General features: G+C 30.5%; 1 protein-coding gene across 1 annotated transcript; it reads right to left on the bottom strand.

The window, feature by feature from the left end:
• Positions 1-5,760: 5,760 nt before the first annotated feature.
• Positions 5,761-10,974, bottom strand: LOC119610181. The gene has a single exon (XM_037965309.1). The coding sequence runs from the start codon at positions 10,972-10,974 to the stop codon at positions 5,761-5,763; it is 5,214 nt and encodes a 1,737-aa protein (XP_037821237.1).
• Positions 10,975-64,426: the final 53,452 nt, after the last annotated feature.

Raw genomic sequence — 64,426 nt, 5'->3', positions numbered from 1 at the left:
GTGTATATTGTAGAAACATTTGCGAATTGTTTTGTTAGTTTTAATATATTGCTCGTTAATCGATTCAGATTAACGGTATAGTATTATAATTTACAGAATTATGAGCTATAAAGTGATATTTGCGAGTCCGTTTGAAAGGGGGAGAGGTGTAAAAATAGACCGATTTCCAAAATTTTTAACTGTCTTCGTTTTTGTATGCGCATAGGTCATTTCAGTAAGGCTGCCTATAATGAGACACAAAATCCATAAGTAAGGCTAAAGAGTCCTTTTAAAAGCCCTCCGAAGCAAATGCCTCAAGAATTTTTCCACTGGGTTTGGATGTCTGTTGGTTTCATTGCGATGTGTATTTTGTTTCGTATGTTTGGATGTCTGTTGGTTTCATTGAGTTGTGTATTTTGTTTTTGTTTTTTTTTTTTGTGTGTTTTATTTCATTTAGCGGTGTTGTTGTTTCTTTTGCTTTGCTATGTTTAAGAGAGTCGGGGAAATGAAATAAATTGATATATTATAAAATTAATAATATTTTTATACCCTCCACGACCATCAGTGGTGATAGAGGGTATATATGTATAAGTTTGTCATTTTGTGTGTAAAAATAATCATCTGAGACCCAACAAAGTATATATATTCTGGGTCCTTATGAAATTCTGAGTCGATTTAGCTATGTCCGTCTGTCCTGTCTGGTTAAAACACGCTCACGTTAAAACTAAGCAAATGAAATCAACCAAATTCACTGAGAATATTCATTGTTTTCCTAAGCAGTTTGGTGTTGAAAATCAGCAAAATCGCTTCACAACGTAAAAAGTTATGAGTAAAAATTTCAGACTACCAAAAAAAAAATTAAGTTTTTTTCCCTAATTCTTGAGTAGTTTTCTCAGAAACTACCAAAGATAATTCGACAAATTTTGTCACAGATTATTTTTTCCGTCTATAGATTAATTATGTTTAAAATTGTAACAATCGATCCAAATTTCCCATAGCCTCATACAAAGGTACATATTCCCGGAAATTAATTTATCGTTAATAACTTCCTCAAATATATCGGTATCAACACAAAATTTTGTACATATTGACATTACATGAACAGGAATCAAAACTACGGACTTAGATCTGTATCGGTCCACAACTGGTCATAGTTCCCATATAAGATCCACTTTCGAAAATCACTTAAATGAACATATTTTATTGATAAATAAAGCTATCGGGATAAAATTCAACATGAATATGTTTTGTATATACATAAATCATTCTACGGAATTTTTTTCCGGATCGGTCCATAATTGGTCATAGCTCCCATATAAGGTTCACATCAGAAAATCACTGAAACGAGCATAATTCATAGATAAATTAAGCTATCTGGATAAAATTCGACATGAATGTGATTTGTGTGTATATGAATTACTCTACGAAATTTGTTCCGGATCGGTCCATAATCGGTCATAGCTCCCATATAAGGTCCACGTCCGAAAATCACTCAAATGCGGATAATTCATTGATTAATAAAGTTATCGGGATAAAATTCGGCATGATGTGTATAATATCAATTTTGTGTATAAATTTTAATTACTTTACGATTATTTTTTCTGATCGGTCCATAATTGATCATAGCTCCCATACAAGGTCTCTTCCCGAAAATCACTTAAACGCGCATAACTCATTACGAAATTAAGATATCCATTAGGGTGATCGATTATTCGACATTTTCCATAAACCGGTTTTCGAATAGTTCGAATAGTTGACATTAAAAAAACCGGTTGATATTTTTCAAATTCAAAAAAAACCGGTTAACCGGTTTTTCATTATAAATAAAAAATAAATTTGATTAATAAAACATGGCCCGAAATGATTTTTAACAGTTTAAAAGATTATAACTTTAGATCTAGTCGTCTGATTTACATTATTTCTTTAATATAAAAAAAAAATTGGAAAAAAGTGGGACACTTCTGTTAAACATAAGGTACTATGTAATCCTAGCTTATTATAAAAGCCCTGTTTAGAAAATTTGCATAGGCATTCCAACACTTCCATAAAATTTCAGCCGTAAATGAATTATTGTACTTGGAATATAATCTTAAGATTGATAAAATTTTATCAAACAGTTATCAATTTTACAAATATTTTTTTTTTAATTAATTAGGAAAATCAAAAAAGTTTAACCAACAGAGCTTTAGAAAAGTATACGCTAGTTCCTCGACTCGAATATTTTTAAAATTTAGACGGGCTGTATTATGATTTACTTAAAAATTTAATTTAAATAATCTTTGAATACAAAGCAAATAAAAGTATTCGAAACCGGTTTTTAAAAAGTGAAAAAACCGGGTTATTCGATATTCGAAAAATCAGCATTAAGAAAAAACCGACACTGGTAAAGCAGAAAAAAACCGATGAAAAATCGAGTCGATCACCCTAATATCCATATAAATTTGTTACAAGTATTGCTCATATGCACAGAAAAATTACTGTGAAATTTTTTTCCGATCGGTCCATAATTGTTCATAGCTCCCATACAAGGTCCACTTCCGATAATCACTTAAACGCACATAACTCATTAAAAAATATTGATGTCCATACATTTAGCACAAATATTGCTCTAATATACATAATTACACCATACAATTGTTTTCGATCGGTCCATATTTGGTCATAGCTCTCATACTAGGTTCCCTCCAGAAAATCACTTAAATGCACAATATTCATTGCCAAATAATGATATAGGTACAGAATTTTGAAATTTTGTCTTTATATACATAATTGGTCATAGCGCCTTTACGAGAAAATCTCTTAAACGCACATTACTCATTACCAAATAAAGCTATTGATACAAAATTTGGCACAAATATTAGTTTGGTATACAAAAATTCTATTTCAAGATTTTTTCACGATCGGTCCATAACATGGGTGCGGTCGGTCCCATGCAAATGTCCCTTCAGAAAATCACTTGAACACACATTACTTATTACTAAATTACGATATAGATACAAAATTTGAATGAAATATAGCTTTTATGTACAGAAATTTTGGTTAAAGAATTTTTTACGATCGGTTTATAATTGGTCATATCTCCCATACTAAGTCATGCCCCTAAAAGCAATTTAACCGTATTTAAGTAATTGCATTATCAATTTGTGTAGAACAAAATTATATATATGTATTTTGAAAATCCTTAAATCTTTCACACACATGCATACATGCACATTATTAAATATCGTTAAAGCATATCTTAGGACGCTATAAAAATATAAAAGATTTAAAGCTGTTTAAATCTTGGGGTTTTTCTATTTAAGACATGAGAAAACTCATTTCTACAAATATTTGATCAAATAAAAAAGTATTACTATAAAAATAGCTGGTGGAGGGTATTTAAGATTCGGCTCAGCCGAATATAGCACTCTAACTTGTTAATATTTTGAAGGGTATGGTATGATGATGGTGAAGGGTATATAAGAGTCGGCAAAGGCGAATATAGGCTTCTTACTTGTTATACCCCATCTTTTTTGATGATGATTGATTTTGTCATTCCGTTTGTAACACATCGAAATATCATTAATGGCTTTAAAATATGAATACAGTGATAAAGTTCGATACACATAAGTTCTATGCCAACCAAAATCTATGTATAATCTATGAGAATTGGTCCATAATTGACCCTACCGCCCATAGAAGGTCCACTTCAGAAAATTACTTTAACCCTCATTACTGGCTTACAAATACGAGTAAAGCGATAAAATTCGACACACATAAGTTTTATGCGAGCCAAAACCTCTCTTTTTGGAGAATCGGTACATAAATGACCCTACCCCCCATATATGGACCCCTTCAGAAAATTATTTCAAAGCTCTTTTCTGGCTAAATAATAAAGTATAGCAATGAAATTCGACACAAATAAGTTCCTCGCGAGCCAAAATCTCTCTACTAAATTTTATGTGGTCCATAATCGACCCTAACCCTCATATAAGGTTCCCTTCAGAAAATGACTTAACGCTCATTACTGGCTTAAAAATACGAGTATAGCGATGAAATTCGATAAAAGTCATTTTCAGGGACCGAAAATAATAATTATTTTTAAATTTTTAAATAAAACAAGTAAGAAAGTATAGTCGGGCGTGACCGACCATATGATACCCTACACCAGTTATGAATAGTGTTTGGGGCCAAATCGGGAATCCCGGTTATTACCTCTTAGATGCTGAGCTGGTTCCTAGGTGCTGGTTGTTGGCAAACTGTCTCCGGCAGCCGTCCACTTGGTTTTCTCTTGATGCGGCAGGTCAGGGCCAAATGTGTTTTTATATACACACAAACACTTGTTGTTGTGTTGCCAAAAAACAACCCTTATTTTTATTTTATTAAAAAGCTTTGTTTACTTCTTTTGGTTTGTATTTCTGTTTATTTTATTTAAGTTCACTTTTCCTTTTGTTTTTATTTAATTAAACTTTAATTTTATTTTAATTCTTAAACTTTTATTTTATTTCAATTTCTTTTATTAATTTTGCATTTGTTGTCTGTCCGGTGGTTGAAAAGCAATGAGAATAAAAAAAAATGTGTCAAGCCCTTTGACATAAAGAGCAACGCAAACTCACCACACTAAAGTGGGGAGTTGCCATACAATGCATATTGTTCTAGCGATTTTACACATAGAGAAAATATAAACTATGTGTTACACTAGACAGACACAAACATACCGCCCACCTTGCAACGGTAGTGCAAAATATAAAATCAAATACAAAATTAGATATAAGTAGTATAACAAATTCAATTATCTTATCTAGAGCAACAAATTAACATTTAAGTTCATTATTGTTAATTATAAAAAAGGAATAACAAAAGTTAACAAATATAATTAACATATGAGAACAATTCAAGTATATAAAAAATAATAGTACATTCAAATGTTTTTAAGTTTAATAAACGTTAAAGAGTACATATCAAACAAAATGTAAATAATACTTTAAAGCCTTTTGAGGGCAACAGATTATAGCATAAATAATATACTTCAGGTTCTTTTGACACCTTCTCCAAAATATGCTATGCCGAATATGGTATTCTGGGCATATAGTTGTCCTGGGCGACTCATAGCTGGTCCAATCAGAATTCTGCTCATAGTATCCTAGCTCCTAGGATAAGCTGGTAAGGGCAACTAATATGCCAGTGCACGTCCGCATTGGCACGGTCTACAGTTGTTGGACGTGGATATTTGTCTGCTCGCTCCACATTAACAATAGGGCTACGGCCGTAAATCTTGTCTTCTAAAATACATTCAACCGTTATGCGACGTTTCTCCTCGCGACGATGGTATACAACGATGTCAGTACGTCCTTTAGAAATCCGTAAGCCCAATTCTTCGACTTCACGTTTCATGATTGCTGACCTGGCCGCTGTTGGATCTATTAATGCTCTAATGAAGACGTCAGTATCATGATTGGTGACTACCCGTATCAACGCTGTCATGGGAAACCAAATACGGCCCTGCGGCAAAGGGTGCAACCAAGTATTATGGTCCTGCATACAGCGACGGCACCGATCTATACTTCTACAATTCGCTCGGCTGTGCGACTGAGCCAGGCAGTTATAACATAACACGTTTTGGGCAACAACTCGGAGCTTTAGCTCCACGGGCATCACAATAAAACGTGAACACTGTCGTATGGCGTGAAGGCGATTACAAAGCGGGCAACCATAATCGGTGTTGAAGTCCATTTTTTTTTTTTTTTTTAATCTAGAAGTTTAAATGAGCAACTTTATTTTAGAAAAGGTGATATTGAATTATTAATCAGTGCAATTAGGGAGTAAAACTAATTTGTGTATCGGTCGAGTGATTACGCCATTTTGAGTTTTAAGGTCAGCCACTCGAACTTTACCGTCAGAACCATGATAAACTTTTACAACACGACCTAAGCGCCATTCAGTTGGACAACAAGGTTCACTTTTAAGAACAACGAGGTCATTTTCTTTTAAGTCTATTTGGGGACTTTTCCATTTATTACGCTTGTGCAACTCTTTTAAATATTCGTCTTTCCAGCGGTGACAAATTTCTTGCTGCAATGCTTTGATTTTTCGCCAACGGTTTACTATACTAATTGGCGAGCTAAGCTCTTCAGGTTCAGCAGGAGTAAGAATAGCAGAGCCTATTAAAAAATGACCAGGAGTAAGAGCGGACAAATCATCGATGCTGTCGGACGTAGGGCCAAGAGGACGCGAATTGAGACACGATTCTATCTTTGCCAAAATTGTCGAAAACTCTTCAAACGTATATTTCATTTGTCCAGCTGACTTTTTAAAGTGCATTTTCAAACTTTTTACTCCTGCCTCCCACAGTCCTCCCATATGAGGAGCTGCTGCAGGAATAAAGTGCCACTCAAGATGTTGATGACCATATTTTTCTACTGCCGAATCACGTAATTCTTCTATATGTTTTTCGAAGTTATTTTCAAGTTCTCTTGCAGCGCCAACAAAATTTCTTCCATTATCAGAGAAAATGCGACTAGGGCAACCACGACGAGCAACAAATCGAGCCAAAGCTGCTAGAAATGCAGGAGTGGACAAATCGCTAACGGCCTCAATGTGAATCGCCTTAGTAGAGAAACAAACAAATAGACACACGTAGCCTTTAGTGATACGGCAATATCGACCAGTGAAACTTTTGATTTCAAATGGGCCGGCAAAATCAACACCTGTGTTAGTAAAAGGGCGACTTAAAGTAGTTCTTTCTTCAGGTAGCACTGCCATGATCTGATTTTGAAGCTTTTTTCTATGTATAACGCAGATTTTACAGTTGTGGATGACCGTTTTTATTAGATTTTTAGCCTTTATAATCCAACACTCCTGACGAACGACATTTAGGACTAAACGAGGGCCACCATGTAAGACCAAATAGTGGACAAACTCAACGTATAGACGTGCTAATCTACTGCCATAAGCAAGTATTATGGGATGACGTTCATTATACGACAAACATTTTGTAGACCCAAGACGACCATTAGCACGAATAATACCATTTTTGTCTAAGAAAGGCGTAAGCGTTAATAAAGAACTACGAGAGTCAATTTTCCGTTTCGATGATAAACAACTAAACTCACTAGAAAAGTGCGACTGTTGAGAGAGAAAAAATAGCCGATTTCGTACAAATACAAGTTCTTGAGCCGAAATTCTAACAGTTTCGTAATTACAGCTTTTACGTCTGCTTTTGCTCGCAAGATTAAAAAATCTAAATATATAAGCAATAACATGATATGCTCTGGGCAAACTTGAGAAACGGTCCAGTATATCTTCTCGTTCAGCGGATCTAGCAATATTAACTTGGACTTGTTTCGATTCTTCTACTGTTTCGAATTCTAATGGACCTTCGGGCCACGACGATTTGTTTAATCTGAGCCAATCAGGACCATGCCACCAAAGTTTGTTTTCTCTTAAATCCGAAGGTATCAGCCCCCGGGTTGCTAGATCGGCAGGATTGTGATTAGAAGCTACGTGAAACCAATTTTTGTTTCCTACTTTTTCTAATATTGTTGCTACCCTATTTGCCACAAAGGTTTTCCAATTACATGGCGGTTTTCGTAACCAAGCAAGAACTATTGTCGAATCGGACCACAAATATAAGTTATACGTATGCAATTTGAAATTGGGGATTACGCTGTTTACTAAATTGGCTAAAAGAACTGCGCCACACAACTCTAAACGCGGCAAAGATGGCCTTTTAACTGGAGCCACTTTTGTTTTGCCAATTAGTAGATTTACATAAACTTTATCACCATTCACAATACGTATATATAGTGTAGCTGCGTAAGCTAACTCAGAAGAGTCACAAAAGCCATGAAATTCAATATAAGAACTAGGCGTATATTGAACCCAACGATCAAGTTTAATTGTATCAATCTCATTATAATTAGAAATGAATGTCTTCCATTTTTGTAGAGCCACAGGTTTTATATGTTCGTCCCAGTCTATTTTGTCGAGCCACATTTGCTGCATCAAAATCTTTGCTGTTATAATCACTGGGGCCAACCAACCTGCTGGATCAAATAGCCTTGCTATAATTGAGAGTACTTCCCTCTTTGTATAAGCTGTTTTGAACTTAATCTTCTCAGTTGTAAAATAAAAGTAATCTTCTGCCGCATTCCAACGGACACCGAGTGTTTTAGCATTACTTTTATCATCGAGCGACAAAAAAGAAGAGTTAAGAAGATGCTCTTGGGGCAAATTTTTTAAAATTTGTTTAGAGTTTGAGGCCCATTTTCTCAACTCAAACCCAGCTGTACCCAATATACCAATTAATTGGTCTCGTGCCTCCAAAGCATCAGGGATCGAATGAGCTCCAACAAGAGCATCATCAACATACATTGACTCGCGAAGAATTCTAGAGCCTAGCGGAAAACATCGTTCTTCATCGTCAGCTAACTGTAAAAGCGTTCTTAGGGCCAAAAATGGGGCACAATTAACGCCAAAAGTGACGGTGTTCAATTGATAATCTTCGATTTTATTTTCCCCAGAACTACGAAAAACTATCTTCTGATACTGTCTATGTTCAGATTTAAGTAAAATTTGTCGATACATTTTAGATATATCTGCATTGAAGACAAACTGAAAGAAACGCCATTTTAGAATTAGGGCTACTAAATCAGCTTGTAATATAGGGCCTACAAACAGCAAATCGTTAAGACTGTTACCATTAGAAGAAGCACTTGAAGCGTTAAAAACAATTCTTAACTTTGTAGTGGTACTGTCAGGCTTAAAAACTCCATGATGAGGTAAGTAATAACTTGAGCTACTTTCAGAATTTGTAATTTTTTCCATATGTCCCAAAGCTATGTATTCTTTTAGGACCTCATCATATTGAGCCTTAAATTCAGGATTTCGCATTAAAACCTTTTCATTTCTTAAATATTGACTAAGAGCAATATGACGATTTGGGCCAAGTGACGAAAAAGTATCTTTAAAGGGCAAACATACTATATATCTTCCTTCAGAATTTCTTGTGGTAGTAGAACGATAGATCTCTTCACATTTTTTATCCTCTTCTGATAAAATCTTTCTACGAGAAACTTCTTCTAACTCCCAAAACTTTGTTAACTGATCGTCAATGGAAACTTTTGTCATATAATTGGTTATTGAAAAACGTGAGGAATCATTACTTGGAGTTGGGCCTGTGACAATCCAGCCAAAAATTGTCTCTTGGGCCACTAAAGATTCGAAAATTCCATGTTGAACTCCATCACGAAGAATTAGGGGATACAAATCTCCTCCTAACAATAAGTCTATTTCGCTACTTTCATAAAACTTAGGGTCAGCATAATTCAGATTGGGCAAATCTGTATTCTTTTGTGGCTTAAATGAATGTGTAGGTACATTCCCTGTTACACGAGGAACTACTAACGCCTGAATATTTAGAGATACATTATGATCAAACAGAGAAACAATTATAAAGTTCGCAATCTTTGAAGATTTGCTTACTAATTCTCCTCCTAAACCAGTAATTTCTGCGGAAACTGGCTTAGTGGGCAACTTCAATACAGTTTGTATTCTCTGAGAAACAAAACTTTCATCCGAACAAGGATCTATGAGTGCTCGAACTTTGTAATAGGAACCACAACTAATTATATTGACCCAAGCTGTAGCCAACATCACTTTCTTAGCTACTGATGTGTGATGTGACTGAACAACACCAGACGGACCTGCGATATTAGTGGACTGTAATTGATTTGTATTTGTGGACTGTATTTGTTGGACAGAACTATTTTGACTTTCGCCCTGAAATCTAGTATTTCCTTGATTTTGGCTATTATTGTTTTTATTTACAAAATTCCTATGCATTAAAGTATGGTGCTTCCTTTTGCACTTGGAGCAACCGTTTGTGCTACTACAATCACCATACATATGTCCAATGTTGAGGCAATTAAAACAATAACGAAATTTTTTCAAAGTTGAAACACGATTTCTATAATCCATATTCAAAAATCTGGTACAGGAGCTGATTTTATGGTTTTCTTTGCATAATTTGCAAAAAATGGTTTCAACTTTAGTATTATGGGCCTTAAATTGTTTTACTTTAGTTGATGTATGGTTATTGTTACTATTAAGTGCCGATTGGGAACCACTGGGATGCGTATTATTCGAGGATATAATATCAGAAACGCTTTCTAGAGCATGAAATCTATCTGTTAAAAAATTGTTTAATTCTTCCCATTTGGGAACCTCTGTTTTATTTCTAACCGATTGTTCCCAAAGATTCAGTGAACATTCAGATAAGCGCGAAGAGCATTGAAACACAAATATCGGATCCCATGAACCAATATCAACATTATACAATTTTAAAATTGCCATACAATTGTTGATTTCTCTTTGGAGTCTTTTTATCTCTGATGCTGAATCTTGATTACAGGGAGTCAGATTAAACAATATTTTCAATTGACTATTTATTAATACACGTTTATTTTCATATTGAGTTATTAGATTTTTCCATGCAATTTCAAAATTTTTCCTATTTATATCTCTAGCCTCACCATCAGTTTTTCTGAACAAGTAAAATAACTTTTCTACTGGGCTAAGTCTTGTATTGTTTATGTAAATCGCAGTAAACATATCTCTAAATGTGGGCCACGAAACGTAATCCCCATGAAAAACACCAGTATCACAAGGAGGTACGGATATGGAACCACAAAGATTGGGAACTGCTGATTCTACATTTTCTTCAGTTTTTTTACCTAAGTTTGCTTTTGCTTTGGAAATAATGTTTATACATCTTATATATGTCTTGCGGACCTGCGGATGCTTTGTTTGTACCATTAACAATTCTTTCTTTTTTTCTATTGTGACATCAGAACAATCACTATAAATGCTTTTATAATTTTCCCATGATTTATCTAATTCTGATCTTTCAAAATCAAAAGCATCGTCCGTATAACTAGAAAAATCTTCAGCTTTAAGCATAACCTCAAAGCTGATTAATTCATCCGCAGCCACTATGTATTTTTCAAAAATCGACATATTTTAATTTATTTAAGAGAACCACAAAAATATATTTTCCCAAAAATTTAAAATAAATCACAGAGTCACAAACTTCTTTAAATAAAATCAAGAATTGAAAAGAGAAACTGAAGTTTTTTAACACCATACAAAGTTAAAGAGAACCACAAAACTTTATTTTCCAATAAAAGAGTTAAAGAGAACCACTAAGTTAAAATGCGCCAAAATCACAATTTCCAATAAGTTTAAAAACTTGAGAAAAAAGATGGACGACAAATTTATTTAGGTTCCAAAAATAAAACAACAAATACAAATGACCGTAAGGAAAAATGGCGGCTTAATGTAAAAGTTCACGATGTAATTTCAAAAAGTTACACAACCTCACTTTTTCCGAGCCACAAATAATGAACCACAATATATGCATATGAAACACTTTGCACTTTAATAATTTCAATTTACGCACCTTTTTTTTCTACGGGCGAAGGACCAATGTTTGGGGCCAAATCGGGAATCCCGGTTATTACCTCTTAGATGCTGAGCTGGTTCCTAGGTGCTGGTTGTTGGCAAACTGTCTCCGGCAGCCGTCCACTTGGTTTTCTCTTGATGCGGCAGGTCAGGGCCAAATGTGTTTTTATATACACACAAACACTTGTTGTTGTGTTGCCAAAAAACAACCCTTATTTTTATTTTATTAAAAAGCTTTGTTTACTTCTTTTGGTTTGTATTTCTGTTTATTTTATTTAAGTTCACTTTTCCTTTTGTTTTTATTTAATTAAACTTTAATTTTATTTTAATTCTTAAACTTTTATTTTATTTCAATTTCTTTTATTAATTTTGCATTTGTTGTCTGTCCGGTGGTTGAAAAGCAATGAGAATAAAAAAAAATGTGTCAAGCCCTTTGACATAAAGAGCAACGCAAACTCACCACACTAAAGTGGGGAGTTGCCATACAATGCATATTGTTCTAGCGATTTTACACATAGAGAAAATATAAACTATGTGTTACACTAGACAGACACAAACAAATAGTAAATCTGATTTATTTTTCATAATAAAGCATTTATCCTCTATTACCTTGTTCCGATACATTTAAGCAATTTATGGATGAGAAACTCATTTTCTGAAAAAGGCTTTATATGGGGGCTAGAGGCAAATATGAACCAAGCTCGATAAAATTTTGGGAATATATTTATATTTACATAATATTTTTTTGTGATGAATTTCATCGCAATATTTGTGTTTATAAGTTAATTTTGGACATTCAAGTAATTTTCTGAAGGGGACTTTGTAGAAGAGATCGTTGATCGTTGTTAAAGAGAAACATTTATTTTTAATGTTGGGAATCCCCGAATTAAGAAATACCATAGTATGCCATTATTTTGAAGGTATTTAATGCTAGTAGCATTATGAAACTTGTTGCGGTAGGTTCGTGAATTTATTTTTAAAATTAGTGATGTCTAAAAACAGTCGAAAGTTTTTATCCTTAAATGAAAAATGCGAAATTTTGAAATATTTAAAAAAAGGATCGAGTGTTACAGTGTTAAGTAAAAAGTTGCAAAATCAACGATATGTTCAATAAAAAATAAAAAAGACAATATTTTAAAATGTGTGAACAATACGTTTTATGGACCCGGAAAACGCAAAACATTACGATCTTCAGAGCTTCTAAAAATGGAAAAATCGCTCTATAAGTGGTTTATTTGTATGCTGAATAAAAACCTCCCTGTAAGTGGGTTGATGTTGAAAGAGAAAGCCAAACAAATTCACAAAAACATAAGTGAAAACGGAAATGACTTCAATGCTAGCGATGGGTGGCTACAAAAATTTAAAAAGAGATACGGAATTCGTTTCCTTCAGATAAGCGGTGAAAAACTTTCTGCGCAATCTCAGTTCGTAAATCCTTTTAAAATTAAATTGAAAGCAAAGATAGAAGATTTGGGTTTATCTAGTGATCAGTTGTATAATGCCGATGAGTCTGGTCTATATTGGAAACTTCTGCCACAAAAGACATATGTAACGTCATTGGAGAAAAGCGCTCCAGGTGCGAAAATGGAAAAGCAAAAAATAACATTTTTATGCTGTGCAAATGCATCAGGATCTCATAAAATAAAACTTTTAGTAATAGGAAAATCGAAAAATCCTCGCAGTTTTAAAAGTTTTATCTGTCCCGTAAACTACAGAAATTCTGCGTGGATGACTTCTTCCATTTTTAAAGAATGGTTTCACAACTGTTTTGTGCCAGAGGTAAGTAAACATGTAAAAATAGTTCAATTGGGATTCTTACTGTTTTATTTTTCATTCACGTGACAGATTTTTTAAAGAAGAAACGATTACCAGTAAAAGCTTTACTCCTAATAGATAAAGCCCCATGCTATCCACCAGAATCCTACCTTAAATCCGAGGATGGTTCCATAGAAGCTATGTTCATGCCTCCAAATGTAACGGCTCTGATCCAGCCAATGGATCAAAATCCAATTAGAATCACCAAACTTCATTATACACTGAAAAAAATTCATGCCTAATATATACGAAAAATGTCGTACATTGTACGAATCGTTCGTTGTTTCGCACCACGAAATTCTTTCGTAATATATACGAAATTGTACGAAATATTTTAGTATAATGCAAAATAATCTTTGAAAAATTAATTTACATAAATTAAAAAAAGTGAATTTTAAATAAATATGGTAAAATTTACCAAATATTAATTTATGCAAACATTTTTGTTCATTTTAAAATAATTTTTCTAATTTTAGTTCAAAATTATTCTCCACACGAATTTTGAAATTTTTTTTTATGAAAATAATTTGTGAATAATATTATACTTTTTCTTAAATTGTATAAAAATGTTGTAGTTTTATTTAATGATAATTTAATTAATATCATTATTAAATAATATTTCGTATTATACACGAAATTTTTGTAAATATTACGAAAATAGAAGTTACGAAATTTTTTTTCGTAAAGTTAAGCATGGATTATTTTCAGTGTAGGAACAGTCCCCTCTTAGCAAAAGAGGGGGATTTGCTTGAATCGATGAAAAAAATCACACTTAAAGAAGGAGTTTCTATTCTAGAGGCATCCTGGAACCGAGTTAGTAAAGAAACTTTATCTAACTGTTGGAAAAATATTTTGAATATGGTAAATTATGAAGACGATCCTGAATTTAATGTTCCTTTGAGCGTTTTAAAAGAAAAGTGGCAATCAGAGGTTAGATCTTTAGAAAATACTGCTGCAGATCTTCTACAGACATTGTGCCCTCAGGAAGTATTTACTGCTGTAAACATTAGATATTAGATTTAACTGACATTAAAGTATTGAAAAAAATCAGGGAATTGGCGGTAAATAAGCCGGTCAAACAAAAGAAAAAACAGAAAAAAATAACCGATTAATAATATATTTATGTATGTACCTATCTTTTTTCATTGTAAATTTTATTTATTTTTTTGTCGTACTATTTTGTTGGTTTTTTATTTATTTGTATTTTTATTTTTAAAAACTTTTTATGTTCCAAATAAATTACAAAAAAAAAAATTTAGTAATCTTTGCATTTTCATTCCTTGCAGAAATGATTTTTAGAAAGAATAACTTAGTAATATATATATATATATAAAATCACAATCGAAAATGTGAACAAATTCGAAAATATGAACTTACCCGACATTAATTAGTTCACATTATCGAGAGTTCTCTGTATATCGAAAATTGCTACCTGTACCTTGGGCACAAGGTTTACATGGACAGCCAGCCAGACGGACGGACATAGCTTAATCGACTCAGAAAACGATTCTAAGCCGATTGGTATACTTAAAGGTGGGTATAGGACGAATATTTGTGTATGATCATCAACATCAGCACAAACCCAATATACCCTCCCCACTAAAGTGGAGTAGGGTATAACAAGTAGGAAAGTATAGTCGGACATGGCCGACTATACTGGTATATTTTGAAAATTATTTATTTTAAATAAAGAAACTTTAATGTTGAATTTTACCTTAATTCCGATGTATTTAAGCAATTTATTGAAGAAAAACTCAATTTCTAAAAGAGGCTTTATATGGGAGTTAGGGTCAAATATAGGCCGATCTTCAACAAATTGGGAAGAGGGTTGTAATTTTATGTAAAGGTTAGTTATGGTATTTCATCGCGATACTAATGGTCATAAGTAAATTTTTGGACGTTTAAGTTATTTTTTAAAGGGGGGTCTGTATGGGGTCTAGGGTCAAACGACGGCCGATCATATAAAAATTGGAACGGTCATTTATGCCTATATAATACTTAGTTGTGCCAATTTTTGGTGAGATAATTTTGACGTAGTTATGAGTTAAAAACCCTAAATCGGAAGGTAAGGTTGTATGGGGGCTAGGTGAAATAATGGACCGATTTCAACCATTTTCAATAGGCATCGTCCTTGTGGCAAAAAATTCGTATGGTTTTTGACTTTTATTTTTTTGAGTAAAAATAAAAGTTATTTTTTTACTTTTATTTTCGAGCAGAAATAAAAGTAATTTTTTGAGCAGAAAATAAATTGTCGCTTTATAATCGTTTATTTTCCAATAATCAAAAAATAACTTTTATAACTGCTCGAAAAATAACTTTTACTTCTGTGACTTTTATGATAACAGTTACGGTCCCTGGTAATTTTCTTACGATCCAACACCTCTTTACTGCCTTTTATGAGAATCGGCTAATAATTGACCCTACCCCCCATATAAGGTCCCTTCAGAAATTACTTTAACGCTCATTACTGGCTTAAAAATATGGTATAGCTATGAAATTCGACACAAAGAAGTTCCTCGCGAGCCGAAAATTTTAAAGGTACGAGTATAGCGATGAAATTCTAACTGCCAAAACATCTCTACTGATTATTATGAGAATCGGTATATGAAAATTACTTTAACGCTGACTTAAAAATACGAGTAAAGCGATGAAATCCGACACACATAAGTTTTATATGAGCCAAAATATCTCAACCAAATTTAGTGAGGATCGGTCCATAATCCTGTGTGTCCTACCCACATATATGGTTACCTTCAGAAAATTACAGCGATGATATTCAATGTAAACAAGGACCCTCATATAAGGACCTTTTCTGAAAATTTGATGAAGAGGGTTCAGAAAATTACGAGTATAACAATAAAAATCGACATAAAAAGTTTATACTTAGGAACATAATTCTTCATTCCGAAAAAAAAATAAAAATACGAATAAACAAGTTCTGTACAAAACAAAATCTATGTACAAAGTTTTACGAGTATCGGTTCATAATTGACGCATATAAGCTCCCCCTCAGAAAATTAATCATACGCCAATAGTTTAAGCGCTATGTCAAAACCCACATACCCGGGTATGTTTTTCATTTTTGAAGTGATATATATCGTATCGGCTTGAAATTTGGACTATGCTTTCAGAGTAAACACGGTGTGTTATTTTTTAAATATTTTTTTATTTTAGCCCATATCTATATGAATAAAATAAGATATGAAACGTTGAAATCAGATAAAAACTAACAGAAATAGAATTTTTTTCGTAAAATCAAAAATAAAGTGTGGGTCAAAAATGATCTTGAAAAAATGAAAAAAATATATAAAAATTTGTATTCAGATCTAAATATTTTACACGTTTCCGTAAAAAATATAAAAGTGTGTATACTTTTTAAAAAGGACAAAGGAAACTCTTTTCAAAACTGTTGAAAAATATTAAATCGGTTAAGAAAATTTTGAGATATAATTTTTTTGGTCTGTCTAGTCAACAAAAAGCTTTCGATTTTTAGAGTATATTGAAGATTCTAAAAATGGTAAAATGATCTACTCATCTAGGTCTATAAAAAACATTATATCGCGTAACGAGTTTTTTTAGTGTCACACAGTGTAATTATCTGAATTATACACTAGAAATGTATAAAAAGATGAAATAGCCATACAAATTGTATGACATACCCGGATATGTTGGGTATTGATGTACGTAATTTTGCTCGGGTATAGACAAGACGTTTAAGTATTGAAAAAAATATTTTGTTTTTAAAAATTAATATTTTGTTAGTTCAAAAGTGCTCTATCCATAATTGACTTAAGCCATATTCCAAATATCGCTCTGATATTTATAGGGGAGCATTCCTATTACGGCATACGGTTTGATGGTGGGTATATGAGATTCGGCACAGTTTAATATAACACTATAATATATAATCAGCTGTTTTTTTTCATTGGTTGGAGACAAATAAAAATCAAATTTAAAAAAAAAAATGCAAATAAATAGAAAATATATAACATAATTTGTTAAAATAGCGTAACAAACCTACTTTTGTATTATATTATTTGTGTTATAATATAACAATATAATATATAATCAGCTGTATTTTCATTGGTTGGAGACAAATAAAAATTAAATTTAAAAAAAATGCAAATAAATAGAAAATATATAACATAATTTGTTAATAGCGTAACAAACGTATTTTTGTATTATACACACACACTAATATTCCAAAAAAAAAAAAAAACAACATGGCGATGAACTGTCAAAACGAATTACGTATGTATGTGTCGTAGAAACGGGCTAATAGGCTATCGTCATTCAGAGGCTGAATTTAGTAATTCAACTGCTCGTGTGAACTAGGTAAGAATTTTTGTAAAAATATGAAAGGAAAATGAATTAAAAGTCAATTTTTATATGAAAAAGATTATTAAAAGCTAACAGTATCCTACGGTTTTTGTATAATAAAAATTTATGTTGTAATAACGAAAATATTTAAAGTTCACTTTATTCCTCACTTTAATTAAAGTTACCTTTTACTATTACGAACATTAAAGGCAAGTTGTAATAATGAAAAACGCTCACGTTAAAACGAAGTAATAGAAATTCACGAAATTACCAAAAACATTCTTTATTATCCGGTACAGTTTGGTATTGAAAATCAGTAAAATCGGTTCACGACGTAAAAGTTATGAGTAAAAATTTCAGACTACCTCGAAAAAAATAACGTTTTTTTTCCCAATTCTTAAGTATTCTTAAGTTTTCTCAGAAACTACCAAAGATATTTCGATGAATTTTGTCACACATTATTTTTTTGGGATCAAGTATGTTCAAACTCATAATAATTGATCCAATATTTCCCATAGCCCCCATTCAAAGGTGTATATTCCCGGAAATTAGTTTACCGTTAATAACTCCCTCAAATATATCGGTATCAACACAAAATTTTGTACATACAAATAAAATATGAATAAAAATCATACTACCAACGTAGATCTCAGTCGGTCCACAATTGGTCATAGCTCCCATATAAGGTCCACCTCCAAAAATCACCTAAACGGACATAATTCATTGATAAATAAAGCTTTTGTGATAAAATTTGAGCTGAATATGTTTTGTGTACATACAATTTCTACCAAATTTCTTTTCGGATCGGTCCATTATTAGTCGTAGCTCCCATATAAGGTCCACTTCGAAAATCACTTAAACGCATATGTTTCATTGATAAATAAAGCTATCGGTATAAAGTTTTGTGTACATATTAATCATAATACCAATTTTTCCCGGATCGGTCCAATATTATGGTTATAGCTCCCATATAAGGACCTCTTCCGAAAATCATTTAAACTCACATATTTCATTGTCAAATAAAGCTATCTTGATAAAATTCGACACAAATATGTTTTGTGCATATGAATCACTCTACGAAATTTTTCTAGAGAGGCCCGTAATTGGTCATAGCTGCTATATAAAGTCCACTTCCGAAAATCACATAAACGCAGATATTTTATTAATTAATAAATCTATTGGAGTAATATTCGACTTGAATTTCTTTTTTTGCATATAAATCATTATACGAAATTTTTTCTTGATCGATCCATAATTGGTCACAACTCCCATATAAGAATCATTTCCGAAAATTACTTAAACGCACATTGACAATCAAAGTCATCGGGATAAAATTCGACATAAATGTGTATTTTGTATATATAAATCGTTATACGGAATTTTACTTCTGAAAATCACTTAATACCACTTAATTCATTATTAAATAATTATATCCAGATAAAATTCGACATGAGTATGTTTGTGTATAGATAAATCATTATATTTAAATGTTTCCAACTGGCCTATTAATATAAAATTTTATGAACCTAATCAAAATTAGTTCCACATATGCATAAATGTTAGTACCCTCACTACGGAAACAACAATTTTGTCAAGTTATCTAAATATTAGATAGTTAAATGGGTTTTAATAGAAAGTAGCTTGCTGGTGGAGGGTATTAAAGATTCAACACAGCCGAATATAGCACTGTAACTTGTTTTAATATAGGATTGTTTAAATGAAAATAGCAAGTTAAAATGTTATCATCATGTCAGTTTTTTGTTGTATTCTAAAAAAAATATATGTTTATTATTTAAAACCTATAAACCTATGTACATTAGGGTGGCCCCGTTTGTATGTAGGAAAAATAAGGGATCAATGTTCCCAACTAAAATTAAAGTTTATTTGATTCTAAGATACCATTTCTCAAAATTTTTGTCCTGGTCCTTTTTTGAGGTTTTTACGATTTTTTTCATATTTCTTCCAAAGGAAAGATATGAAAAATTAGTATCATTAGAAAGGACCTTGAGACCATATCAGAAATATTTGTGTAACAGCATATCAGAAATATTTGTGTAACAGCAACAGTAATCGAAATTGTCAGATACATTAGTACATGATAATCCTCAATAAAATCTACGGAAACGGTTTTTCCGTTTTTCAAAATTCAATGTAGAACCACGATCGGCAACTCCTATACACAGTGTATTTTGGCCGTTACAAAATTTACACAGACTACTCACACGCATAGAAAACACAACTCAGTCTCATATGACCAGTGTTGTCAACTATTTTATACTAAAACGCGCCGTCCATTCACTCAAAACGCACTAAAAAGCGCTAAAATTATATTTTTACACAGTCTTAAAAAATATAGTATTTAGCTAAAATTTGTTTATTAAAAAAATTACTCTTTACTTGGAATTTTGATTCGGAAATTTTAAAAAATAAGGTTAATACAAATATGTTCGATTTTCTTATTCAATGACTAATTGCTATCATCGATCAAGATCTCAAAAACTAGTCAAAGAGATTTTTTGAAATTTCCCATAATATATTTTAATTAAACTCTTCATTTTCAAAAATACCAAGAGCCAAAACTTTGTGAAAAAACTGAAGTAATCGTCAAGTAATTGTTTCCTTCACAGTGAAGTTATAAAAAAGCAAGTTAGATTGCTATATTCGGCACTGCCGAATCTTAAATACCCTCCACTTGCAAACTACTTTTTATTAAAACCCAAAATAAATATGTTATAGGGCCGAATTTATAGTTTATACTAAAGAAATAAATTTTACTTAAGTATTAAAGTACATACTAGGGTGATCGATTATTCGACATTTTCCAAAAACCGGTTTTCGAATAGTTCGAGTAGTTGACATTTAAAAAAAACCGGTTGATATTTTTCAAATTCTGAAAAAACCGGTTAACCGGTTTTTTATTATAAATAAAAAAAAATATTTTAATTTGAAAAACTTAATGTTTATGTTTAAATTTGATTAATAAAACATGGCCAGAAATGATTTTTAACAGTTTAAAAGATTATAACTATAGATCTAGTCGTCTGATTTACATTATTTCATTAACATAAAAAAATTAGGAAAAAAGTGGGACACTTCTGTTAAACATAAGGTACTATGTAATCCTAGCTTATTTCAAAAGCCCTGTTTAGGACAACACTTCCATAAAATTTCAGCCGTAAATTAATTATTGTAATTGGAATATAATCTTAAGATTGCTAAATTTTATCAAACAGCTATCCATTTTACAAATAATTTTTAATTAATTAGGAAAATCAAAAAAGTTTAACCAAAAGAGCTGTAGAAAAATATACTCTAGTTCCTCGACTCGAATATTTTTAAAGTTTAGACAGGCTGTATTATTATTTACTTAAAAATTTCATTTAAATAATCTTTGAATACAAAGCAAATAAAAGTATTCGAAACCGGGTTTTAAAAAGTGAAAAAACCGGGTTATTCGATATTCGAAAAATCAACATTAAGAAAAAACCGACACTGGTAAAGCAGAAAAAACCGGTTTTAAAACCGGTTGAAAAATCGAGTCGATCACCCTAGTACATACTAAGTACTTCTTAAGTACTTTATTTTCCTTATGAGAACTGTAAAACCCGGCACATATTTTGTTTCCGTAATTAAGATACTATTTATCATTTTGTAACTTATTTATGCATGTATGTATGTAACTAATTTTGATTAGGACAAGAAACATTTGTATTAAGTGATTTTCAGATATCGACCGATTATTCTTCGACCTATTATGTTCCGATCCTGCCAATAACTTATATGGGAACTATGACCAATAATGTACCAATTCGAAAAAAAATTCAAAATGATTTATCTATACACAGAACATACTCATGTCGAGTTTAATAATAAATTATGTGGTATTATGTGGTTTTCAGAAGTGAACCTTATATGGGAGCTAGTTATAGACCGATGCTGAAAAAATACACACAAAACATATTCATATCGAATTTTATCCCGATAGCTTTATTTATCAATGAATTAAGCTTGTTTAAGCGATTTTAGGATGTGGACCTTATATGGAAGCTAGTACCAATTGTGAACTGATCCGGAAAAAATTTCACTGAATGATTTATATCTATATACAGAACATATTCATATATACAGAACATATTCTATCCTGATAGCTTTATTAATCAATGAATTATGCGCATTTGAGTGATTTTCGGATGTGGACCTTATATGGAAGCTATGACCGATTATGGACCGATCGGGAACAAATTTCGTAGAGAGTAATTCATGTCGAATTTTATCCAGATAGCTTTATTTATCTATGAATTATGCTCGTTTAAGTGATTTTCGGATGTGAACCTTATATGGGAGCTATGACCAATTATGGACCGATCCGGAAAAAACTTCCGTAGAATGATTTATGTATATACAAAACATATTCCTGTCGAATTTTATCCCGATAGCTTTATTTTTCAATAAAATATGTTCATTTAAGTGATTTTCGAAAGTGGACCTTATATGGGAGCTATGACCAATTGTGGACCGATACAGATCTAAGTCGGTAGTTTTAATTCCTGTTCATATAAAGTCAATATGTACAAAATTTTGTGTTGATACCGATATATTTGAGGAAGTTATTAACGATAAATTAATTTCCGGGAATATGTACCTTTGTATGGGGGCTATGGGAAATTTGGGATCGATTGTTACAATTTTAAACATAATTAATCTATAGATGGACAAAATAATCTGTGACAAAATTTGTCGAATTATCTTTGGTAGTTTCTGAGAAAACTACTCAAGAATTGGGGAAAAAACTTAATTTTTTTGAGGTAGTCTGAAATTTTTACTCATAACTTTTTACGTTGTGAACCGATTTTGCTGATTCAATACCAAACTGCTTAGGAAAACAATGAATACTCTCAGTGAATTTGGTTGATTTTATTTGCTTAGTTTTAGCGTGAGCGTGTTTTAACCAGACAGACAGACGGACAGACGGACATAGCTAATTTCATAAGGATCCAGAATATATATACTTTGTTGGGTCTAAGATGAATATTTTTTGGTGTTACACACGGAATGACAAACCTATATATACCCTCTATCACCACTGATGGTGGTGAAGGGTATAATAATCTTTGAATTACTCATAATTGGAAAGTTTAGAAAAAGGAACTTTAATAAATTTGTACAGCAGAGTACTGTCTAAAATTATTCTGTTTTATCTTTATTGTTAAACTAGAATAATTTTATGTTATTAAAAAGATTTTTCATTTCTTGAAAAAAAAAAACGCTAATTTAGCGCCTTTTTCCAAAAAAGCGCTAAGAGGAAAAAAATGCGACTTTTGGATTGTTAAAAGGCGCTAAATCTAGCGCCAAAAGCGCTAAATTGGCAACGCTGCATATGAGCTGTCATTGAAGAAGGTTGTGTTGTCGCTCGTTTCTTGCTTTTGCAATGAAAATGGACGAAAATATATTAATGCAGGGATGGATAATTGTAATTATTGTTGTATTTTTTTTAGAATCTACACAACATATTAAGTAGTTTTTGGAATTATAAACTTATTAAATGTTTTTTCGTACAACTTAAGTAGCAAATTACAATAATTTACCAAAATATATATGTAATTATGTTAAATCTTTACCCTAAATAGGTATATATTTCATTAAAATCATAGTTGAAAAGCTCATATTTGTATTTCACTATTTTGAATAAATATGTTCAAATAAGCCCAACAAAATATTTGTTACTTTTAAACTAAAAAATTACGCTGATGAACATCTTAAGTACGTTAGATAAATATAGCTAGGAGAATACTTGGGACAAAATAGTTTAAAATATTAATATAAAATACAAAACATAACGAATTTCGAAAAGCAGAAAAAACATTTCGATGAAATTGTATGAGGTTTATAATGTAATAATTACAATTAATTACATAAATAATTCTATGTAAAAATTTGAAAAACTTAAAAATTTTCCGAAAAACTACAAATAATTTTGGAGTTGTATTAAAATTTGTGTTATGTCATTGAAATCGTCTCTGAAAAACCTTTCATATGATACTAAATTTGTATATGGTTTATTTGCAAGATTTTGATTTTTATCATAAAATCATAAAAACCTTAAGAAGGATCTTTTTTCCTTTGATCCAGTTCATCAAATAATGACGTCAGTACAACAATTTTGAGAAATGGTGTCTTAGAATGAAACAAATTTTCATATTCGGTGGGAAGATCAGCAACTTGCATTTCGGGGCCACCCTAATGTACATATTTTGATAGTTGCCATTCAATTAGACAATTTTGGTCTTCTAGTAGTATTTGCCAAATATCATTGAACCCTATTAAACTTAATAACGTATTTTCATCCTTAAAATTTTCATATTCTTCCGAAACTTTACAATTTTTAATTTATACTTTTGAAATAAATCTGATTCACATATTGATAAAAAATAAACACGATCACCAGATTTCATTTTGATTTTAATGACAAGTCTCATTTTATTTTGATTCAGTGATATGTAGTGACTTTAGTCATTCAAAGGATGGGGACAATTTTAAGTAAATTATAATTACGATAGAAGGGTTGTGTCTCAGGGTGTATAATAGGCAATTATTTATTTATTTTTATTTATTTATTATTTCATAGTTTTAATAATGAGTATTTATTTGATTTTAAGCATTTTATTTGAAAAATAGTGCAGTATCAGTCTGATGCTCCATCATTTAGTTCAGTCCATATCATGGAAATAGAAATTTCGCGGGACGTAATAATTTATTCCAATTGATTACAGTTTCTTTTAAGATGTGATTCAAGAGACTTGTGTTGTATTTATATGCAACCAAAAAATGTTTACGATAAAATTACAAAATACGAAAAAGTTAGACATTTAAGTAAAATATAGGAAGAATCATTAAAAACTTTACTTTCGTATTGTCAAAAGTCAAAAAAAAAAAATTTAATTAAAAAAATAATTAAGAAATTGATTTGTTTATTTTTTAATAAATATGTTTTTAGAAAAAAAGACTATTATGTTCAAAAAATAATTTTTTGGTTCGGGTTCATTTCGATTTTCCACGGCTGATACATACATATGTACATACATATTGTCACCATCTAATACAGATAAATGTTTAATTTCTTTCCGATATTGTATGTTCTTTAAAAAAAGTCCTTATAAAATGACACAAGTACTCAGGTTTGCTGCAAATGGATTATAGATTCACATATACATCGATTTTTTTATGTGTGAAAGCTTTTTCGAAAAAATCACGTCAACTTTTTTTCTTGTCCGAAATAGCGAATGTGCAAAATTATACACTAATATTGGAACAACCATATAGAAAAAATGTTCGCATAAACTTTTGCTTTTTGCACCACCTCCAAGTAGGTATCAAATATTGCAGCTATTAGTCTAAGAATTATGTTTTTAGTTTCCTCTTTCAAATAAAAACACTTATTCAATTGTTTATTTATTTCAACTTTTATTATAAAATATTTATTTAATTTTCCTTTTAATATATATAAGTTTATTTTATTTCATAAATTTTTACAGAAATTAATTAATTAATTTAATTATTTTTAAATAATGATATCCTTACAGGATCAAAATATATGGGCGTAATAATTATGTAATCCTTTCAGGATCTTTTCAAACATTAGTTTATTTAGTTTGTTATATATTATAAAATTTTAAACAAATTTATATTTTTATTTATTTTAAATGATATTTTTATTTATTTTAAATAATGTCCTTGCAGGATAAAAAATAAATAAGTATTATAATTATGTAGTACTTTCAGGATCTTTTAAAGTTCAAAGAATTTATTATTATGAGTTTGAAAACTTGGTTAATACTGATTGCAAAATTAATATTCGATTCTAGTTTTCAAAAATTAATACAAGAAATAACAATTATATATGTATATATGTACATATTTACATACATACATGTAAATACACTTAACAATTGTACTTACCATGTGTGTACGATCATACATACTCTATACCTATAAACCAAATTGGGAATGCAGAAACACCTATTCACTTAGCAACAAATTGGAGTTACAAGAAGATATGTAAAATACGTAAACAATAATTAACAAATTGGGAGTACAGAAAAAACAGAATCGCTTAGCAACATTATTATAGTTAGAAGAGAATATATATAAAATACGTACATATGTAAATAACAGTTAATAAAAATTGGGAATACAGAAATGATGCGTAAACAACTTGTATTATTTACACCATGCATGTAAATAAGAAAGTAGTAAAGATTATGCATGTCAGATCATGATCTTCATTTTCGCTTAGCAACAATAATCAACAATTAATAAAAAATATAATGCAGAATGTTTATTACTTATCATCCATACACAATAAGTATACATATAATATTAGGCAATTAAACTGTTGTTATGGGATACAAATTAATAAGGGTATTCACTTCCCATATCATATATATAACACAAAAATCAGGCGGATGCTGTGTTGGCAGAAAAATGTTGATTCATGTCCTTAATCTTAAGCTGCAAGTGTCCAAAACATCCCTACATTTTTTTACATGAAGAACTTAAATGTCCGTCAGTCACAAATACTTCTCATTTATTGATATTGTAAATGGAAAATATCGTGCTCTCAAGTTTAAAATATATTTTTTTTATTTTTATTACTTTTTTTAATGGGCATTTTTCGATGATCCTAATGCTCTTTTGTAACATTATTAAAGTGTGAAGTAATAGTCATTCTTCTTGATTTTTTCTATGAAATCAATATGCATGATTTTCAGTCTAAAATGTCGCAGATTAAGGTGTTGGAATTTTTGAAAAATATTACAGCATTGTGATCACTGATACAAACACCTTCCAAAAAGGTATGATATCACAAAATCAACAAACTATTTTTTTTTTTTGACAAAAGTTCTTCATTCAATGACATCTCATAAAATGCATTTTCCACTTTCTCTACACTAAAATTAGGTTATAGTGTCAACGACAACATATGAAAAAACAAAGAGATAACTTTAAGTAAAACAATCCATATAATTTCATACAAATTTTATGAACAAAAAATAAATTGTTCGCCAAAAAAATGGTAATTTTCTAAAATTTAAGTTTCTTTAGATAGTTTAAAAATTATACGATATTAAATTGTATACCTTTGAGAAAAATCTTTTTTACACATTCCCATGCAATTTTTACAAAAACTATGCAATATAATTATGAAAATTATCACACATTTTACGAAGATTTGGTCTCTGTTGAAAGGTGGCGAAATGGGTCCACAAATTCCTATACCTTCCATACAAATGTACATATTCTCCAAAAATTAATTTATTGTTAACAACTTCATTCAGAATATCGGTATCTTTACAAAATTATAAAATATATGGAATTCATATGAAGAAAAAATTTTTTGGATCTATCCATATTTGGTCATAGCTCCCATACAATGTGTAAAAATAATAACTTCTTTCAGAATACCGGAATCTTTATAAAATTTCACCCATTTAATTGGAAATGGAATTCATATGAAAAAAAATGTCTGGATAGGTCCATTTTTGGTCATAGCTTCCACATAAGTTACCGTTCTGAAAATCACTTGAACCCATATTACTCTTTACCAAATAATGATATCCATAAAAAATTTGGCACAAGGATTGCTTTTATAACCAGAAATATTATTAAATTTTTTATGATTGGTCCATAATTGGTCATAGATCCCATACCAGGTACCCTCCCGAAAATCACTTAAACGCGTATTACTCATTACCAGGGCAAGGATTTGTATGCAAATGTATGTTTGTAGTCAGTTATTCAAAGTAACTTTTAACTAGTTTCCTTTTCGAATCAAAGAATTTGCAACAAAATGGCATCGATTTGTTGTTGAATATTTTTGGATATTTTGTTATAAATGCATTAATTGCATATATTTTGCATATTTATAAAATTTTTATAGCATATTTTGTGTATTTTTAAAATTTTCGAACACAAATTGTGTTTTTTTGTATTACGTACATATTTTTACAATTAAAAAAAAAATAAATTTAAACAAGCTAGAGAGCTATATTCGGCTGAACCAAATCTTAAATACCCTCCACCAGCTTCGTTTATATTAATAACCTTTTAGTTAAACAAATATTTTCTAATACAACAAGAAAAGATTTAAATTTAGATATGTGTACTGTTGTTCAGAATTTGTTTATACTAAATTAATTTTACTAAACAAATTACAATTAATTATATACGATTAAAGTGTTTTTACAATAACAATTCTGTAAATAAAAGCTATATTTCTGTCAAAATTTGCTTCTATATAGCTATTTTGTAATAAGTGATGTGCATTACGTGATTTTCGGAAGAGGCTTTGTATGGGACCAATTGGACCCATAATATGGACCGATCGTGAAAAAAATTTAAAATAACATTTTGTATACAAAAGTAATGTCTGTGTCAAATTTTGCATGGATATCATTGTTTGATAATGAGTAATGTGAAATTAAGTGAAATATATGCCCATCGTGAAATTTTGTTTAAAATAAAATTTATGCAAACTAAATTAATATTTGTGCCAAATTTTGTAAGGATATCATTATTTGGTAATGATTTATGTGCGTTTAAGTGATTTTCTGAAGGAGATCTTCTACGGGAGCTATGACCAAATATGGACCGATCGTGAACCAATTTTAAAATTACATTTTTGTTTACAAAAGTCAAAATTTGTATGGATACCACAATTTGGTAATGAGTTATATGCCTTTAAGGGATTTTTATGGACCGATCATGAAAACGTTTTACAGTATCATTTCTATATATAAAGGCAATATTTGTGCCTAAATTTGTAAGGATTCCATTATTTGGTAATGAGTTATGTGCGTTTTAGTGATTTTCGGGAGGGGACCTTGTATGTGAGATATGACCAAATATGGACCGATAGTGAAAAAATTTTACAGTATCATTTCTGTGTATATAAGCAATATTTGTGCCAAATTTTGTATGGATATCATTATTTGGTAATGTGTAATGTGCGCTTAACCGATTTTCGGGAGGGGACCATAATTGGCTACGGCCAATTATGGACCGATTCAGAAAATTTTACCTCTATATGAATTCAATTGACATTAAACTTTTACTTGTAAAAGTTTGTAAAGATATTGTCATTCTACCGGTAGTTATTAACAATTAATGCATTTTCCTGGAATATATACATTTGTATGGGAGGTATATGAAAATGTGGACCGATTCCGCCCATTTTTAACAGGAATCTAGCTTTCATATGGAAACAATTGTGTGCTGACTTTTAAATTATATCGCACAGTTTTTGTGAAAATTGTATTAGAATGTGTTAAAAAAGCTAAATTTTTTCGGAGTTTTTTTTTAATTTTAATTCATAACTCTTTCCCGTGTAAACCGATTTGACCAAATGTCCAACTTTGACCCCCCCCCCCCCCTCTACCTCCGACAGTTCTTTCTGTTATCAAGAACCTATATATTTGTTGTCAACTTATGGTCTAAATATTTATAATAAAAATGTACTTAAATACGATTAATGTAAAATAAGTGGTAACAAATAAATTTCACAAGAATATATTTTTTTGGTGCATATTATCCACATTTTTAGTGCATATTTTCCCATTTTATAGTGCATGAAAATCCTTGCCATGCTCATTACCAAATAATGATATACATTCAAAATTTGGCACAAATATATTACTTTTGTATAAAAGATGTTATTTTTATTAGTTCCCATGCAAGGTCCCCATCTGAAAACCACTTAAGCGCACATTTCTCATTACCAAATAACGATAATTGTTCATAGCTCTCATAAAAGGTCGCTTCCCGAAGATCACCTAAACACATATTACTCATTACCAAATAATTATATTCATACAAAATTTAGCACAACTATTTCTTTCTATTTCTGTTTAGAGAAATTTCAATAAATCTTACAATTGTAAGATTTAAAATGTTTAAATCTTGTGTTTTTTTCTATTAGAAAACAAGAGAAAACCATTTTTCATAATTATTTGATCAATAAAGAAATGCATTAATATAAAAGTAGCTGGTGGAGGGTATTTAAGATTCGGCGCAGCCGAATATAGTACTCTAAATTGTCTTTAAAACCATTTAAAAAATTGCGACATATGCTATATAAGTACAGTGGTGGAAAAAATAATAGAAACTACTTTATTTTGCGGTCCATTTATGGGGGTTTAACTATATAGGAAGTAGGGTTATTTATGCATATATGGACCAATTCTCATAAAGGTCAATAGGAAGACTTCAGTTCCTTATTTATATCAAATTTCACAGATCTACTTTAATTTTAAAGCCAGTACTAAGTTTTAAAGTAATTTTTTGAAAGGGCCTTATATGGGAGTAGGGTAAATTATAGACCGATACTCGAAAAATTTTGTAGAACGATCTTGGTTCATACAAGTCATTTTTATGTCGAATGTCATAGCTTTGCTGGTTTTTTAGGCCAGTAATGATCGTTAAAGTAATTTTCTGATGGGGAAATTCTATGGGGGTAGGATCAATTAAGGCCCGATCCACATAAAATTTGGTTAAGAGATTTCGGCTTTCAAGGAACTTACTTGAATCGAATTTCATTGATATACTCGTATTTTTAAGCCAGTAATGGGCCTTACAGTGGAGGGTAGGGTCAAGCAGTTGTGATCGAAATAAAATTCGAATCGAAATTAATTTCGATAGTGCGTAATTTTCTTATGATGTTACTCGATACGAAACGAATCGAGTTGTTGCTTTAGTGTTGTAAAAACTTTCATAATATGTTTTACAATACTGAACGAAATGTTAACAAAACTCATATGTTTCATTAAAAATCAAAAATTTAAAGGAAAATTAAAAAAAAAAAAAATTAAATTAAATATGGGGTTTAATTGCAGAGAGGAGAATTTTTTGTGCAAAATATCGGGGGACTATATTCAATAGTCTCTATCTGTAATTTTCATGAAAATAAGATTTTCATGGCAAAATATCCAGCAAACTATCCCGCATCAGTGCCATAAATTTAAAAAGAAAAATATATTTTTGGGCAATTTTATATCAATTTTTAAATTTCTCAACCTTAAAAAAAGAAAAATTCTGAATGCAAAACTCTCTATCTTATCCAAAAATTGCTTCAAACTCTATTATTTTGCATAATTTTTTTTTTTGCAAAACAAGTGGTTTTTCTAATTTGGACATGCTGAACACAAACCCGCAAAAATATATGATATCGGTTTAATAGTTTTCGAGATATTGCTCATTATGAAACTAATTTGATTAATTTTATTGCCGCGTTTAACCATATAACATTGATTTTGGACCAAAACCTTATAATCTGTTGCTTTTTCAACAATTTGGTTTATATTGCTTCATTAAATTGCATAAAATATAATATTTATTGGTATTAAATCAATAAAAATTTATATTTCTATGCAAAATTCTCTATCTGAAGGTTGTAAAAAAATTTTCGTAGAAAAAAAGCTCTATCTGATATATTTTGCAAATAATGCAAAATTTTAAATTCTTTTTATATAACGATTTAGAATATGGTAGTAAAAATATATTGTAGAGGAAAACTGTTTTTTTGCTCTCCTGAAAACTTGTGTTATTTTAGATATAGACTATTGAATATAATCCCTCGATATAGTATTCCAAGTGATATGTAAATACAACATGGTGTTTTTTTAGTTATTAACTTTTATTTATTTGGCAGATATTGGCTGTATTGATTGGACCCATTTTGGATTATAGGCATCTTTTATTGGTGGGTCACAAACATTTGTTCCCATCGTTGCACTGTAGTTCCATATCAAAATCTAGGTGATAAAATTATTTTCTGAATTCGGATAAATAAAGGGTTTTTCAAATGGACGTTTCATGAGAGAATCGCGAGAAATTCAAATATTGGATCATGTTTATACCCTACACCACTATAGTGGGGAGGCTATTATGCGATTGTGCTAATATTTGTAACACCCAAAAATATTGGTCCTACACCTTCCTTAATGTATACCAATAGGCTCTGAGTCGATTTAGGTATGTCCGTCCATCCGTCTGTGTGTCCATGTAAACCTTGTGCGCACGCTACAGGTCGCAATTTTCAAGATAATTTGATGAAATTTGGTATATATATTTTCTTGACCCAAGGACAAAGCCTATTGAAGTGTTAATTGGTTCATTATTTCGCCTAGCCCTCATACAATCGTACCCCCCGAATACGGCTTTAGAGCTCATAATTATGTTAAATATTATTGTATCTCTACAAAAATCGGCAATACTTAATTTTATACTGGAGATTTTCGTAATGTCGGGAATCATTTGACCATAAGTCACCTTCAGAAAATTACTTGAAAGGTCAATATCACGAAGTAATTCTGCATAAATAACTTTAATGAAGACCTAAATCCCTCTATCAAATTTTATAAGGATAGGCCCATATTTACCCTTGCTCCCTTATTAGCTGTCTTTCAGAAAATTACTTTTTTTTTACCAATAAACGACTTAAATGGTTTATTATTGAAAATAATAAAATTTTTTTACATACTACACACTGGTGTAGGGTATCATATGACATATTTTACCACATAGAAATCCATATTTCAAAACTTAAACATTGGAATAAGCTTTTATTTAATGTAAATTCTATATTCATGAAATTCTTTGTTCTGTTTTAGTGCTTTAAACTTGGGTCTCAAATATATAATGACTATATTTATCTCTTAAAGAAACTTTCAAGGAATGTCTGCAATTAAATTATAACCGTCAACACCCGCCGAAATAGAGTTATTTCCCTTTTTAAGTATTTGGCATTAAACTCTTGTGATTTGCCATTAAATTGTCAAGGATTTTTTTTGGCATAATTCATTTTTGACCTAAAAGCATTCGATTTATTATTTTTTCCCAGATTTAATAAAATTTATGTTCTTTCTCATTAATTTTTTTTTCACAAAAACTTTACTTCGAAAGCAATTTTGCTTTTGAGAAAAAACTCGAAAGGTTTCGCTCGAACGATTGCTCGTTATCAAATGCCATCATAAGAAATTTCGATACGTTTTATTCGTTATCGAATAAGAGAATCCAAATAGTAAAAAAACTCGTACGATCGAATATAAATTCGTACGTATACGAATGTGAGAATTAGCCCCCTGATCCGCATAAAATTTGAATTTGGATGAAATTTCATCGCTATACTCGTATTTTTAGGCCAGTAATGGGTGTTAAAGTAATTTTATGTAGGGGACCTTATATAGGGTCAATTTTGGACCGATCCACTTAAAATTTGGTGGAAAGGTTTTGGCTCCTAAGATACTTACTTATGTCAAATTTCATCGCTATACTCTTATTTTTACGCCAATAATGAGCGTTAAAGTCATTTTCTGAAGGGGACCTTTTATAGGGGGTAGGTTCAATTATGGACCGATCCACATAAAAATTGGCAGAGAGATTTTGGCTCGTATAAAACTTACTTCTATGAAATTTCATCGCTGTACTCGTATTTTTAAGCCAGTAATGAGCGTTAAAGTAATTTTATGGAGGGGACCTTATATAGGGGTGGGGTCAATTTTGGACCGATCCACTTAAAATTGATGAAAAGGTTTTGGCTCCTAAGATACTTACTTATGCCAAATTTCATCGCTATACTCGTATTTTACTCCAATAATGAGCGTTAAAGTCATTTTCTGAAGGGGACCTTATATGGTGGGTAGGGTCAATTATGGACCGATCCACATAAAGTGTGTTGAATTTCATCGCTATATTCGTATTTTTAAGCCAGTAATCAGCATTATAGTCATTTTCTAAAGGGGACCTCATATGGTGACTGACTTATGCGAAATTTTGTGGCATTTGCTTCATAAACAACGAATTTGTGAATCTTTGAAGCTTTTTACACAATATTCCGGGGGGTACATTTTTATGGGGGCTATGTGAAATCGTTGACCGATTTTGCCCATTTTCAATACCAAACATTTCTGATATATGAATAGGAAATATTTTTGGAAAATTTCATCTCAATATCTCTTTTTTTGTGGACGCTATCGTGCCAACAACAGACAGACGGACGGACATAGCTAGATCGTTTTAGAATATACCCCCATCTTTTTTGATGGTGGGTAGGGTTCTGTAAATCGACTTTCGAATAATCGAACAATCTACTTTTTGTCGAAAAGTCGAAGTCGACTATTTTGTTCCAAAAAAGTCGAAGTCGACTATTTTGTTCCAAAAAAGTCGATAACTCGACTATCGTCTGTGAAAAAAGTCGAAAAGTCGACTTTGTTAATAAAAGTCGAAAAAAGTCGAAAAGTCTGAAAGTCGAAAAAAGTCGAAGAAAGTCGAAAAAAGTCGAAAAAAGTCGAAAAGTCGGAAAAAGTCGAAAACTCGAAAATTGTAGAAACAAATCAAAAATTGTCGAAAATTTTAAAAAAGTGGAAAAAAAGTCAAAAACTCTAAAATAGTCGGAAAAACTCGAAAAAAGTCAAAAAATAGTCGAAAGAAGTCAATGGTGGGTATAAATATAATTTTTACTTTGTTTTTTATGACAAAGATCGTTTTTACACTGTTGCACATTCAAAATATCTTAAATAAAATGTCCAGATAGTGGAAGAAATTACTTGTCATTGTTAAATTTTATATAAAAATAGTTGTTGAGAAGATAGATTATGGCAATCCACCGATTTTTAGGACAAATTTCGAGCAATATTTCAATTTTTTCAATTCAAACCGGTTCAGGATGTTAAAATGTGACTTAAATATCAACGTATCTTGACAAATAATATTAAATTAAGTTAAATTTAACACAAAAAGTTCAAAAAAAAATTAAACAATTTTAAAATTCATCTTGATTTTTTGGTTGGTTATTGTTTGGGAATTAAGTTCAAAAATTTAAATATTGCATAAACTATTATTATATAAAATTTAACAATAAAAAGTAATTTCCTCCGCTATCTGGACATTTTATTTAAGAAAATTTAAATGTGGGACCCTCGAATCAGCTGCCCGGAAGCATACGGTAAATTAAACGGCGTAAAAACGATCGATATCATAAAAAACGAAGTAAACAATATATTTTTATTTTAAGAACTTCACTTATAATTACAAATTTTCAAAATTAAATACAAAAACGTATTTTATGATATCTTAGCTTATGTTCCTTTGTAATACTACGAATCGTTTCTATTATTTTTTCTAATGCCAAATTTGTTGAATAACAAGTTAGATTGCTATATTCGGCACTGCCGAATCTTAAATACCCTCCACCTGCAACCTACTTTTTATTAAAACCCAAAATAAATATGTTATAGGGCCGAATTTATAGTTTATACTAAAGAAATAAATTTTACTTAAGTATTAAAGTACATACTAAGTACTTAAGTACTTTATTTTCCTTATGGAGAACTGTAAAACCCGGCACATGTTTTGTTTCCGTAATTAAGATACTATTTATCATTTTGTAACATATTTATGCATGTATGTATGTAACTAATTTTGATTAGGACAAGAAACATTTGTATTAAGTGATTTTCAGATATCGACCGAATATTCTTCGACCTATTATGTTCCGATCCTGCCAATAACTTATATGGGAACTATGACCAATAATGTACCAATTCGAAAAAAAAAAAATTCAAAATGATTTATCTATACACAGAACATACTCATGTCGAGTTTAATAATAAATTATGTGGTATTATGTGGTTTTCAGAAGTGAACCTTATATGGGAGCTAGTTATAGACCGATGCTGAAGAAATTCCTTATATGGCATGTAACCAATTACGGACCGATGTGGAAATTTTTCACCAATGATTTACATATACAAAACAAATTCACGTCGAGTTTTACCCTGATAGCTTCATTTATCAATGAATTATGCGCATTTAAGTGATTTTCGGATGTGGACCTTATATGTGAGCTATGACCAATCATGGACCGATCCGAAAAAAAAATTCGTAAAATAATTAATATTTACACACAAAACATATTCATATCGAATTTTATCCCGATAGCTTTATTTATCAATGAATTAAGCTTGTTTAAGCGATTTTAGGATGTGGACCTTATATGGGAGCTAGTACCAATTGTGAACTGATCCGGAAAAAATTTCACTGAATGATTTATATCTATATACAGAACATATTCACCTCGGGTTCTACCTTGATAGCTTTATTAATCAATGAATTATGCGCATTTGAGTGATTTTCGGATGTGGACCTTATATGGGAGCTATGACCGATTATGGACCGATCCGGAACAAATTTCGTAGAGTAATTCATATACACACAAAACACATTCATGTCGAATTTTATCCAGATAGCTTTATTTATCTATGAATTATGCTCGTTTAAGTGATTTTCGGATGTGAACCTTATATGGGAGCTATGACCAATTATGGACCGATCCGGAAAAAACTTCCGTAGAATGATTTATGTATATACAAAACATATTCCTGTCGAATTTTATCCCGATAGCTTTATTTTTCAATAAAATATGTTCAATTAAGTGATTTTCGAAAGTGGACCTTATATGGGAGCTATGACCAATTGTGGACCGATACAGATCTAAGTCGGTAGTTTTAATTCCTGTTCATATAAAGTCAATATGTACAAAATTTTGTGTTGATACCGATATATTTGAGGAAGTTATTAACGATAAATTAATTTCCGGGAATATGTACCTTTGTATGGGGGCTATGGGAAATTTGGGATCGATTGTTACAATTTTAAACATAATTAATCTATAGATGGACAAAATAATCTGTGACAAAATTTGTCGAATTATCTTTGGTAGTTTCTGAGAAAACTACTCAAGAATTGGGGAAAAAAACTTAATTTTTTTGAGGTAGTCTGAAATTTTTACTCATAACTTTTTACGTTGTGAACCGATTTTGCTGATTTTCAATACCAAACTGCTTAGGAAAACAATGAATACTCTCAGTGAATTTGGTTGATTTTATTTGCTTAGTTTTAGCGTGAGCGTGTTTTAACCAGACAGGCAGACAGACAGACAGACAGACGGACAGTCGGACATAGCTAAATCGACTCAGAATTTCATAAGGATCCAGAATATATATACTTTGTTGGGTCTAAGATGAATATTTTTTGGTGTTACACACGGAATGACAAACTTATATATACCCTCTATCACCACTGATGGTGGTGGAGGGTATAACAACAAAATACGATGGAGCAAAATGATCTGTAAAATAGATATATCATATGAAAGAAGAGTCAAATACCTTTTATTTGAGATACTAATCATTAAATTCTAGCGGGCAGTTTTTGAGAAAATTTTGCTTTTACACAAAATAAAGTCGTCAAGTCACAAAGTAAAGTCGTAAATAACAATAAACCTGTACATTAGGTTTTGTTACTTTTTACATTATTTGTAAATAATTATGTTATTCTTTTTTGGCCTTAAAAGACTTATGATTATGAATGAAATAAATGAAAACAAGTTAGAGTGCTATATTCGGCTAAGCCGAATCTTAAATACCCTCCACCAGCTACTTTTATATTATATTTTGTATCTATATCAGCGTTGCGCGTTCATATTGTTCAAATTACGAAGATTTTCGTCAATTCACACGTACACTCAGTGTTGCCAGAAATCCCTCAGAATAAAGTGCAAAATGACGGTCAAAAATGTGCAAATTCGTTGAAAAAAGTGCTAAATTCATATCAAGTTTTTAAAAGTTCATTAAGCCATGTCTACCCGTCTGTGCGGCTGGCTGTCCAGGTATAATGTACAGGTCGCAATTTTTTACATAATTCAACGAGATGTTTTATATGAAAAATGCAAAAGACTATTTCAAGTTGATCCATGATTTGACCTTGCCTATAAAATATCCCTTTACAAAATCAATAAGGGGTAATTTCAAGAAATTTCGATTTTGAACATGATTCGATGAAATTCGGTACACACATTCTTCTTGTAAATACGGAATTTAAAGTTCTCCAAAATTTTCAAATTCGTTACGGTCCAGATTTTATCGATGTTTAAAGTTCATATTTTTTTTTTTTTTTTTTTTGGTTTAAGCATTAAATGTAACATCGTATATTTACTAAACTGTTTATCCGATTTTAATAGTTTTAGTTCCCAATTAAAGCCTATGTCTTGTAGTTTCATAATATTCAAGATATTTAAAAATTTAAAGTTTTATTTGTTGATGAACACAAAAATAAATTTAAAATTTTGAAACAAAAATTAAATTGTTTATGACCAAAAATTAAAATTTTTGAAATTTGTATGGAAATGTTGTGGATTATTTTACTAAAAGTTGATTTACTTGAGATTCCCTCATTGTCCCATTCTGAAATTTGTATATTTTATTATTGAAAACACTATAAGCAATCTTATGTGAAGGAATAAAGAAAATATAAGGTGCCTTTTTTGAGATATCCTTGACGAAGACGTTGTTTGATGTCATGATTCATACCTTAAAACAGAAATATTTTAAATAAAATATTTTCAAACTGCAATATATAGGTTATAATTAGGAACTAAAACGATAAATATTTTAGAAAACATACGATGTCAAATTTAATACTTGTTGAACAAAATCTTAAAAAAATTTAACTTTGAACCTTAATAAAATCTAAACCGTAATGAATTTGGAAATTTTGGTGAACTTTAAACTTCGTATTGATACAAAGAATGTGTGTACCAAGTTTTATCAAATTCGGAAAGGGTAAGGTACAAAACCTGTTCGAAAATTTTTTAATGCCCCTAAGAATAAGAATATACATACATATATATGTATGTATATAAAAAAACTAATAACACTAGGTAACAACGATTTTATTTAGGATATAAAACCTATATGGTTTTCTTTGTTTAGGACGTCTAAGACCAGAAAAAGTATTTAAATAATTTAGGATGTCAAATCTTTTAATTATTCATTAAGAAAAAAATGCTAAAAAAGGGTTCGGAAGAACAAATAATAATATTTATAGTTTTAGTTATTTTTTATATAAACAATTTTATGGGTCTTATTCACAACACTTTAGCAGATGTATTCTTGTCGCAAAAATATTTAAAATTCAGTTGAAATAATCTTAAATCTTGGTGAATAGATGTCAGGTTTATTACTCATACTTCAAAGAGCTTTTAGGAAACAATATAAATGTTGATGTAACAAATGAATTATGAGGGTTATATTCAAATACGGAAGTTTGTAATTCTGGAATAAGTTGACAATAATATTTTCGAAATTAAAAAAAAAATTAACAAAAATAAATTTAAAAAATTTGGTAAGAATAAAAAGAACTGATTATATTGAATCCTTTTTCTGAGTTAATTGATAGGTTCCCAAAAGTAGCACAAGCACCCCAAAATCGGTACTCATTTTCTCCAAATTTAACAGCACTCCTGAAGGATGATGCAAAATTAAATGTAACCTTAATAAGTTTTATATGATATTAAATGTCTCTATCAAATTCCATAAGAATCGGTCTATATTATATCCAAGCGTCCATAATAACTTGCTTAAAATCATGTGCAGCGATGAAATTCTTCATAATCAAGTTTACCTGTATATATGTAAATCCTCTTTCAGAAAATAAATTTATTCTTAATAAATTATTAAAACATATTAGTATGTGATTTGTAATGATTTGTTTTAAAACATCCTTCTTAGAGCTCGGTCCGTGATCCAAACCATTAAGATCGTATTCCGAAAATAAAACCGATACTCGATAGTAAAATTTAAGCATAAATCTAATAAATGAGTAAATCTTGGTAAAACGTGTTGTGTTGGTGGGTATGTAAGATTCGGCATTCCCGAACTTTTACCTGTTTTTACATGCTCATACATTTTTATTTTATTGTATATTTTAAATTTTAATGATTTTTTTTTTTTTTTCAAAAAAATGTTTTTGGAAGATGTTAGCATTTTTCAAAATTTTTTTACAGTTATTCCACAATAACATTTAAAATAATTCACATCTTAATTTAATTTACAGTGTAAATTATAAATTACAATAAACATATGCAAAAAAATTTTTTTAAGAATTTCTTAAAATTTCACAAAACATCTTAAAACAAAATTTTTGCATTTCTCTAGAGAAATTAAACTTTAAAGTTCTTTAATTATAAAAAGTGCAAAATAGAAGAAACAAGTTAGAGTGCTATATTCGGCTATGCCGAATCTTAAATACCCTCCACCAGCAAGCTACTTTTTATTGAAACCCATTTAACTATCTAATTTTTAGATAACTTGGCAAAATTTTTGTTTCCTTATTGAGGGTACTAACATTTATGCATATGTCAAACTAATTTTAATTATATTTTAATATAATGATTAACTGTACACAGAACATACTCATTTAGAATTTTATCCGGATATAATCATTTAATTACGAATTAAGTGGTATTAAGTGATTTTCAGAAGTATACCTTATATGGGAACTTAGACAACCTATGGACCGATCCGGAAGAATTATTTATATATACAAAATACACATTTATGTCGAATTTTATCCCGATAACTTTGATTGTTAATGTTCATTTGAGTAATTTTCGGAAATGGTCCTTATATGGGAGTTGTGACCAATTATCAACCGATAAGGAAAAAATTTCGTATAATGATTTATATGCAAAAAAAAAAAATTCAAGTCGAATTTTACTACAATAGATTTATTAATTAATGAAATATGTGCGTTTAGGTGATTTTCGGAAGTAAACTTTATATGTATAGGAGCTACGACCTTACACAAAACATATTTGTGTCGAATTTTATCAAGATATCTTTATTTGTTAGTGAAATATGTGTGTTTAAGTGATTTTTTTGAAGGAGCTATTGCCATATATGGAACAATCCGGAAAAAAATTGGTAGAATGATTTATATGCTCACAAAACATATTCAAGTCGTACTTTATCCAAATAGCTTTATTATTCAAAGAAATATGTGCGTTTAAGTGATTTTCGTAAGTGGACCCTCTATGGGAGCCTATACGGAAAAAATTTCGTAGAGTGATATTTGTGTCGAATTTTATCAAGATAACTTTATTTGACAATGAAATATGTATTTTTAAGTGATTTTCGGAAATGGGGTTATATGGGAGCTATGACCAATAATGGACCGATCCATAAAAAATTTGGTGAAATGATTTAAATGTACACAAAACGTATATTTTATCCCAATAGCTTTAGAATTCAATGAGATATATGTGTTTAAGTGATTTTCGGAAGTGGACCTTATATGGGAGCTATGACCAATTATGGGCCTATCCGGAAAAAAAATTAGTGGAATAATTCATATTTATACGAAATATATTTATGTCGAATTTTATCACGATAGCTTTATTTGACAATGAAATATGTATTTTTAAGTGATTTTCGGAAATGGGGTTATATGGGAGCTATGACCAATAATGGACCGATCCGTAACAAAATTAATAAAATGATTTGTATGTATACAAAACATATTTGTGTCGAATTTTATCCCGATATCTTTATAATTCAATGAAATATATGCGTTTAAGTGATTTTGGGAAGTGGACTTTATATGGGAGCTATGACCAATTATGGACCTATCCGGAAAAAATTTCGTAGAGTGATTTATATTTAGACTAAACATATTTGTGTCGAATTTCATCAAGATAGCTTTATATGACAATGAAATATGAGCTTTTAAATGATTTTCGGAAATGGGCCTTATATGGGAGCTATGACCAATAATGGACCGATCCGTAAAAAATTTCGTAGAATGATTTGTATGTACACAAAACATGTTTAACTCGAATTTTATCACAATAGCTTTATTCATCAATGAAATATGTGCGTTTAGGTGATTTTCCGAAGTGGACCTTGTATGGGAGCTATGGCCAATTGTGGACCGACTGAGAACTGCGTTGACAGTATGATTTCTGTTCATATTATATTTGCATGTACAAAATTTTGTGTTGATACCGATATATTTGAGGGAGTTATTAGCGATAAACTAATTTCCGGGAATATATACCTTTGTATAGGGGCTATGGGAAATATTGGATCGATTGTAAAGATTTTCAACATAATTGATCACTGCCATGAAAAAATAATGTGTGACAAAATTCATCGAAATATCTTTGGTAGTTTATGAGAAAACTTCAAAAGAATGATGAAAAAAACGTAATTTTTTTCGAGGTAGTCTGAAATTTTTACTCATAGCTTTTTACGTTGTGAACCGATTTTGCTGATTTTCAATACCAAACTGCTTAGGATAACAATAAATATTTTGGGTGAATTTAGTTGATTTCCTTTGCTTAGTTTTAACGTGAGCGTGTTTTACACAGACAGACAGACGGACATAGCTAAATCGACTCAGAATTTCATAAGGACCCAGAATATATATATTTTGTTGGGTCTTAGATGAATATTTCTTGGTGTTACACACGGAACGACAAACTTATATATACCCTCTATCACCACTGATGGTGGTGGAGGGTATAAAAATGCCAAAAATGCACTTTCAATGCTAAAAATTTGTAGCAAAAGACGAAAAAGTGCTAAAAAGCATCTAGCACTTTTTTCTAAAAAATAAGTGCAGCGGACGAAAAAAAAGTGCTAGAATTGCACTTTTAATGCCGTTATGGCAACACTGCATCCAAGCATACAAAACGAAATATTTAAAAAAAAAAAACAAAAACAAAATACACAACGCAATGAAACCAATAGACATCCAAACATACGAAACTGAATGCACCAAGAAACAAAAACAATATACAGAAGGCAATGATACACGCATCCATCCAAACATACAAAACGAAATACGCAAAAAAAAAAAACAAAATACACAACGCAATATACACAACGAAACCAACAGACATCCAAATATTCGAAACTCACGAAACAACTTTTTGCTCATATATCCGGTATATGAGGACAGAAGGACATAGCTTAATCAACTCCGCTACCTATAAGGATCCAGAATATATATACTTTATGGGGTTGGAAAATTATATTATAGAAATTACAAACGGAATGACAAACTTATATATACCTTCTCACGAAGGTGAAGGGTATAAAAAGGTAGATTAATCCTTTAAGGCACTTGGGAATAATTTAACACCAAAGTTCAAAAATTCGAAAAAACACTAACTATTTGAATAATGCTCTATATAATTAGAGGAATAACAGAAATAAAACAAAAAAATTCTATATTAAGTATAGTGCTCATTTTAAAAAGAAAAATTTTGTTTTTAAAACTGATAATTTACGTAATCCTTTTTTACGGTCGATTTTCAATCTAATATATCTAAAAATACAAACTTTATATGGTTAAAATGGGTTAATTCATAAGTTTTTATACTTAATATAGAATTTTTTGTTTTATTTCTGTTATTCCTTTAATTATATAGAGCATTATTCAAATAGTTAGTATTTTTTCGAATTTTTGAACTTTGGTGTTAAATTGTTCCCAAGTGCCTTAAAGGGTTAATCTACCTTTTTTCAATTTATTTTAAATATCGGACTATATACGATAAATTCCAGTTATTTTGGTAAAGATGGCCAACAAATAAATATTATTTCAATATGGTACACTACGAATTCCCAAAAATTGCAAAATTTGACCTTTCAACTCCACAGTTTATGGGTTAAGAATGTTCGATTTTAATTGAACTTCGGATATGTATTTTATATTATCTGGACTATAATACTCTGATAATACTTTATGTAAGATGTGCAACAGTTAAGAATTAATACGTATTCTCTAAAATATTACAAAAAATGCGATTTTCCCCAAATCCGCCGAGTTCAAATCGCAGGTACAGCTAAACTGTAAGAAATATTGATCTAATTTGTTTACCGTTTAAGTTTTACCATTTTATCTATTGACCATAAATCCCATGAGATGTCCTAAAAATTTTGAAATTTGTTTAACAAAGTTTCAAAAAAACTGAAATTGGATATTTGAAACGGCCGTTGAAAAAATCTAACTTTTTTGACCATAGCTGAAACCAAGTTTGCGTTATCTTATAAGGGTAAAAACTAATATTTGAGTAATTATATTTATATTTTAAGTAACAAAATGTTTTTTTTTTTTTTTTTTTGAATATATCCCAAAAAAAGTAATTTTTTTTTGTCACATTTCGAATTCATGTGCTGTGAGACACATTAATGGCCTGGGGAATTTGCAATAACTTTTAAAGTTTTCTAGCAATTTTTGTGTTTTATATCTCTCCGAAATGCTTACTATGTGCACATTACGACTCCTTTACAATAAAGTTCAAATTTTATATCGAAATGTCCAAATTTGAGCAAAAACTGAAAAAATCGATATTTTCCCCTTGTAAATGCACATGGAAACTTCAGAGCCGTTGCGGAACCTGTTAACGTTATTCAATCAGCCTAATTTTTTGTATGACATAGTTTTACAACCCATAGAACGATTCTAGAGAGGGGGACAGGCAAAATTCGCAACTTCGTTTTTTTGGAGCACTCTAATGCATATACCGGCGTATAGAGAGGCATATAAAAAAATCACCACTACACACACACTATTGGCACTATGAAATTGCACTGAAAAAAAACATTTGGTTATTTTTAATTTTGAAGATTAAATTTCATTACTGTAAAATGCGAATATTTATAAACAAAATGTAATCAATGTACATAGGAATGATAATTTCTTCACATAGAAACAACATTTCAAATTTAAATGTAAAAAAAAATATGAAACAAGATGAACTTATTTACTTTCATTGTTATGTATTCTAGAAAATTATTTAGAGCAACGATGTCCATTTCATAGCACAATTGTGCTGACTAAAACATACACATATTCTTATTCTCTTTTGTTTAGTCGTCACTGAGCCAGCGACGAATGCACATGTGTAGCGGGTGTACGATTTTATTTCAATATTTTTGTTTACAGCACTGAAAGAATTAAATATGGCATGCGAAAAATATTTTATGATTATAAATTCACGCTGAAGATTTTTCAAACTTTCCAAAAACTTTACTTCTTTTTAATAATTTAAATATTGGTAAAAACTTAAAACTATCTAAAATTCATGAATACCACATAATATTTGAAACATTATTTTCCAACTTTGAAGAGAGGTTCCAAGATTTTAAGAAAGTACAGCTCCTGCTTGATCTTTGCATTAATCCCTTTAATTGTGACGTTACCAAATATGATTTTGAAATCCAAGCGGAGTTGATAATACTTCGTAGTGAATTCACCTTTAATAAAATTAATATCACCGAATTTTGGCAAAATTTAGATGATTTATTATATCCAGAATTAAAAAAAAAATATCAAAAATGTTTGTCATTTTTTCCCTCAACGTATCTATGTGAACAGATTTTTTCAGACTTAAAATTCATTGGTTCTAAACAACGTAATAACTAAAATTCCGCACACTTAAAAAATATTATGTATACCCTTCTCACGAAGGTGAAGAGTATAAAAATAGTATTTATGACAAAATTTTTTATGGATATCACTATTTGATAATGAGTTGTGTGCCTTTGAGTGTTTTTCTGAAATGGACCTTGTATGGGACCTATGACCAATTATGGTCCGATCGAAAAACAAAAATCACAGTAACATTTCTGTATATAAAAGCAATATTTGTACCAAATTTTATATGGATATTTTAAATTAGTAATGAATTATGTGCGTTGAAGTGATTTTCGGGAGAGGACCTTGTTTGGGAGCTATGACCAATTATGGACCGATCGGAAAAAAATTTCACAGTAACAAAAGAGCAATACTTGTACCAAATTGGCAGTTTTCAACAGGAATAAAGTTCTCGTGCAAAAACAAATGTATGATGATTTTCATGGAATTATATTGCATAGTTTTCGTGAAAATTATGTGTAAAAAATGCTTATTTTTTCTGAGTTGTTTTAAATTTTAATTCATAACTTTTCCCGATGTGAACCGATTTTGCTCATTTTCAATACCAAACTGCCTAGGACAATAGGGAATATTCTGGCCAAATTTCAATAATTTATTTCACTTCGTTTTTTCGTGAGCGTGTTTTATACAGACAGACGGACGAACATAGCTAAATCGACTCAGAATTTCATAAGAACCAAGAATATATATACTTTGTTGGGTCTTAGCCTAGCAGCTTACTTGGTACATTTGACCAATACTGCCGGTATAGTTTATACCGTTCGTACGGGTGGTGTTCGGAAGCTTCTATGACATCAAGCATTGCTCCTGGGTTAAATTCGCTACATTTGCCAATTGTAGATGTATGAATTCTTCTTTAAACAATTCACAACATTCACGCTTGTAACCCAGTCAGAAGCATTAAAAGATACATCCTCTGAATTTCCACTGAAGACGTCGATGACTTCCATATATCAGTACATATCCTACCATCCGGATCGTTCCGATCGGCCGGTCAACCTCAGATTCTTTAAAGCACCAGCTGCAGATGAACCAAGTGTTTTCAAAAGCCAATCTGGCTATCTTTTCTTAATATCATTTTTGAACTGATCGTAGTAACAGACAATAAAAGATTTTTACTTCTTTATTTTTTTACTGAATAATGCAAGGTGTGTATTAGATTAGATATTTAATTAAAATGTTTTTGTTTACAAAATTGCAGTAGAAAAAAATATTTGTGTAATAAATATTTTGGATAGATAGACATTGAGTGTAACTTTCAAATGAGATTCCCTCGGATTCCAGTATAATGTCTTATTGTATATTTATTTTTATAATGTCCACTTTAGAAGGAAAACAGATTTGCTGCTAATACCTGCAAATACGCTTTTTAGATGCAAGTATAGATTACATATCCATACTCGGGGAGACCTTTGTAAAATCTGCGGAATGTCGAAATAGAAAACAAAAAAAGTATATGAAAACCACTTAATGGTCTTTACATACAGAGGAATACCGAACGACCCATTTTGGGGGTAGAAAGTATCTTCTAAAGACTTAAAAAGGCATTTTTGAACAAATTCTATTTCGAGGTATTGAAAATTTTGAAAGTTTTTAATTTTTTTTTAACGCTTGCCCAAATGAAGACTTCACCTTAAAAATGGTCAAAATAGGTTCAAGGGACCTCTAAATTTATAAATCCGTTAAAATTTCATAATAAAAAAATATATGAGTTTCTATGGAAAGTGCCACGCCCACTTCACTCATAACGCCCATTTGGTTGGCTAGGTTCAAGTTAGAAAGATAGATTTATGTCTATATAAAAGTAATTTCATAGTGATATTAATGTTTATAAATCAGTTATAGACTTTCAAGTCAATTTCGATTCAGAAAATTATTCCCACTCGATGGGTAGTATAGTAAGTATACTTAAAAGTGGGTGTAGGTGTATTTCTATGTGTTACATACTTCAATACAAACCTATAAAAACATCCGTACTATAGTGGTGAAGGGTATAAAAGTTTTTAAAACAAAAAGTAACTTTATTTACAAAAAAAAGAAAACTAATGCACTGCGTAAGAAATAGTAATAAATCTATAGCATAGATAGTTACGTAGGACGAATTTCAGATACTCACTTATTGCAAACATTTTAACACACTTAAGTGTGTTCTATTTCTGATGACGAAAATTCGTTCCCAAAAATTCATCCCAATTGTGCATATACCACAACGGTACGACAAATATGAAAAGTAAAACATATATTTTTACAGAATTGGGTAAATAACGGAACATTTATATAAACCATATGTATTACAGAATGTTATTTTTCATTAAGATTCAGTAAAACATTATACAAAATATGGTTTTATCATATTATATCTTAATCTGAATTTATATTTATCATATATATTGGGATAATTCAGATTTGCTACAGCACCCTCGTTTTTCATTATATTTCTTTGCATAACTTCATGGAATTCAATTCTGATAACTAATTAAATATTTTATTTTTCAGGCGAAGTACTTCATTAATGGCTGTACGTAGTGGAAGTAATACTAGTAATAATGATTCTAACAGTCCTCCTATGGAACAACATTCGTCCGCCAATAATTTCATAAAAATGGAAATGAACGAAATGGACTCAAATTCATCATATGTTGTATACGCAGAGTAAAAGGATGTAATCAGGATGTTAAACGTAAAGGACTAGATATTCTTATTTATTATTAAATAAAATCTAAACGTACACAGCTATAACATATTTTGTGTTGGTAAAGACGTTACAAAGTATGTGTTTTCATATATATATATATATGAAAAACTCTTAGTTAAGGTATTTAAGAATATATACAAAAAGTATGAAATTGGGTCTGTAATCTTAATATAAATATAAAATAGATCACGTACCTTTTTATGAAAATGATTATTGCAGTCTATTAAAAGCCTATTTCATACTTTTCATTATGTTTCAGTGAATAATTTCATTAGAAATTTAATTTACTTTCCATTTTAATAATAAGTAATATACGTACACTATTGCTTAAAACTTTAGGTAAGTTTAAATTTTAAAACTGAATTTATATTTATTTCATGTACACATAGATTAATATATAAAAAACTATAACTTGTATTTAATAATGAATTTCATTTTTATTTTCATTTTTTCTAACCACTTTAATATAAAAAATTAATTTACATCTGTATTTATATTTATTTCATACACACTTGGATTACTACATGAAGCTATTTTAAGTTGTTTTTAATTCTGAATTTTAGTTTTTATTTCTTTTTTAACAACTCTTGTCAACCCTTTGGAATATTGTAATGAAATTTCCGAAACTTTTTAATAAAAACAATAACTTTTGAAGTAGAATTACTTGAAATTTAAAATCCCTCTAGAAAGTCTTGTAGATATTGATCAAAGATTAAAAATTTTCAACTAGAAATGTAATCTGTACTTGGATAATTGTGTTCAATTTGTCTAGTGAATTATTGTTTTCAAATATTTTGTGCTAGTAGAAGTTGATTTATGTTTCGAAAAATGCCTATGAAAACTTCCCAAAACAGTCTTGAAGTGTGTGGTTCAAATGAAATATTGATATTTATGAATTTAAAATATTGAGTATAACTTTCCACAAATTCAAAAACTTCATACCATTTTAAAATTACAAAACAAAATTCGTTCCTTTTAACAACATGCACGAATTAACCAAAACCCTGATATCTGTAATTTTTTAGTTTATTAAAATATTAATATTTAGAATTTTAAGTATATAAGTAGAAATTACTTTTGTTTCTTCATTTAAAAAAAATAATAATTTTACCGTGTTCCGTATTTCGTCGCTTTCTGATTTTTTGTAATAAATTTGAAACTTCTAAGTAAAGATATATCTCTGTTTAAAATTTCTTAAAGTCGGCCTTACCATTTATGTGTGGACTTTATGAAGAAATTTCTTCACAAATGTATTTCTTGTCATTTTATAAAGCTACAATTGAGATACCATTGAGTTATGGCAATATTTAAAAAATGTATAAAAAAAGAGCAAAAATGCAAAACATTCCTCTTTCCCTATTAAATACAGACTTCCCAAAATTTTTGTTTTATAAATGTTGCATCATTTGTAGAATAAATATTTAGAAAAAACACGAAACTCCCCTTTTTACCCAATTTAATTTAATTTTTCTAAAATATACCTTTTGACTGATTACAGCAAAATACTTCTCAAGTATTTGCATATTTCCGAAAAAGTACCTAAACTACACATAATTACCCGTTTTTACCCGTTAAGTTTGAATTACCCACATACCCATTTCCCCCCTCTGGTCCAACTTTCGCAACGAATCTTTCCCAATACATATTCCTGACACTTTAAAAGCTAAGTTGAAAGTATTTAGCTTTAGAACAGACAAAAATCACTTTTTAAGGACAAAAACACTAATTTTGCCAGTTTTTAATCATTTCCCCATTTTTACCCATTTTTTTTCAAACTTTCGCAACGGAACTTTGCTAAGAAAAATTTCCTAAACTTTAGATAGCTAAATCGAAAATAATTTCACGTTAGAATATACAAAAATCAGTTTTCAAGCTCAAAAGTACCGATTTTCTAAGTTTTTCGCCCTTTTCCCAATTTTTGATACCCGTTTTGTTCAAACTTTGGCAACGCAACTTTGTTAATACATATTACTGCCACTTTAGAATGCTAAAAAAATATTTTCGCATTAGAATAGACAAAAAAAAGTTTTTATGTACAAATGTACCAGTTTTGTCCGGTTTTCGTCGTTTTTACCCATTTTTTTACCTTCTAGTCCAATTTTTGAAAAGTAATCTTTCTTTGTTACAAATTTGAAGAAAATCGGTTCATCCGTTTATGCGTGATTGACGCACAAACAAATAAAGTTTGTATAATATATATTAGGATTCAAGTAGTTTGAATTGTCTGAAAATATGCATTTATTGAGTCCCTTTACAGATTTCAGATTTCCCTTTTTTACCCGTTTTTTCTCTAAGGGCGAGATTTCTAAATATGTATATGTACATATGTCTGAGACTATCATGATCAAAGTTTATAATATTTTGGCCTTAGATTAGAAAAAAATCGTTCTTAAAGCACAAAAGTACTATATTTATCCGATTTTCTCCATTTGCCTATTTTTTGTCCCCTTCAGGTCCAATTTTCGCAACGGCACTTTGCTATATATTAGCAACAACAAATATATATATTTCTAACAAATAGACAAAATCAGTATTTACTATCAAAAGTTCTCATTTTGACCGTTTTTCACCCATTTTACCCCCTTTTTGCCCCCTCCTATTCCATGTTCTGAAAAAATATAGCCTATAACACTCTCCAAGTATAGATCTAACTATATTCCAAATTTGAAGAAAATCGGTCCAGCCGTTTAGGCGTGATTGACGAACAAACAAACAAACGAACAGACTTACAAAGAGATTTATAATATACACTGGCTATATCCAGTGTGCTTTGCTACCCTAAAAGCAATATAAATAAAAAATGACTTAACGATTTTGAAGATCCTAACTACAATAGCTTTCCACATATACAATTTGTTACCTATGAGAGATGCCACGCAAATTATTACAAGTTCGCCAATTTTCCCGAACGTTAATTAAGATTTTAATGTAACCTAAATTAATAACAAGTTAGATTGCTATATTCGGCACTGCCGAATCTTAAATACCCTCCACCTGCAAACTACTTTTTATTAAAACCCAAAATAAATATGTTATAGGGCCGAATTTATAGTTTATACTAAAGAAATAAATTTTACTTAAGTATTAAAGTACATACTAAGTACTTAAGTACTTTATTTGCCTTATGGAGAACTGTAAAACCCGGCACATGTTTTGTTTCCGTAATTAAGATACTATTTATCATTTTGTAATTTATTTATGCATGTATGTATGTAACTAATTTTGATTAGGACAAGAAACATTTGTATTAAGTGATTTTCAGATATCGACCGATTATTCTTCGACCTATTATGTTCCGATCCTGCCAATAACTTATATGGGAACTATGACCAATAATGTACCAATTCGAAAAAAAAAATTCAAAATGATTTATCTATACACAGAACATACTCATGTCGAGTTTAATAATAAATTATGTGGTATTATGTGGTTTTCAGAAGTGAACCTTATATGGGAGCTAGTTATGGACCGATGCTGAAAAAATTCCTTATATGGAATGTAACCAATTATGGACCGATGTGGAAATTTTTCACCAATGATTTACATATACAAAACAAATTCACGTCGAGTTTTACCCTGATAGCTTCACTTATCAATGCGCATTTAAGTGATTTTCGGATGTGGACCTTATATGTAAGCTATGACCAATTATGGACCGATCCGAAAAAAGAAAATTCGTAAAATAATTAATATTTATACACAAAACATATTCATATCGAATTTTATCCCGATAGCTTTATTTATCAATGAATTAAGCTTGTTTAAGCGATTTTAGGATGTGGACCTTATATGGGAGCTAGTACCAATTGTGAACTGATCCGGAAAAAATTTCACTGAATGATTTATATCTATATACAGAACATATTCACCTCGGGTTCTACCCTGATAGCTTTATTAATCAATGAATTATGCGCATTTGAGTGATTTTCGGATGTGGACCTTATATGGGAGCTATGACCGATTATGGACCGATCCGGAACAAATTTCGTAGAGTAATTCATATACACACAAATTCCTGTTCATATAAAGTCAATATGTACAAAATTTTGTGTTGATACCGATATATTTGAGGAAGTTATTAACGATAAATTAATTTCCGGGGATATGTAACTTTGTATGGGGGCTATGGGAAATTTTGGATCGATTGTTACAATTTTAAACATAATTAATCTATAGATGGACAAAATAATCTGTTACAAAATTTGTGGAATTATCTTTGGTAGTTTCTGAGAAAACTACTCAAGAATTGGGGAAAAAAACTTAATTTTTTTGAGGTAGTCTGAAATTTTTACTCATAACTTTTTACGTTGTGAACCGATTTTGCTGATTTTCAATACCAAACTGCTTAGGAAAACAATGAAAACTCTCAGTGAATTTGGTTGATTTTATTTGCTTAGTTTTAGCGTGAGCGTGTTTTAACCAGACAGACAGACGGACAGACGGACATAGCTAAATCGACTCAGAATATCATAAGGATCCAGAATATATATACTTTCTTGGGTCTAAGATGAATATTTTTTGGTGTTACACACGGAATGACAAACTTATATATACCCTCTATCACCACTGATGGTGGTGGAGGGTATAAAAATTTAAATCTGAGGGCTCCAAGCCCCCAGATTAAAATCCGCACTGTTTTTTACCAAATATTCAGATGAATATTAAAGTTCTTTCTGCAAAATTTGAAGAATTTAGTTCTATTAGTTTACCGGATAAACCAATTTTTGTATTTAATTCATATGGGAGGTGCCACGCCCTCTGCTGCTTGTCCGCCTACTTTTTGTCCTAAATAATCATATTGACACCCTACAAAATTTGAGGACTCTAACTGTCATATTATCTCAGATATACTGATTTAATATTTTCTTTATAGGGGCGTGGCTACTCGCCCGATTCAAATTTCAAAATAAAAAGTAGCCTATAACCTCTTCCAGACATACAGGAATACACTGTGAAAATTTCAAGAAAATCGGTTCAGCCGTTTAGTAGTCTATAAACTTCAAATATACAAACATACAAATATACAAATACGCATTCATTTTTATATAAAGATAAGATATAATTTCGATAACAATAATATTTATATAACAACATAGAATGGCGGTGAGTTATATTGTACGGAGGTTGTTGTTGTAACAGTTCAATCGTGACTGAATAGTTACCGATAGTTATTTTCTGGGAAAATTTTCGGTTGATACAGTTGACTATATTTGATCATCGTAGAAACTGGTAGGTAGGAAAGGATGCTATTAAAAAACATACGTTGGTTCTAGTGGTTCTTTTGTGATACCTAAAAAGTTAAAGTTTGATATATTCAGTTCAGTTCAGGAATTATAATTCTAGTTGAAGAAATATAGAGAAAAAGTCAATGACTCCTACGGACTGCAGAAGGTGCAATCAGGACTTATCATGTCTTATGAAGGCACTAAGGCCGTTTTGACTTATATAAGATATTTCCGCCAGTCCTTTAGTATTTGGCTATTCACATCGTGTCACAAATTTCTAATTAAATTTCTGTGCAAAATAAAAAATTACAATGGAACAACGTATTCTTTACTACGATAACCTACTTATCAAGTGCTCGACATTGTGATGATAATTATCATTATTCAGTAAAAATAAGAACTTCAGAAAAAATGTTCTTCCACAAATTGTAGTACAGCATATTAATGTATTATGAAAACAAACATCATTTTATAATAGATCTTGTGGGAAAAATAAATAAATTTATTATGCTGGGCAACAGTCCTTAAATTTTATATCACATTTTTAAAAATATTAAAAAAATAATTTGCTTAAACTAATTTAGAATTTGTTAAAAAAGTGCATAAAATAGCTTCACAAAAGTATTCAAATTTTTGGTATACATCATATTTAGATTAGCATTATTGAAGTAAAAATAAATAATAAAAATAAAATTAATATTTTGTATATTAGCCTTTGTTTTTAAAAACAACTTCCAAGCGTCGTGGGACCGTTTCTTCCAATTTATGGAATAATTCTGGCGTTATTTTGCCCCATTCTTCATGCAAAGCAACCCGTAGGTGGTTTTTGGAGGATACTGAGTGATTTAAAAGTCGTTCTTGTAAATATAACCACAAATTTACATTGGAGTTTAAGTCCAGGCATTAACTCCATTGAAAATTTGGATAGTTTTTCTGTTGAAAATAAAATAATTGGGTTTTAACCCCATTTTGGTGGTACTAGCATGCAAATTCTGCTTTAAAATTGACAAGTAGACCCTTATAGTCTATAATTACATTAACAAATTTTAGCAGTCCAACACCGTGGGCGGACTATGACAGAGCAACTCCTTACTTATGAGCCTATTTTCGCAATCAAGACACTTACCATCGATTGCCTTCGATATGAAGGCTCCTTCGGTATTTCCTCAGTATTTCTCTGTCATTCTGTATTGACGCAGTTTTGGACGACCTGATAATGGTAAATACTCGATGGAATTCTTTGTTCCATGCGTTGTAATGACAAAATATATTGTCGAAAGGAATCTATCAAACATTTCCTATACGTATTTAATTGATCGAAATTGATTAGACATTTATTATACCCTCCACCACCATCAGTGGTGATAGAGGGTATATATAAGTTTGTCATTCCGTGTGTAACACCAAAAAATATTCATCTTAGACCCAACAAAGTATATATATTCTGGATCCTTATGAAATTCTGAGTCGATTTAGCTATGTCCGTCTGTCTGTCTGTCTGGTTTAAAACACGCACACGCTAAAACTAAGCAAATAAAATCAACCAAATTCACTGAGAGTATTCATTGTTTTCCTAAGCAGTTTGGTATTGAAAATCAGTAAAATCGGTTCACACCGTAAAAAGTTATGAGTAAAAATTTCAGACTACCTCAAAAAAATTAAGTTTTTTTCCCCAATTCTTGAGTAGTTTTCTCAGAAACTACCAAAGATAATTCGACAAATTTTGTCACAGATTATTCTGTCCATCTATAGATTAATTATGTTTAAAATTGTAACAATCGATCCCAAATTTCCCATAGCCCCCATACAAAGGTACATATTCCCGGAAATTAATTTATCGTTAATAACTTCCTCAAATATATCGGTATCAACACAAAATTTTGTACATATTGACTTTATATGAACAGGAATTAAAACTACTGACTTAGATCTGTATCGGTCCACAATTGGTCATAGCTCCCATATAAGGTCCACTTTCGAAAATCACTTAAATGAACATATTTTATTGAAAAATAAAGCTATCGGGATAAAATTCGACATGAATATGTTTTGTATATACATAAATCATTCTACGGAAGTTTTTTTCCGGATCGGTCCATAATTGGTCATAGCTCCCATATAAGGTTCACATCCGAAAATCACTTAAACGAGCATAATTCATAGATAAATAAAGCTATCTGGATAAAATTCGACATGAATGTGTTTTGTGTGTATATGAATTACTCTACGAAATTTGTTCCGGATCGGTCCATAATCGGTCATAGCTCCCATATAAGGTCCACATCCGAAAATCACTCAAATGCGCATAATTCATTGATTAATAAAGCTATCAGGGTAGAACCCGAGGTGAATATGTTCTGTATATAGATATAAATCATTCAGTGAAATTTTTTCCGGATCAGTTCACAATTGGTACTAGCTCCCATATAAGGTCCACATCCTAAAATCGCTTAAACAAGCTTAATTCATTGATAAATAAAGCTATCGGGATAAAATTCGATATGAATATGTTTTGTGTGTAAATATTAATTATTTTACGAATTTTTTTTTTTTCGGATCGGTCCATAATTGGTCATAGCTCACATATAAGGTCCACATCCGAAAATCACTTAAATGCGCATAATTCATTGATAAATGAAGCTATCAGGGTAAAACTCGACGTGAATTTGTTTTGTATATGTAAATCATTCGTGAAAAATTTCCACATCGGTCCATAATTGGTTACATTCCATATAAGGAATTTTTTCAGCATCGGTCTATAACTAGCTCCCATATAAGGTTCACTTCTGAAAACCACATAATTTATTATTAAACTCGACATGAGTATGTTCTGTGTATAGATAAATCATTTTGAATTTTTTTTCGAATTGGTACATTATTGGTCATAGTTCCCATATAAGTTATTGGCAGGATCGGAACATAATAGGTCGAAGAATAATCGGTCGATATCTGAAAATCACTTAATACAAATGTTTCTTGTCCTAATCAAAATTAGTTACATACATACATGCATAAATAAGTTACAAAATGATAAATAGTATCTTAATTACGGAAACAAAACATGTGCCGGGTTTTACAGTTCTCCATAAGGAAAATAAAGTACTTAAGTACTTAGTATGTACTTTAATACTTAAGTAAAATTTATTTCTTTAGTATAAACTATAAATTCGGCCCTATAACATATTTATTTTGGGTTTTAATAAAAAGTAGTTTGCAGGTGGAGGGTATTTAAGATTCGGCAGTGCCGAATATAGCAATCTAACTTGTTTTTTAATCTTTTTTCTTTGAACATTTTAAGCGCTTACACAAGAAGGATTTATAACATAATTATGCAATTTGGCAAAAAATATAATGTTAAATATTTCATACCAATACCTGCATAATGGGCAATAAAACACGTGTTAAAGAATTCCAAAAAAAAATTCTTAGAAAAAATTCGAATACTTTTGCGAAGTACCTAATATGACCCTTTTTGTTTTTTCCCATTTTCTTGGAAACCATGAATGAGTTTTTGTTACTTTTTTCTTGTATTTCGTAAAAATAATAAAATTTAATTAAAAAAAATAAATATTATTACCATGAATGAGTTTTTATTACGTTTTTCTTGTATTTCGTAAAAATAATAAAAATGAATAAAATTTCATAAAAAACAAGTAAGAAAGTATAGTCGGGCGTAACCGACCATATAATACCCTACACCAGTTTTGAATATTAAATGTGATTTATTTTTCATAATATAGCATTTATCTTCCACTACCTTGTTCCGATACAATTAAGCAATTTATGGATGAAAAACTAATTTTCTGAAAGAGGTTTTATATGGGGGCTAGGGGCAAATATGGACCAAGACTGATAACATTTTTTAATATATAGTATTTATTTGTGCTGCATTTCATCGAGATATTTATGTTTATAAGTTAATTTTGGACATTCAAGTAATTTTCTGAAGGAGACTTTGTATGGGAGCTAGGGTCAAATGAGGCCCGATCTTTATGAACTTTGGCAATGTCATCAAGGCTTCTATAAAACTCAGTTGTGCCACTTAGTTGTACCCTACCCACTAAAGTGGTGTAGGGTATAAAAATTAAGTATTATTATTTTTAATATAGCATCATAAAATAACACAGTAATTCATAAAAAATACTAAATTCGAATACTTATGTGAGACAAAACATTTTAAGAGCTATTTGATATATTGAATTTCTTCTGTATATAATCCAGATGGTTCACATATATAATCCAGATGGTTCACTATATATTAAATGGTAATTAAGACGATATCAGAAGATAAGTTAAAGTCGAAGACCGAATTGTAAAAGAGTGTAAGAGAGCCATAACCGAAAACTCTTTCAGAGGTAAACTTTGTATCATAGTGTGGCCTGGCCACTGTGAAGGGAACATAAAGAAAAGCATCTAATTCAATAATCTGAACTATAGTCTAAAGTCTGCACTATAGTCTGCACCATAATCTATATTCTACGTATTCGTATCTTAGAAATAGGATTACGGGCATCGAACAAACGGATTCAGAGGATTGTAGAACATGCGGAGAGGACAATAAAATTCTGGTATACTTTAATCTGAATTTCTCCCGATATGTAATACAATGTCGGAATGAAAGCTATTAAACATAAATTTATCACCAATTAGAATTACTGTAGCTAACACAGTTTTCGTAATGCCGAAACTTGGAAGAGGGTATCTGTGGGAGGCGACCTCCCAGTATAACACTATTGATGGAGACTTCAACCGCTTTTTTGTGGTTAAAATTTATATATATCTTGTATGAACTTTTATTATATTATCCAGGTGATCTTAGATGTTGCTTTCATAGAAACTAATATCTTTCCTGACATGGCTCCGATAACATCCCAGTAGGAATGACATCGGAGGAAAAGTACAATACTTTACACGTGTATTTGTTCGTAATTGTATTGCAAATACAAAGCTTTCAATAAATACATACATGTTCTATATGAATTTGTCATAACTTTATAAAATATTTTTCATAAACGGTGTATCAAAAGATTATAAATCAAATACATATGTATGAACATTAGAGTATAGTCGGACATGGCCGACTATATGATACCCTACACCATGGGTATATTTTGAAAATTATTTATTTTAAATACAGAAACTTTTATGTTGAATTTTACCTTAATTCCGATGTATTTAAGAAGAAGAAGAAGAAAAACTAAATTTCTAAAAGAGGCTTTATATGGGAGTAAAGGTCAAATATAGGCCGATTCTGTATGTATGTATGTATGTATGTATGTATGTATGTATGTATGTATGTATGTATGTATGTATGTATGTATGTATGTATGTATGTATGTATGTATGTATGTATGTATGTATGTATGTATGTATGTATGTATGTATGTATGTATGTATGTATGTATGTTTGTTTGTTTGTGCTTTATAGACTGCTAAACGGCTGGACCGATCTTCCTGAAATTTTCACAGTTTCTTCCTGTATGTCTGAAAGGAACTATAGGCTACTTTTTATGTTGAAATTTCATGCGGCGACGTGCCACGCCCATATTAAGAAAATATTAAATTAGTATATCTGAGATAATATAATAGTTAGAGTCTTCAAATTTTGTCGGAGCAACCTTAGTATCAATATAAATATTTAAGACAAAAAGTTTGCGGATTAGCATTATGGGGCGTGGCACCTCCCATATAAATTAAATACAAAAATTCGTTTTTCTTGGAAACTATTATAGTTAGAATATTAAAAATTTGCACGAGTAACTTTAACATCCATGTAAACATTTTGGGAAATAAATTGGCGGACTACCCATAAGGGGAGCAGCACCTCCCATATTAATAAAATACAAAAATTGGTTTATCTGGGAAACTAACAGAACTAAATTCTTCAAATTTTGTACTAAGAACTTAAATATTCATCTGAACATTTTGGATTAAAAAGAGCGGACTTTCGTCATGTGGGGCTTTGAGCCCCCATATAAATTAAATACGAAAATTATTATATCTGAGAAACTATTATAGCTAGAATTTTGACATTCATGTGAACATTCAGAGAATAACGGGCGGACTTTCAATGGGGGCTTTGCACCTCACATATGAATTAAATACAAAATTTCGCTTATCTTTGAAACTAATAGAACAAGATTCTTCAAATATTGCAAGAAGAACTTTATTATATATATGAACATTTTGGAAAAAAATGAGCGGACTTTCATCTGGGGGCTGTGAGTTCCCATATGAATTAAGTAGAAAAATTCGTATATCTGAGAAACTATTAGAGCTAGAATCTTCAAACTCTACATGAAGATCTTTGACATTAATGTGAACATTTAGAGAATAACGGGCGGACTTTCAATGGGGTCTTGGCACCCCCTATATGAATTAAATACAAAATTTCGTATATCTGGGAAAATATTAGATTTTTTTTAATTTGTCATCGATTACATTAAAATCTTAATTAACGTTCGGAAAAAATGTATCTCTGGAAAACATTACAGTTAGAATCTTCAAAATTAATAAGAAGATTTTTTTATTTATATTGCTTTTAGGGTAGCAAAGCACACTGGGTATAGCTAGTTTTATATAAAGGTTAGTTATGCTGAATTTCATCGCGATACTATGGGTCAAACGACGTCAAACTTAGTTGTGCCAATTTTTGGTGAGATAATTTTGACGTAGTTATGAGTGAAATAATGGACCGATTTCAACCATTTTCAATAGGCATCGTCCTTGTGGCAAAAAACTCGTATGGTCCAAATTTTATCAAAATATCTTGAAAATTGTAGCCTGTAGCTTGCGCACAAAGTCTACATGGACAGCCGGACAGACGGACGGACATGCCTTAATCGACTCAAAATGTGATTCTGAGTCGATCGGTATACCTTAAGGTGGGTGTAGGACCAATATTTTTATGCGTTACAAACATCAGCACAAACGTATAATAGACATATCCTTCCGTCTGGCTGGCTGTCCATGTAAACTTTGTGCTCAAGTTACAGGCCACAATTTTCAAGATATTTCGAAAATGGTTGAAATCGACCCCCATACAGCCTGACTTTCCGATTTGGAGTTTTTAACTCATAACTACGTCAAATATACTACTAACTCACCTTTAAAAAATATCTTAAAAGTCTAAAAATTGACTTATAACCATTAGTATTTAAGGATTTTATCTCTAATAGTTTCTCAGATGTACGAATTTTTGTATTTAATTCATATGAGAGGTTATAAGAACCCCAAATGAATGTCCGCACATTTTACTCCCAAATTTTCTCTTTTATGTTAAATTATTTTCTATACTCTCCACCACCATCAGTGGTGATATAGGGAATATATAAGTTTGTCATTCCGTGTGTAACAACAAGAAATATTCATCTGAGACCCAATAAAGTATATATGTATATTCTGTATCCTTATGAAATTCTGAGTCGATTTAGCTGTGTCCGTCTGTCTGCCTCAAACACTCTCACGTTAAAACTAAGCAAAAGAAATCATCCAAATTCACTGAAAATATTTACTATTGCTCTAAGCAGTTTGGTATTGAAAATCAGCCAAATCGGTCTACAACGTAAAAAATTATGAGTAAAAATTTCAGACTACCTTGAAAAAATTAAGTTTTTTTCCTAATTCTGGGATGAATTTTGACACACCTTATTTTCTTTGCCCATGAATCCAATATGCTCAAACTCAAAACAATCGATTCAAAATTTCCCATAGCCTCCATACAAAGGTACATATTCTCGGAAATAGATTTCACGTTAATAACATCGGCAAAAATATCGGTATCACCACGAAATTTCACACTTATGTACATAATATGGACAGAAATCATTACCAACGTAGATCTGTATAGGTCCATTATTGGCCATAGCTCCCATATAAGGTCCACTTTCGAAAAATAATTAAATACATATATCTGTTTAAGAAATAAATTTATTGGAATAATATTCAACATAAATATGTTTTGTGTATACATATGTATAGCACTTTGTAAAATATTTTTCGGATTGGTCCATAATTGGACATAGCTCCCATATAAAGTAAACTTTCGAAAAATAATTAAATACAAATATCTGTTTAAGAAATAAATTTATTGGAATAATATTCCACATAAATATGTTTTGTGTATACATATATCACTTAGTAAAATATTTTTCGGATTGGTCCATAATTGAACAACGCTCCCATATAAGGCCCATTTCCGATAACCTCGTAAACGCACACATTTCATATCTGAATGAAGATATCGGTATAAAATTCGTCATGAATGTATTAAAAGTAGATATAAAATACCCTACGAAATTACACATCTCCCATGTAAGGTCAACTTCCGAAAATCACTTAAATGCACATAACTAATTTATAAATAAAGATATTGAAATAATATTCAGCATAAATATTTATTGTGTATATATATATCGCTCTGCACAATATTTTTTGGATCGGTCCATAATGGGGCATAGCTCCCATATAAGGTCCATTTTCGATAACCACGTAAACGCACATATTTCATAACTGAATGAAGATATCGGTATAAAATTAGTCATTAATGTGTTTAAAGTAGATATGAAACACCCTGCGAAATTTTTTCCGGATGGGTCTATAATTGGTCTCCCATATAAGGACCTCTTCCGAAAATCACTTAAATGCAAATACATATCCAATTAAAAAATAAAGATATTTTTAAAATAGGCTATATAAATAAATTTTTTCGGTCCATAATTGGTCGTATCTGTCATATAAGATCCACTTCAGAAAATCGCATATTACATTGATAAATAAAGATATCGGAATAAAATTCCGCATAAATAAACAAATGTACATGAGTATATTTTTTGTATATAAGAAATCTTTTTAAAAAATTTAGGATCAATGCATAATTGGTCATAGCTCTCATATAAGGTCCAATTATAAATATATACGGATAAAATCCGACATAGTGTGTTTTTTTTTTATCGATAAACCATTCTGCGAAATTTTGTTCGGATTGGCCAATAATTGGCCATATCTCCACAAAAGGTATATATGATTTCTAAATGATAGCACCCTCATCACGGAAGCACAATTTAAACTTTCTTAATTTATTAAATACGTATCTAGAAATATTTAGAAGGGTTTTCATAAAGAGTAGCTTACAGGTGGAGGGTATTTAAGATTCGGCATAGCCGAATATAGCACTCTGACTTGTTTTAATTTTAAGATTCTAGCTCCAATAGTTTCTAGATAAACTTATTTTTGTATTTAATCCATATGAGAGGTGCTACGACCCCTATTGCTAGTCCGCCAATTTATTACCTACATGTTCAAATGGAAAATTTAAGGATTCTAAATTTTTTTATTTAATTCATATGGGAGATACCACGGCCCCTATTGCCAGTCTGCAAATTATTCCCCAATATTTTCACATAGATGTTAAAGCGCTCCGTGTAAAATTTCAGCCCTAATAGTTTCCAAATGTATTTAATTCATATGGGAGGTGCGTAAGCATTCATGTTGATACTAAAGTGGCTCAGAAAAAGGGGACTCTAGCTGTTATATTTTCACAGATATACTAATTTAAGGTTTTCTTTATATGGGAGGGGCCACACCCACTATAACTCGTCCGCCAATTATGTCCCCATGTGTTCATGTGGATACAAAAGTCCATACAAAATATGACGACTCTACCTGTTGCAGTATCTGAGATATGTGATTTTAAATACTTATTATGTATGTGGGCGTGGCACTTTGCCCACATGAAATTTTAAAATAAAAAGTAGCCTCTAGTTCCTTCCAGACATACAGGAACACACTGTGAAAATTTCAGGAAAATCGGCCCAGCCGTTTAGAAGTCTATAAAGTCCAAACAAACATACATAAAAACACACATTAAATTTTATATATATATACCAGCTATACCCAGTGTGCTTTGCTACCCTAAAAACAGTATAAATAAAAATCGTACTTTATAATGTTTGAAGATTCTAGTTCTGTTAGTTTCCCAGTTATACGAATTTTTATTTTAATCCATATGGGAGGTACCATAGCCCCTTTTGATAGTCCACAATAGGGGTATGGTACCTCCCATGTTCAAATGAATGTGAAAATTTTTTGTGCAAAATTTTAGGATTCTAGATTCAAATATTCACATGTTGGAATTCTTAGCGCAAAATTTAAGGATCTTAGCTCTAATAGTTTGTCAGATATACAAAATTTTGTATTTAATTGATGCGGACATTCATTTGGGGTTCCAAGAACCCCACATTTTACTTCCAAATGTTCACTTTTATGTTAATTTTAAGATTCTACATCTAATAGCTTCTAGATAAACGAATTTTTGTATTTAATTCACATGGGAAGTGCTACTTACCATATTGCTAGTCCGCCAATTTATTGCCCAAATGTTAAAATTAATGAATTCGTGCAAAATTTGAGGATTCTAGATATAATAGTTTCCCAGATAAACGAATTTTTTATTTAATTCATATGGGAGGTACCACGTCCCCTATTTGCTAGCCCGCCAAAATTAGAGGACTCTAGCTGGAAGAGCCACGCCCACTATATCTAGTCCGCCCATATTGTCCCCATATGTTCATGTGGATGTCAAAGTTGTCCATACAAAATTTGAGGACTCTAGCTGCTGCAGTTTCTGAGATATGTAATTTTAAATATTTATTATGTATGGGGCGTGGCACTTTCCCACCTGAAATTTTAAAATAAAAAGTAGCCTATAGTTTACCCAAAATATTCACATAGTTGTTAAAGAGCTTCGTGCAAAATTTAAAGATTCCAGCTGCAATAGTTTCCCAAATAAACGATTTTTTGTATATATTCATATGGGAAGTGCCGCGCCCCCTATTGCTGGTCCGCTAATTTTTTGTCCTAAATATTCATGTTGATACTAAAGTGGCTCCGAAAAATTAGGTGACTCTAGCTGTTATATTTTCTCAGATATACTAATTGAATATTTTCTTTATATGTAGGGGCCACACTGTGGAAATATCAGGAAAATCGGTCCAGCCGTTTAACAGTCTATAAATTCCAAACATACATACATACATGCATGCATGCATACATACATACATAGATACATACATACATACATACATACAACATACATACATACAGACAGACAGACATACATGCATGCAGACAGACACACAGACAACAGACAGACAGACATACATACATACATACATACATACATACATACATACATACATACATACATACATACATACATACATACATACATACATACATACATACATACATACATACATACATACATACATACATACATACATACATACATACATACATACATACATACATACATACATACATACATACATACATACATACATACATACATACATACATACATACATACATACATACATACATACATACATACATACATACATACATACATACATACATACATACATACATACATACATACATACATACATACATTCATTTTTATATATATGTATAGACTAGCTATACTTATTTCATGGAAGGTGCGACTTTTAATACTTAATCAAACTACAGGTCTCAATTTTAAAGATAATTCAATGAAATTTGGCACATGATCTTTTATGGTACCGTAGATGAAGCCTGTTGAAAATGGTTTACATTG

Source organism: Lucilia sericata, unplaced genomic scaffold (genome assembly GCF_015586225.1).
Source record: "Lucilia sericata isolate MDLA Ls3-8-SP2 unplaced genomic scaffold, ASM1558622v1 Contig001134F_arrow, whole genome shotgun sequence".
NCBI classification, from domain to species: domain Eukaryota; kingdom Metazoa; phylum Arthropoda; class Insecta; order Diptera; family Calliphoridae; genus Lucilia; species Lucilia sericata.
The sequence above is the reverse complement of the archived record's forward strand: the minus strand, read 5'-3'. Positions and strand labels throughout refer to the sequence as shown.

Excerpts from the sequence above, each read along its gene's own strand:
- LOC119610181 (XM_037965309.1), bottom strand. The coding sequence starts at position 10,974 with ATGTCGATTTTTGAAAAATACATAGTGGCTGCGGATGAATTAATCAGC.